The 72,089-nt window shown below is 44.9% G+C and overlaps 1 protein-coding gene across 1 annotated transcript; it reads right to left on the minus strand.

Annotated features, from left to right (window-relative positions):
* Positions 1-14,774: 14,774 nt before the first annotated feature.
* On the minus strand, positions 14,775-45,856 carry LOC113461433. The gene is made up of 2 exons (XM_039121084.1): positions 44,768-45,856; positions 14,775-16,775 (listed from the first exon to the last, which is right to left on the minus strand). The coding sequence occupies exons 1-2, from the start codon at positions 45,780-45,782 to the stop codon at positions 14,977-14,979; spliced, it is 2,814 nt and encodes a 937-aa protein (XP_038977012.1). The 5' UTR covers positions 45,783-45,856; the 3' UTR covers positions 14,775-14,976.
* Positions 45,857-72,089: the final 26,233 nt, after the last annotated feature.

Below are 72,089 nucleotides of genomic sequence, written 5' to 3' on the forward strand. Positions count from 1 at the left end.
CAATCAAAAAACAAGGCTGGACAAAGAGTCCTTTTTGCTCAGTCATTTTTGGGCCTTAGACTAGTCTCCGGCTGCTGGCCTCTAGTGATAACCACGAGCCAACTTGGGAGACTGGCTGAGGCTTTGGCATGAAGCGCCTGCAACAGATAGGGCTGGAAAGAGGAAGAAAAGAGGATGACAAGGGTGAAATAGGGAGAGGGCCTCATCTTGATCTTCGACGATTCCTCACCGGTATTTGACCAACACCAGTTCAACAAAGAAAGGGGAAGGTCAAAGAAGAAGAGGGTTTGGAGGCTTCGTACCTCGTCTCTGAAGATGTTTTGTGGCCAACATAGTAACCCGAGGTGTTGGCTATTAAGGGGAAGAAAAAGAAAAATGACAATGAAATCGACGGTGGAACTAACATTGATCGATGGTGGACTCAAGTGGAGGATGGGTATCTCTTAAATAGATGCAGAGGCTAGGGATTTCCCAACCTCCAGCGGCCTCCATGAGTCTGACTTCCATCAAGAGTCTTTCGTTTGCTAGGCATGTGCAAGGCACATGCCCGGCCTCTATTGTCTTTGTTTTGTGGGGCTTATCTTAGAGATGGTCTGGTCCAGTGGACCAAGCAATCAGATTTGAAATCATATGATCATTAAAATGATGATGCCTAACAAAGTGATATGATAGACTCAAATTGGACATGATTCATGTTATTCACGACATTATCAAATGATACCAAATCACAAAAGAAGTAAGGCTTCATTAAACAAAACAAACATTTATAACTTTATGATTGTGAAAAGTTGAGGCATCATCATTCGGCATCCATTAGATAGAGAAGAACATAAGTTGTATATTGCTCGTGGACATGTCAAGTGTTAGAAAACCCCGATCATGCTGCTGAAATTTAAAAATTATTCAGATGCAGCGGAAGAGGCATGCGCGAATCAATCGTTCATCGCATGAACGTTGTTCAAAAACCGTTCGTAGATAGATAAGGATTAAAAACTTTTAATCTAATTAGAAGATCAGATCTTCACCTTGTGCGGGTAGATGATCACCGCAAACTGAAGTTCGTGGTTTAGGATGAAGGTTCGCTTGAAGCCGTTCAAGTGCCCGGCCTCTACGGGTATCCACACGAAGCAGAGGACCGATCCAATCGCTCTAATCTCCCGGGGTGCTAGCTCCCTTGCAGAGATTTTGATGGCTGATCCTCCTTTCTTTCAACTCTTGAATGCTAGAGGAGGAGGAAGAAGATGGAAAAAAGGAGAAGATCACCAAGCTTGCAGCCTTTTCTTTTCCCTGCGTTGGAAGAAGGAAGAGGAGGAAGGGAGCCGCCAACACCTTTTTCTTCTCCTTGCTTGCGGCTGAAACCAAGAAGGGGAGAGGGTGGCCACGGCACAAAGAAGAGGACTTCACCTTAATGCCCTAGCTGCCCCCTCACCCCTTTTTAAAGCATGAAGGGCTCCTACAAGTTAGGAGCCCTTGATGCTTTCCAAGAGGGGCGCCGGCCCCTCTTGTGTTGCCGCACCAAGAAGGAAAGGGGAGGGGCGTGAGCCCCTCCTTTTGTGTTGCCCTAATCCTCATCTAATGAGGATTGGGTGCCCTAATTGGTTTAGCCCTAATCCAATTAGGTTTAACCAAATCATGAATCAATGGTTCAATCTGCTAGTCCTAATCCAATTAGAACTTGAATGAACCATGACTCAATTGAACTCTTCAATCCTAATCCAATTAGGAGTCATGTTGATTCATTAGATTAATAATTAATTAGGACTTAAGAAACCCTAATCCAATTAGGACTTATTTAATTTTAGTCCTAATCCAATTAGGACTCTAATTTGAATCCGAAGTCCTAATCCGATTAGGACTCTAGGAATCCTACTCCAAGTAGGAATCCAATTTTAATTCAAAACTCCTAATCTAATTAGGATTGTAGGAATCCTATTCCAAGTAGGAATCCAGTCCTACTCCAACTAGGATTCCCAGTCCTAATCCAATTAGGACTCTAGGAATCCTACTCGAAGTAGGATTTGTGTTTAAGTCCAATTAATTAATTCCTTTGTTCCTTCTTCAACTGAATATCAATCGAATTGATTACTTGTGATTCCTAATCACGATTCAACCATCGGATCGGTCAATACTTCTAGTGTGTGTGACCCCATAGGTTCTACTCTGACTGGTAGTGAGATATATTATGATCTCTATCACAATATCATTGAAAACTCCTTTCAATGGATTGGAACGATTCCAACTCTACTCATTAGGGTTTATCGATCATCGAGATAATCCCTGTGAGTCCCACCATCCACCAGTGACACCTAGCAGCATGTAGTGGCTACCCAGTAGAATAGAATGATGAACCTCTAGGTGCAGTTATCGTGTGATACAGTCCTACTATCGTGGATCCCTACAGGACGGAGGTCATGGATAACTCGTCAAACCCCTTCGTCTGTCATATGTCAAGATTTATTCGACTCGAGTTCGTTAGTGGAAAACTCTTTCTCCACTTTATATTACTGCCCTGGCCAAGGTCTTAGAACTCAGTCTAACAAATCACATAGGATCACTCCTCTTCTATCAAGGTCGATAGATTCCATGTAGTGCATACCCTACTCCTACAGTGAACTTACTGCAGCCAATCTACACTACAAGGACCCATATGACTAGAGACCATGTATACGTGTAGTCAAACTACAATAACCTCACTGTGAGTAGCTGAAGCACCGCAGGTCAAAGGACCAGTCATACTACTGCAACATCAAGCAAGTCACTGACGAGTGGATAGACATCCAAGTGACTTCTTGTCTTGGTCACGCTCAGTACCCTTGTTCTCTAACAAGCACCTGCACTATCACTTCAGTGTCCCTACACTGTGGACTCAAGTCTCGTCCATCCAGAAGGAAAGTGATCTGTGCACTGATCGGATCGATCACCGTCCTCGTGATGATCCATTGATCAGGAGCATTTAGAAATTAATCACCAATGATACATGGCTCAAATTCTCAACTCTTGAGAATATGCATCATCATCTTATTAATTTCTTGGACGATTCATAGACACATAAATAATATGAATGAAAAGATGCCTTTTATTTATTCAATAATAAAAAGTCAAGTACAAAATTATGTCCTAGAATTAACAATGTGTCAGCCAGATTGGCTTCTAGGGCATACATCTAACAATCTCCCACTTGCACTAAAGCCAATCAGCCATAAACCTAAGCCCCATCTTCTCAAATGCTTTAGTTTTCTGCCGACTTAGCTGCTTAGTGAATGGGTCCGCCACATTTTCTGTGAGTCTACTCTCTGATCCTCTACTTATTTTCTTTCGAGGTAGTCGCTTATTAGGTTAAACTGCGCTCTATGTGCTTCGATTTCTGGTGAGACCTTTGGCTCCTTAGCTAGTGCTATGGTGCCTTTGTTATCGCAGTAGAGTGTTATGCATCTGATGACATTACACCTAACTCTGCAATGAACTTTTAAACCAAAAGATTTCCACTGCACCCTTAGAGACGGCTTAACATTCAGCTTCTAAGGTAGAATCTATAATGATCGGTTGTTTGGAACTCTTCCAATTTACTGAACCACCATTGCACATATTCTGATGTAGACTTTCTATCATCAATATGTGTGCATCCTTCTACCTTCAACTCTGATCTTCTCCCAAAGACCAAGAACATGTCCTTAGTTCTTCTCAAGTACTTAAGACTGTTCTTCACAGCTATCCAGTGCTTTTTGCCTGGATCTGATTGACATATGCTCGTGACATTCACAGCATGTACTATATCAAGTCATGTACATAGCATGGCATACATGAGGCTCCCTATTGCTGATGCATAGGGGATCTTTGCTCATGCGTTGAATCTCTTCAGATGTGTTGGGTCACATCTTTTGGAGAGATTAATTCCATGCCTTAGGGGTAAGAACCCCTTTTAAGAGTTTTTCATGCTGAACCTTTTCAGCACTTCCTCTATGTACATCTTCTGTGATAGGCCAAGCATCCTTTAGATCTATTCTATAGACCTTTATTCCCAAATTATAGGATGCTCCCTAAGGTCTTTCATGGAGAACCTTTTTGACAACCTGACCTTGACTGAGGGTTAGCATGGGAATATCATTCCCTATCACGAGGAGACGTGTCCACGTATAGTACGAGAAATACAACACACTCCCACTAACCCTTTTGTAACACAATGGTTCCTCTTCGTTTTTTGATGAAATCAACATTTTGATTGCGTCATCGAAATGAGTGTTCCAACTCCGGATGCTTGCTTTAGTCCATAGATGGACCTTTGCAGCTTGCAGACCTTGTGATCTCCACACTGGAAGTGAAACTCAAAGGCTGTTCCATATAGATGTCTTCAATCAAGATATCAATTCAGGAAAGCTGTTTTCACATCCATCTGCTAGATTTCATAATTCATGAAATGCTGCAATGGCAAGTAATGTTCGGATGGATTCAGCATGGCTACAGGTGAAAAGGTCTTCTGATAGTCAATGCCTCGCGCTGACTAACGCTTTCGCCACAAGCTTTGCCTTATAGGTCTCTACCTCTCCATCCGAACCTATCTTCTTTTGTAGATCCATTTTCATCCAATAGGTACAATACCTTCTGGTGGATCTACTAAGATCCAGACTTGGTTGGAATGCATGAGTCTAACTCTGACTCATAGCTTCCAGCCATTTCTCGGAATCGATATTAGATATCGCTCGTCATAGGTTTTGGGATCCTGCGTGTGATCCCTATCTCCCACTAGGAACATTTCCTCGGGTATCCTCTTCTAGTATACCTAAGTATCTATTCGGGAGGATGGGAGACCCTACTCTTGATCTGCAGGTGGTTGAGGGACATCGTGTACTGGCTCTGTATTAATGGTTCGATAGGATCCATGACTCGTTGCTTTTTCAGAGACTTTCTCTTCAAGCTCAATTTCCTCCCCACTGCTCTATCAAGATAAACTGGTTTTTCCAAAAGATGGCGTGACGGCTCACAAACACATTGTGATCCTCTGAGACGTAAAATTGTATCCCTAATGACTCTTGTAGGATATCCTATAAAACAAGCACTTATGGTCCTAGCCTCTAACTTGTCTGCCTGTAGTCTCTGACGTGGGCCGGACATCCCCAAATCTTGGTTTCTTACCATGTCATATCTCATATGGGGTGCAGGTAGGAATGGACTTTAGAGGGAACTCTATTCAACAATAAATAGCTGAAAAATAGGGCATCTATCTAAAGAAACAAGGATAAATCAGTGAAGCTCATCATGGACTGGACCATATCCAATAGGGTCCGATTCCTCTCTCTGACACCTCCATTGAGCTGAGGTGTACCAGGAGGAGTCCATTATGAAACTATACCATTCTCCTTGAGATAATTAACGGAACTGCTCCATTAAGGTATTCACTTCCTCGATCTGATCGAAGAACCTTATGAGTTTTTGTGCTTATTTTTCTACTTCATATCTAAGCTTTTTGAACCTTTCAAAAGTTTCATATTTTGTGTCTCATAACATATCCATACCGTGAGTAATCATCGGTAAAATGAAGTAAAAATTACAACCCCTAGCTGCCACATCGAATGGGCCACACACATCAGTGTGTACTAGGGGTAAGTATTTCAGTGGACCTCCCTGTGTCCTACAAAGGATAGTTGGCCATTTTCTTGAAGACAGAATTCACAAATCAAATATGACTCGAAAGTCAATGAGCCCAAAAGCTCATGTTTCTCCAATTGGTTTATTCTGTCTTCTCCTATATGGCCAAGCCTGAGGTGCCATATTAATACTTTAGATTTATCTCATTTTTTGGATCTATTAGATCCTATGGTATTCACTGTTTGCTCAAGATATATTCACAGATACAGTCCATATGTTATGTGATAGAGACTGTCACTTTATAAACCATGGTGTGAATCAATTTATTTTAAATAAAATCTTTCTGTGGCTAAATAAAATACAGAAATCAAATTTCTGCTAGCAATAGGTAACAGTCCCTAAGTATCCTGAGCATATCTGACATACCTTCTGAAGGTCTGTCACCCTTCATGTTCTTTATGCTTCCCATGTATGTAGGACAGTTCCTCTCCAATGCCGTTCATGATGCAATGAAAACACTTTTCCTTGGAATTGCCTTTTTCTTGGAACTTCCTACTTGGTGTTTTCTTAGATCTGTTCTTCGCAGGCTTCTTCTTCTTCCAAATAGACTATCTCTTAAAAGTAGAAACCAACTTGACAGCGAAAACGATGCCCCTTGAACTTCTTCAAGGTCCCTAAGTTAGTTACCAATTATTTAACAATTCTATTTTGGTGCATATAATCTTGTTCATATGGTAATTACTATAAACTGTCAATGAAGCTAGGAGGATTGTGGGATCAAATCCATTTGCAATTCCTTGTGCATGGTCATGCCGAGCTTCTCAGCTTCTCTAAGTCTTTATCATGGTCAAACCATGATCATGGACAGACTGTCCATCCGCATCTTTGCTTGAAGAGCCTCTTGGACACTTCAAAACATGCTGCGCGACTCTGATCCATACAACTCTTGCGTAATTTAATATGTTCCTGGCAGTCTTCAGTTCTCATGCTGGCATTGTAATTCATTGGACATGGATCCATTGTGCAGCACCTAACCTTATTTCATTTTGTCCACTTTAGCATGCGTCTACGCTGATCAGTGATCGGACAGATTGGTACATGGGGATTCCATGGTCTAGCACATACCTAATTTCATAATTCAAATATTTTTGAAATTTGCTGAGCCAGTCTTTATAATTGGGTTTGGTCAAACGGTTGTTCTATAGGAATGAGTTAAAAGTCTAGAAGCTGACTTTATAATCCTCAGAGAGTAAAGATCTAGTTAGAATTTTGTACTTGATCCTAATGTTCTAGGTCTTTTAGAACAAATTTCTCCCACTATTTTCTCGAATCCCTCACACTCCCCTGGTAGGAAAACGAAATCCTACGCGACTAGGATTTCTAGTGGGTACTGCGGTCCACCGATTTACATGCCACCTCACTAACAGTTATTGGTGACACATAAATTGATGAATGTACAACTCTTGTACAATGCTTCTCAGCATGTTGCAGTGCTACTGGTCTCTAAGCCATGAAGACCTCACCTAACAGTTATTGTCCCATTTCTAGTTAAGTCAGACCCACCGTATAACCGTAAAATAAAGTCGTCATTGGGTCCTCACCTAACAGTTATTGTGCCCAACCCCACCTTATCCACAACATCTCATTCTATAGAGAGGTCCAGCCCCCGATGCAACTTGCCACTGTGTCCAGCCGAGACAAATCAACATCAGAAAGTCCTTAGCAGCTCTACTACAGTGGAAGACCTATTGACTAATATGTTAATCAGGTCTTAGTGTTTGCAACTTGAGCTCTTCATAAGAGTAATCGAACAATTGCCAGTAAGCAGTGGGAGGCTCCCCTTACTCAGAGAGTAAAGTCCTAATTAAGTAACCACCTTTCATGCTTTCCTAGACACCAATTAGATCAATTAATCTAATATGACCCGCTCATGTTGGTTCACTCTCGACTTGATTGAGGAGGTTTAGTTAGGTCTCTTTCGATTGGCAACTCGCATCTTATGCACACTTCCATCTACCCGCTATGCATAGGCATAAACATTAAACATCCAGGCATATATATAAGAAGGTAAATGAACTGTGATGATCATGGATCCAGATGGGTCATAGTACAAGCACATGCATGTCAATTGGTCTGATCGTCTTCAACTCTTGACTCGATCTTGATCCCTTAGGTTCAATTGTAATCAACTCCTGATCCATCTTCAATCAACCTATATCTGAATCCGCGCAAGGCTTGCTTGTAGAGGCATGCATCGATCAACCATCGACGTGCAACATACATCACAGATTACATCCTAGATAAATTCAAAAATAAAAGAATAATTACAACCTTTTTTCGATGAGACACGCAGGTCTCTAATACATGAATTTAAGATGCTTGCAGGCATCTGAAAAATGATTTACATGTTATCACATAACATCACAGAACATTTCAGGCATTGCAGAACATTCAGCACATTCACAAAAGGGTCATCCATGATCATCACCATTCACATCACATGCATAATTTTAATTTACAGATCTGAAACTTAATTGATTACCTCATCTCATGAGTCGCTGATCATGCAAGGGATGATTCTAAATAATTGTAATCATATTAATTACATAACAGAATCATTAATCAATGCATACCAAAATTCAGCATGCAGAAAATTCTGCAGCCTGAATTCTGCATGCATAAAAATCAGCAGGCATAATCTATTAATTTCAGATCTAATATGCCTTGATCCTTTTAATCCTAATCATAATCTACGAAGCCTAGACTCTGATACCACTGTTAGAAAACCCCGATCATGCCGCTGAAATTTAAAATTATTCAGATGCAGCGGAAGAGGCATGCGCGGGATCAATCGTTCATCGCATGAACGTTGTTCAAAAACTGTTCGTAGATAGATAAGGATTAAAAACTTTTAATCTAATTAGAAGATCAGATCTTCACCTTGTGCGGGTAGATGATCACCGCAAACTGAAGTTCGTGATTTAGGATGAAGGTTCGCTTGAAGCCGTTCAAGTGCCCGGCCTCTACGGGTATCCACACGAAGCAGAGGACCGATCAATCGCTTCTAATCTCCCCGGGGTGCTAGCCTCCCTTGCAGAGATTGGTTTTGATGGCTGATCACCTCCCCTTTCTTTCAACCTTGAATGCGTAGAGGGAGGAGGAAGAAGATGAACAACCAAGGAAGAAGATCACCAGCTTGCAGCCTTTATCTTTCCCTACGTTGGAAGAAGGAAAGGTGGAGGAAGGGAGCCGCCAACACCACCTTTGTTCTTCTCTTGCTTGCGGCTGAAACCAAGAGAGGGGAGAGGGTGGCCACGGCACAAAGAAGAGGACTTCACCTTAGAATGCGCTAGCTGCCGCCCTCACCCTTTTTAAAGCATGAAGGGCTCCTACAAGTTAGGAGCCCTTTGATTGCTTTCCAAGAGGGGTTGCCGGCCCCTTCTTGTGTTGCCGCACCAAGAAGGAGAAAAGGGAGGGGCGTGAGCCCCTCCCTTCTGTGTTGCCCTAATCCTCATCTAATGAGGATTGGGTGGCCCTAATTTGGTTTAGCCCTAATCCAATTAGGGTTTTAACCAAATCATGAATCAATCGGGTTCAATCTTTGCTAGCCCTAATCCAATTAGAACTTGAATGAACCATGGACTCAATTGAACTCTTCAATCCTAACCCAATTAGGAGTCATGTTGATTCATGAGATTAATAATTAATTAGGACTTAAGAAACCCTAATCCCAATTAGGACTATTTAATTTTAGTCCTAATCCAATTAGGACTCTAATTTGGAATCCGAAGTCCTAATCCGATTAGGACTTTAGGAATCCTACTCCAAGTAGGAATCCAATTTTAATTCAAAACTCCTAATCTAATTAGGATTGTAGGAACCTACTCCATGTAGGAATTCCAGTCCTACTCCAACTAGGATTCCTAGTCCTAATCCAATTAGGGACTCTAGAAATCCTACTCGAAGTAGGATTTGTGTTAAAGTCCAATTAATTAATTCCATTGTTCCTTCTTCACTGAATATCAATCGAATTGATTACTTGTGATTCCTAATCACGATTCAACCATCGGATCGGTCAATACTTCTAGTGTGTGTGACCCCATAGGTTCTACTCTGACTGGTAGTGAGATATTATTATGATCTCTATCACAATATCATTGAAAACTCCGTCCAATGGATTGGAACGATTCCAACTCTACTCATTTAGGGTTTATCGAATCATCGAAGATAATCCCTGTGAGTCCCACCATCCACCAGTAACACCTAGCAGCATGTAGTGGCTACCCAGTAGAATAGAATGATGAACCTTCTAGGTGCAGTTATCGTGTGATACAGTACCTACTATCGTGGATCCCTACAGACCGGAGGTCATGGATAACTCGTCAAACCCCTTCGTCTGTCATATGTCAAGATTTATTCGACTCGAGTTCGTTAGTGGAAAAACTCTTTCTCCACTTTATATTACTGTCCTGGCCAAGGTCTTAAGAACTCAGTCTAACAAATCACATAGGATCACTCCTCTTCTATCAAGGTTGATAGATTCCATGTGAGTGCATACCCTACTTCTACAGTGAACTTACTGCAGCCAATCTACACTACAAGGACCATATGACTAGAGACCATGTATACGTGTAATCAAACTACAATAACCTCACTGTGAGTAGCTGAAGCACCGCAGGTCAAAGACCAGTCATACTACTGCAACATCAAGCAAGTCACTGACGAATGGATAGACATCCAAGTGACTTCTTGTCTTAGTCACGCTCAGTACCCTTGTTCTCTAACAAGCACCTGCACTATCACTTCAGTGTCCCTACACTGTGGACTCAAGTCTCGTCCATCCAAAAGGAAATGATCTGTGTACTGATCGGATCGATCACCGTCCTCGTGATAATCTATTGATCAGGAGCATTTAGAAATTAAATCACCAATGATATATGGCTCAAATTCTCAACTCTTGAGAATATGCATCATCATCTTATTAATTTTTTGGACGATTCATAGACACATAAACAATATGAATGAAAAAAATGCCCATTTATTAATCAATAATAATAAAGTCAAGTACCAAATTATGTCCTAGAATTAATAATGTGTCAGCCAGATTGGCTTCTAGGGCATACTTCTAACATTAAGGAGAAATAAGCACCCACTAAATATTACACTAGCAATTAAGCTTACCTAGCACAGTAAGGGAAGTAGGTCGATAAAATAAGTAACCTATTCTCATTCACAATCAACATAAGGACAGGAAGTAGGTCGATAAAATAAGTAACCTATTCTCATTCACAATCAACATAAGGACAATCAAAGGCATCCAAACGAGGAATATAGTATGTCCATCACTACATTAGCTAGATGATATTAAGTCAAAGGAAAATCTGCAAAGTTCAAACTAAGGTATTGGAAAGGACATCATCCCCTTTTCAAGGCAATAAGTAAAAACGTTTTCCAAGTCATAAACTTCCAAGTAATAATAAATAACACAACTTTCAAGGTTCCTAACTACGAAGTACATGGATAACTTAGAAAAAACAAGTTGACAAGTCAAAACTTCATGTACAAGTAATTAGGAACACAACAAGACTCAAGCCCAAAAGTACCCACGAAATGGGCCTAATAGCATCTCCACGTGGATCAGCCTTGTTTAATGGCTCCAAAATTTGTTCTTCAGCATTTACTATGTAAAGATAAGTGATCGATCTTGGTGAAGCCTTAGAGTCTTCTAGAGCAGCCTTCTTCTCTTGAATTTCCATGACTAGTCCATATAAAGCTTCTTTCATTTGTTTTGCTCTTGCTCTAGTCATTGGACCTCCAATTCCTTGTAATGGATCTTTGGAATTAGCTTGAACCATTCGGCCAACCCCTTGATCTCTATCATCACTTTATATATATATATGTCAAGGCCATTTTTTGAAATCAATAAAGGATCATGATTCATAGTTTGTATGCCAAGGCTATATTTCATATGGAACTAGTTCTGAATATCGATTTACTATAGGAGCCATACATAGCTATTTGAGAGACTTTGAAATATTTATATTTTTCTTAAAACATACACATTAGTAGATGGAAAAATACTGAATGGCCATGATAAAAATTTGTATTTCATAAACAAGTTGGTCATTGAAAACATTAATGGAACCACTTTTCAAAATAATGCATCATTTTCATCATATATTTTTTATTTTAAGAAAATATGATATCATCAATGAACCATATGCATGAAAAATATATGATAGTTTGAAATTAACGAGTGTAAAGTCCACTTACCTCTTTTGCCTTAAACCCTTGAAATTTACTATGCGAACTACTTGAACATATTCAATATCATGCAAGCCAAATTAATTTATATGTAATAACATTACTATTAAAATTTTGAGAGAGAAGATGGGAATGGTTGGGTGGGTCAGATCCAAGCATCTCGATTGATGGCTCACAACAAAACTACGAAATAAGAATCGCGTTAGAAAATAGAGAACAAAATGATGATTATTGATGGTGGGGTCCAGCAGTGCCCGACATGGACCGAGGGTGGGGAGCAACATGCAACATGGCCACTAGGCCGATTTAGGACCCTTTTCCAAGGGTAAACTAAGGGGTCTACAAAGGAGGCCGAGACCCTTCACTAGGTCCATGGCAATCGAGAGAGAGAAATAAGGATAGAATTTTTTTTCTTTCTTTTCTTCTTCTTTTCTTCTTTTTTTCTAGAAATATATAAGAGGAAGGCCTCCTCTTACAGTTCCCAAAGGAGAGGAGGATGAAAGGGGTGGTGCTGATCCGGCAAGGTGCAACGACATAGCCGAAGGTCCGGGCATGGTTGGCGATAGCAACCGTTAGGAAGAGGTGGAGAACTCAATCTCAAAACAAGGCTGGACAAAGAGTCCTTTTTGCTCAGTCATTTTTGGGCCTTAGACCAGTCTCCGGCGGCTGGCCTCTAGTGATAATCACAAGCCAACTTGGGAGACTGGCTGAGGGCTTTGGCATGAAGCGCCTGCAACAGACAGGGCTGGAAAGAGGAAGAAAAGAGGATGACAAGGGTGAAATAGGGGAGAGGGCCTCATCTTGATCTTCGACGATTCCTCACCGGTATTTGACCAACACCAGTTCAACAAAGAAAGGGGAAGGTCAAAGAAGAAGAGGGTTTGGAGGCTTCGTACCTCGTCTCTGAAGATGTTTCGTGGCCAACATAGTAACCCGAGGTGTTGGCTATTAAGGGGAAGAAAGAGAAAAATGACAATGAAATCGACGGTGGAACTAACATTGATCGATGGTGGACTCAAGTGGAGGATGGGTATCTCTTAAATAGATGTAGAGGCTAGGGATTTCCCAACCTCCAGCGGCCTCCATGAGTCTGACTTCCATCAAGAGTCTTTCGTTTGCTAGGCATGTGCAGGGCACATGCCCAGCCTCTATTGTCTTTTGTTTTGTGGGGCTTATCTTAGAGATGGTCTGGTCCAGTGGACCAAGCAATCAGATTTGAAATCATATGATCATTAAAATGATGATGCCTAACAAAGTGATATGATAGACTCAAATTGGACATGATTCATGTTATTCACGACATTTATCCAAATGATACCAAATCACAAAAGAAGTAAGGCTTCATTAAACAAAACAAACATTTATAACTTTATGATTGTGAAAAGTTGAGGCATCATCATTCGGCATCCATTAGATAGAGAAGAACATAAGTTGTATATTGCTCGTGGACATGTCAAGGAGAAATAAGCACCCACTAAATATTACACTAGCAATTAAGCTTACCTAGCACAGTAAGGGAAGTAGGTCGATAAAATAAGTAACCTATTCTCATTCACAATCAACATAAGGACAATCAAAGGCATCCAAACGAGGACTATAGTATGTCCATCACTACATTATCTAGATGATATTAAGTCAGAGGAAAATCTGCAAAGTTCATGGACATGCGAGGGAGAAATATAATAAGCAAGCACCCAATATATATTAAGCTAGCAATCAAGATATAAGCAAGCACCCAATATATATTAAGCTAACAATCAAGATATAAGCAACAACCAATATATATTAAGCTAGCAATCAGGATATACCGTATAGCCCTCATCCACAGTAAGTGAAGGAAGTTGACAAAGAAGTTACCTGATGTCATTTCAATGTTGATCCAAGGAACTCGCACAGCAAATGGCAGAAAAGTTACTTATAATGATTCACATGGCCTTGTATGTGGCCTTCAAATCTTTCATTACATCCAGCAAAAGCTTCTAAGGAACCATTTTTTTTAAAAAGCTCAAACAGTGTCCTCAGAAAATGAAGAAAAGGACAGATAAAAATATTTCTCCTAAGAGCTGCTCCAAGTGTAGGACCAAAACATAATAATTATGTACTTTATAACTACAACATCATTGCTTAGAATTACCATTCTCACTCCTTGTACAAAGATGCTTTTTGGAGCAGTGATATTTGTTCTTGAAACCAGGATGCAAATCAGCTGATAACACTCTAAATAAAAAATAAATACCTTGTTGCTTGCACCAGATCACTTAAACTTATTAAGGTATGACCCCAACAATGCAAATAAGTTTGGACTTCAACAAGAAGGGTGTAAGTATGAAGAATATTCATAGCTATGCTTTAAAGCATGGTTTGCTATGCTGGTCTGCTCCACGTGGTATGGCTTGTACCCTACCATACAGTTAGCATACGAGGACTAGGTACATTCCCCATAATGAGTATTACCATGGTATATACCATACCGACATTCAGCATAGGATGTACCAGGTATAGATTCTAGAAGCAAGATTGCCAAACCTTGTTGTGGATCACCAAGTCGTTCCTCAAAATAGAGGTACAAAAACAATGATAATATATTAAATAGAAATTTTCTGAAAATGACCGCCTATCACGCATTCGTCATATAGGAAGCATTGCAAAGATCACCTTTATTTTTCTTCAATGAAGGACAATGACATTCTAAATTTTAGGGAATCAATATGATGTCACAAGCAATAAAAACATAATGACATTAAAGTTTAGCTTCCCACAACTCTCCTTTCTCAGTCATCAGATGACAAACATCTCGGCGAGAAGCACATGAACTGAAAGATAAAGAAATCTTATCAGAATAGGATGAACATGAAGGTAATTTTAAGATATCCCTTGAAAAAGAGCATACACATGTTTTTCTCAATATTATCTACTCTCTAACAAAGTGAAGAGCAAAACAATAATTGTGTGTGTTCATTAAGATTTAGTCCTAAACTGCTGTTGGCAGTACATGTCACTTTTCTCCAAATGCTACAAAACTTCCATCATTTACAGATATGCAGCTCTATGCTCTATTTGCTATAACAAGTCAATGGAAAACAGATGATAAAGATGCTTTGTTCTTTCCAATGTCATTAAACAAATTGATTAAGTTTCAATTGTGAATCTCACTTTGCATGTTTTCTTCCCATTTCTCCCCTGGACTGCATTAGGACTTTTAAGGCATGGTTTAAGATTCAAGGATGAATTTGCCAATACGGGAGTTGATAAATCATGAGCTTTGGCAACATGCTCTTTCTTCTTATCCCTCTCATGGAGTGCCTGTGGCCCTTTAAGGCATGATTTAAGATCTAGAGATGAATATCGCTCTACAGGTATCAGTAAATCATGTGTCTCATGCCCCTTTCTAAAGTTTTCATGCTTATCAAACCAAAAACGAACATTGGCATGACCAAATACATTCTTCTTCTTTACACATCTATAAGCAGAATCTGCATCAGCTTGGTTTAAAAAAACCACTTGGGCTGCACCTGTGTAGAAGAAGAGCTTGGTTTTTGAACAGTCCAATGGCCCAAACAGTAGAAACTTCTTCTCCAGCTGCTCTTTGGAAGGCAGCTTGAAATCTTTTGGGAATTTCATGTGCAATGATTTAGGAAAGCTGTTGTAATTATCACTCATTGAAGATTTTTGAACTTTGCGCGTTAATGTTGAACTTTCTCTCATCAGGGGAGACGAATAATATCTGGTCCACTCAGAGAGATCAGAAATGCCAGGCCGATCAGGCCCCTCCTGATGATGATGTTTATTTTTAAATTCGCACCTTGGTAAAGTCAGGCTGCAACATCCTTTTTCATCAATTTCATAATGAACAAGGCAGTCCTTAGTTTCAGAAACAAACTTTGTGCCACTGTCAGCATGATGAAGAAACAGAGCTTTTTCAGTTGCATTATTTGCAGCATTGACCTCATCATTAGAACAGGTCTGATTACCTGAAGAGCTTATATATTTCATCGTTTGTGCATCCAGCATTTTGTTCAATTTAAAGGAATTATCAGGAGTAGTGGGATGACTAAGCCTCCTTTTCTTTAAGATACTCTTGCAAGCAGCTCTTGTGGGAAGATCTAAGCTGGAAAAAACTTTTGTAGTGTCACTTGTACTGGCATCACTACCAACAAGACTGACCTCGAAAGTACACTGAACGTCAAAACCAAACTTCAATGTTTCATCTTGAGAGTGTATTTCATGTTTATTAGGAAGGTTGATGGCCAACCGGCTTTCTTTGGCTGGTACTGTCTGTAGTATACTGCTATCAACTGAAGATACTAGTACTGCAGCAGAATCATCACATTGATGCTCAACATGAATGCTGATGTCATCTTCTTGTTTCACCTTTTCTTGTCCTAAAGTGGTTCCTGGATTGTCATCACAAGTTAAACATTTCCCTGACTGGACAACATTGACAGCACCTGCAAAATCTAGACTATTTTCCTGAAAGATGTTAGCAGCGCAACAGTGCAGAGAATCTATAGATCGTTCATTTGCATAAAACCTGGTTTCATCAGCTGAAATCTGATGAACATCTCTTGCAGGAGAAAAGCTTTTCTTGCATATAGTCTCTGCATCCATTTCCTCTAATGAAACGCCAGTAGATGAGTTTTGCATTTCAAAATTTTCATCCATACATATATCTGCCCCTGTTGGCACACTCCTGTCAGCTACAGCTTCAAGTTGATTATCCAGCAAACATTTATATTCTTCATCCAAGTTGAGGATACTGAAGTCCACTCTGTTAATCATACAGGTCTCCCGTCCCTCTAGCACTTGCTCTTCAAATACAGCCAAATCCTCTTCTTCTGTTATAACAGAGAAATCATATCCCGGTTCTATGGTTTCTCCGTCTATTTTTGCACTCTTGGATGAGGAATCAAAAATCCCCTGATCTGTACCTGATATGAAATTGAATATATGAATTTACAGAAGTTTAAAGGCCTTATACAAAATAAACATCACATCTGTTTGAAATTTGTAATTCCTAAAAATTATGCATAAGACCCACTGAAACATATAAGCGAACAGAATAGGTTTTTGAACATAGCAATCAACATCAATGTTCTAAAATGCAGTCATGATATGCAGAGGAGTTGAAGAGAAACAAGATGAGTGGAAGCAGAGGTGAGGAGCTGAGTTTTGACAAAAGAGGGGGAGGGTTCACAGGTTGCCAGCCCATCATCATCTAGGGCGATGTTGGTTATGATTTCTTAGGGAGCATCTGCTTGCGGATCCCATAGGATGGCTGGCCCTCTTTAGTTTCTTTTTATTCTCTTCACACAGACAAAATGAGACTTCAAGATGGGTGTGCTGTCAGAAAAGGAATACTATCTTATTTAACTCCTCCCAGCAAAAGAATTCTCAAATTTCACTCAACCCTAAAATGTGGCCTGTTATTATCACTTAGTCGGATATAATCAGTCACTAAGTCTCCTTTAAAAGGATTATTTTCCATGTTAGGACTCATCAAAAGAATCAAGCAAAGTGTGCCCAGTCAAACCTGTTAGATAAAATGATCTTCTGCTTAGGGAAAAAAATGAACATAAAATAACAGCAAGCCTATCTGCTTTGTGCTTGAGACGCGTGTGACAAACTCTTCAAGGGCTCTATGCTGGACTCTCAAGGTCTAAAACAAAATTGATTATATTCTCCTTTTCTTCTGAGTTCTAAAGGTAAGCCTCCTTGCTAAAATTTATACATACATGCATGCATACATATACAGACATATGTACATACATACATACATACATACATACATTAATTAATTATATATAGATAGATATATCCACACACACACATCCCAGAAGTTATCCATCTCAAAGAAGGGAACAGCTTTCCTTTTCTTCTTCTTCTTCATGCTCCTGCATCAATGGAAAGGCAGAGAAGAGGTAGAGAAGAAGAGGTGGAGTTAAGGAGCATAGCACTGTGAGCAATTGTTAGAGAATAAGGTAGAAGAAGAGGCAATGAAGAAGAGCAATAGCAGTGGGGAAAAAAATATAGCAGCGCACATAACAGCAAGAGTAGTAGCTGAAGATAGAACTAATGGTGGCATAGAAGAGACGGCACTAGAAAAGGAACGAGAGAAGGTGGAAGAGGTGAAGATGGAGAAGAAAGCCAAAATCAGCACCATCAAGCCTTATCCCAAGTCCGAACTATTTAAAGCTGACTGTTAATTCTCATGTGCCAAGTATTCCCATCAGGGCTACTGAGGATCCTAGTATTATTTTGATGCTTACAAAGCCATTGAGGCCATATGGAAATGCTAATGCTATTAACTCAATTAATCCAGTACATAAGTGAGTAAGGAAGAAAGATTTGATACATCCTTGATACGCTTTGCTTGATACATTTAAAAGAACCTTCAAGAATACATCTAAAAACAAATTATATTGGAAGAACTTGAGAAAAGAACTAATTTACAGTTTAATATGCCTTAGAGTCAAGTTCTCTTGATTAAAGCTCAATTCTATTATTTACATGCTTAATGAGCTTAAACTTTAATGTGCTAAACATCCTAAGAAGAAAGAAATGATTTGCAATGTTGTTACTTCATGATTATATGTTTTAAATGCAAATCTAACTTTGAAGTGAAGAATTTCAGTGTTAGAGTCGACCCCACGAAGATTGGAGTCGACCCCGGCACATTTGTCACACTCATGGCACATTCTGGCACAATGGCACAAGTAGCACAGAGCTTGGATCGACCCCAAGAAACCATGAGCCGACCCCAACTTCAGCCATCTGAAAATACCGTCTTCTGGAATTTACTGAGAGGGCCGACCCCAAGAAACCTCGAGCCGACCCCAGGTGGAGCCGACCCTAAGAAACCTCGAGCCGACCCCAGTGGAGCCGACCCCAATGAAAGTGGAGCCAACCCCAAGAAATCAAGAACCGACCCCAACAAGACAAGGAAGAAACTGGATTCCCTGAAAACACTGTAGTTGGGTCGACCCCAAGGAAAGTGGAGCCGACCCCAGTGGAGCCGACTCTAGAGAAGCCAGAGCCGACCCCAAGCTTCCAATGCAAAAATTACGTTTCCTGAAAACACTATAGCGGAGCCGACCTCAGAAAATTGGGGCTGACCCCAATGGGGCCGACCCCAGAAATGTTGGAGCCAACCCCAGCCTGGAACGCAGAAAACATGGTCTCTGGATTTCCTGAGAGGGTCGATCCCAGAAGAGTAGGGGTCGACCCCAGTGAAGGTGGAGTCGACCCGAGCAGAATTGGGGTCGACCCAAGCACGACTGACAGCATAACGGCTAGTTGTGCAGAAATACTTTTTGGGCTTCCAACGGCTATAAACGGTTAGTTTCTTCAATCCAATGGCTAGGAAGGATTATTTGGAGGTTGGAGAAGTATTTAAGAGCCACCATTCATCAAGGGAAGAGATCTTGGTGGAATAAAAAAGTGCATTCAAGAGAAAAGCCAAGTTTAGAGAGATTTATCTTTTTGATTCATCCCAAATCCAAAAGAAGTGTGTTGAGCAGAATTCAAGTGCCTTCAAGAGCTCAACCAATTCATTGAAGAGTGAAGCAATTTCAGCAAAGAAGAGAAGAGAATCTACAAAGCGATAATTATTTTCTTATCTCTTCTTTTAGTACATAATTGTCTATTTGCTCATTTAGGAGCTTTAAACTTCCTTTCTATTTTTCTTTGTAAGGTTGTTGGTGAGCCCGTAAAACCAACAGTATAGGTTTGTTGGTGAGCCCGTAAAACCAACGGTTAGGTTGTTGGTGAGTCCGCAAAACCAACATAGGTTATTGGTGATCCCAGAAAACCAAATTGTAAAGGTTTTGGATTGTGAGCCCGGAAAACAATCCAACTGTAATCCGAAGGATTATAGTGAATTTCCAAGAAGAGGCTTGGGGAGTGGACGTAGGTGCTTGGGGCGCACCGAACCACTATACATTGTTTTGTTTGTGTTCTGCTTGTTCTTGTATTTATTCTTGCTTTAGGGTAAGTTCACATAAGTAACTTAAGAAAGCTTCCACCGCTCTTAACAAGAAAATTTTTAAAGCACCAAAAATTTAGAAAAACCCAATTTACCCCCCCTCTTGGGTTGTCACCTTAGGCAACAAGTGGTATCAGAGCAGGTGCTCTAAGGTTAATTGTTGATCTTACGATCAAGAGCCAAAGATCATGAAAACTCAAATAGATAGTTTTCTAGGAGATGGACAATTAATTGATAGACCTCCACTATTTAATGGCATAAACTATACACATTGGAAAGCACGCATGCGCATTTTCATTCAAGCATATGACTACGATCTATGAAATATCATACGATGGGCCACACACAAACATCAATCATGATAAGAAAATGGCTCAGCAAAATGCAAAGGCCATAAGTATTCTATATTGTGCATTAGATGATAGTGAATTTAATTGCATATCTTTTTGCACAACTGCTAAGAAAATATGGAATATGCTTGAAGTCAAATATGAATGTACTAACAAATTTGAAACATCATGTGCAGAAAAAGAGCAGTATCATATTGCAAATCCATGCTTTATGGCACATGAAAATGAGATACATGAGGTACATGCTGAAACTGAAAGCGATTTTACATTTGATGAACTTCATGATGCTTTTTCTGATTTGTATTTAGAATATAAGAAACTTATTTGTAAGAACAAAAACTTGAAGAATGAAAATCAAATCCTAATAGATGAAAAACTGAAACTAACTAATAAAACTGAAATCTTAATTAAAGAAAATAAGCAACTAAATCAAAGAAATCAACTTCTCACTAAGAGCCATGATAGACTTAAGAAGAACAATGAATTGCTTTCAGAAGATAATGAAAAATTAACTAAAGAAGTTGATAATTTGAAACCTATTGTTGAAAGATTCACTCTCAGCTCTGAAAAACTGAATTTAATGATAGAAAACTCAAGAGCTGTATATGACAAAGCTGGAGTAGAATATCAAGCTTGGTACATCCAAAAATCTTTCAAGAATATGTTTGTTAAAGCCTCTTTTGTCCATCCTAAAATAGTTTTTCACAAATCTGGTAAAATTAATAAACAGAAACAGAAAACTGAAAATTCATTATCTGTTAAATCTATGTTGTTTAAATTTAACAAAAGTAAGCAGAAGTATATTACTTGTAATCCTAAAACCTGTAAACTAATAAACAAAATGGCAATTAAGAGAATATGGATTCCAAAAGGAACAATTATTGCTAATCTGCAAGGACCTAAAAAGGCTTGGGTCCCCAAGTTGAAAACCTGATTATTTTTCAGCAGGCGTGTCTAGCTACCCAAGACTCTAATGAAAGATATTATCTGGACAATGGGTATTCTAGACACATGTTAAAGAATGAAACTTAAAATATGATTAAGAAAAGCAATTAAAATGAAAGAAATAAATTCAAATCCCTCCATCTTTCTATTTTTTTACTTTACTTATCGATGGATAATTTGCTAATGCTTAATCTATTTTCTTAGAATAACTCCTTGAATTCTTTATATGCTTGATTAAGAGTTGTTTTAATATCCATGGCATTATCCTCTATTGATCATAAATATAAGAATGTGTACTTGGTATATTTTTACATATATGCATTAAGAATACCAAAATTAAAGAGACTAGCTTTGGCATATAAAATAAACTCATACTAGTATGGAGTTAATTTCAAAAGACCTTGTCATTGGTTCACTTAGATTAATTTTTGCAAGATCAAAGTTTGCTATGTATGCCATCTAGAAAAACAAATTAGAATCATTTCTAAATCTGAAAACATTGTTTTCACCTCTTAGTCTTTGAAAATTCTCCATAAGAACTTATTTGGATCTCTAGGATTGTGAACCTAGGAGATAAGCTGTCTGATTTTGTAATTGTGGATAATTTCTCAAAGCTAACATTGGTTTTGTTCTTGGCACTTAAATTAAAATAATTTTTTGCATTGGCACAAACTTACAAAAGGTTTCAAATGAAAAAGATTTGCAAGCTGTGAAAATAAATAAGTATCATGGCACAGTTTTGAAAACCAATTTGTTAATAAGGTTTACACAGAAAATGGTATTGAATACAATTATTTTTGCACCAAGAACACTATTGCATATAGGGGTTATAAAATATATAAAAATAGAACCCTTGAAAAATTTGTGTAAGGACAATGCTTTGTGATAGCAGTTGATTAATGCTATCATCATAGCTTGTCATATTATAAAGTTTCTATTAAATCTATTTTTGAAGGAAACCCCATATGAACTGATGAAAAACAGAAAATCAAATGTTGCATATCTTCATGTTTTTTCATTTATACATGTTATGTTCTCAAAAATGAAAGATATGCCAAATCTGATAAAACAAGTATTTCTTTGGATATTACTCTTCAAGCAATGTATATAAAATATTCAATGAAAAGATACTAGTTGTATAAATATTAATTCATATTATTCTTATTAAAACTAGATCTTTTATTGAGAATATGGTTTGTCATTTTGCTTCTATTTAAAAGACATTAAGAAGAATGAACAAGATGATAATTGGTTAAGTTAAACTAAATCATTTTGAAAGGAATAAAATTTGAAATCTTGTTGAAGAATCTGAAAATTTTTTATATTTGGAACAAAATTGAGTTTTTCAAAAACACACTTAATAAAGAAGAATTGGTGATTACTAAAAGAATTAATCAGAAAAGATAAAATAGATCTTGATAAAATCTTTGCATGATTAGAAGCCAAAGATCACTACTTTCATTTGATTGTTTTATGAGACTTGTATTTTGTCAAATGAATGTGTAGAATGAACTTCTGTGTGGTTATATCATTAAAATTTTTATGTAAAAATAACCATCTATATTTGAAAAATAGTCATTACAAACATGATAAAGTACTATTTGATTTAGAACAAGCACCAAGAGCATGATATGAAAGATTAAGTAAAGTTTTTTTAATATCATAATTGCTCAAATATATATTGATAACATTATTTGTGTTGCTACTAATGAAGCTTTATGTAAAGTTTTTACTAAGCTCATGCAGGGTGAGTTCGAAATGAGTAAAATGGATGACTAATCTTTCCTCTCGAACTCCAAACTAAGACAAATAAGAAAGAGGATCTTCATTGGCCAAAGTAAGTTCACAAGAATATTCTTATAGAAGTTTGGCATGAAGAAAGGTATGTCTATGACCCCATCTTGTAGAGTTTAAAAATGATGAGCAAGGTAATTCTATTGTTTGAAGCTGTATTACTATATCATACAGCTTGTAGGCCAAATTGTATGCTCATTTTGTGCTTATATGCAAAGATATCAAACTAATTCTAATGAATTACATTTAATTGATGTCAAAAGACTCATAAAAATCTGTTAAGAAAATAAAACTAAATACTCCAGTCTTAAGTAAAAGCAAAACAAGCATAATATATTCAGCACATTTGTGAGAATTATGTGAGCATTCTTTTGAAAGGGATAAAATCTGTAATAAACTATATTTAAACAGGAAAAGTTTGGAATGAACATTTTTAAAGGGAACGGTTTAACCTTTCTATATTGCTCATCATAGGGATGGTGCCAATGGAGAGGCTAGTGATAGTACCCGGCACTATTTGACCCAACTATTCGGTGTAGGGCATATTAGGAACGGCACAAGAGGAAGGCTAGTGGTGGTACCTCGTGCCCCTTCCAACTCTACCGAATAGGGAGAAAATAGAGTATAGAGCATAGAAAAGTAAAACCAAAAAGAAATGAAGATCAGAATGCTCACTGAGTGCTTAAAGGAAGAAATTCAAAAATGAGGAAATGAATGATAAGATAAATAAAAGTGTATAAAAAGTTTGTAAAAAAAAACCAATTGAAGTTTCCTTCACTTGAAAACACACCTTAAGGATAAAATCAGTGCAGAATTATGTTTAAATAGAGGAAGCTTATTTTAAAAAGAATTGATTTTGATCCTTGACATGCTTGTTCTAAATGTTTTAATACATGATGTTATGACTAAATGCATATTATGTTTTGCATGCGGCATGATGTTTTTGAATTATAGGTTCTCAATATTCAGATAACAAAGATCTTCCTTAAATATAATTTGTAATGTTCCAATGCTTGAATCTTTGAAATACTACATAAAATTTTTATAAGTATTATTAAAAAAAATTTAGATTTGTCGTTCATGATCATCTTTGAAATCTGAAAGTTGAATAGACTTACAAAAAGGAGAAAAGAAAGATATTTCTATTTAGGCAAAATGAATTGATCTTGATCTATATTTCTACTTGCCTAACTTTGGCACATAATGTCCTAATACTTGTTAAAATGTCCTCCAATTTGTACCAAAACTCAACATTAAAAATAAAAATTCTAAATGTGCTATGATGTACTTGAAATATGTATTTTTAATCTTAATGACTTAAGATGAGCTACAATGTAGAAGATACATATCTCAAATTATAAATTTTGAAAGCCTCCTTGAAAATTCTTATGAAATTCAGAATATGATCTAGTATAAAAGTTTAAACTTCATATAAAATGCTTATATCTTTGCATTTTTGTAATTTTCATTATATGCTTCAAAGATTGCATCATGCTGGAGAATAATTTACTATGATTCTTAGATAAAAACTACAGCTTAAGAAAAATAGAATTAATTTTGATACTTTGGTTGTTTGCTCCGATACGCATCTGAAATATATCATTTTTTATCTTATAAGTGTACTGAAATTGGTCTAAATGATGTGTTTTTTCAATGATCTTGATTGCGAACAAATGTTTCTAAACATATGATGTTATTTTGATATTAAAAAGATTTATCGTACTTCATATATACATTGCTGAAAAACTATGACTAAGAAATTAATATTTTGAATATACACTCCTGCATAATTAAATGCTTCTATCATTAAAAAGAAAAGCTATTTTTAAGAAGAGAGTTATTGATCCTAAAGCTTAAAATATTTCAACTCACTCCAATAATTCTTATAGGAAAGAAATGTAATTACTTTTGAAAGAAATTTGAGCTTCAAAAGAATTATCTTCTGATTAATATTTCCATACATATTAAAAAAAAATAAGAGGAAACATAATTTGTTCTTGAAAGATTAAAAAGAGTGATTGCTATAAATTTTGAAAAATTCTGGATCACTCTACATTCTTGATATTATAAAATTTCAGTTTTATTCACGCTTCTCATTAAAATCTAAAATTCATAAAAGAAAAGAGAGTTCGAAGAAAAATGCATCTTTTAAGGGGGAGCTTTAAATACTCAATCTCTTTATTGAAAATTATCCTAAAATTCTAAACTTTCAAATGGAAAATCCTTCAAAATCCAAATTTGAAAATCCTTGTGATACACCTTGAGGCTTGTTGTTTAATTAATAAATCTTGTGTATCAATCATGAACCAAATTGTTGATCTTAAAGTGCCTCTTATTTGATATATATATATATATATATATATATATATAAAATCAGCTTGAAACGTAATATTTTATATTTGATTCATAATCATTTGTGTCAATTTCTGCATATAACTGTTTTACTTGCAAAGCATGAATAGATCTCAAGAGCTTTACATAAATAAAAGAAAACTGAATGTTCTTAAAGCTAAATCATTAAAAGTTACTTTATACAAATTTGGCAAAGACCTTAGTATGCTTTTAATGTCCAATTGGTTTCAAATTGATATCAATTTAAGCATATTTTGGTATCAGACTTTGTGCTTCATTCAATATCTCTTGAAAGTTGGATCTCTATCTATATTTTATCAATAAATCATTTATTTTGAAAACTAATTGAAAAAGATTCCATCTACACTTGATTTGAAAACTAACTTTGGAATCTATATTTAGAGATCTCTTTTGGCTTGTATCTCCAATAACTCATTCTTAAAGCCAAATTTTTCATCCTTGATTTTGATGATATTATTTCAGGTTTACTATTTCTAAGAGAGAGATAAAAGAACTTTAAAAGCATTTTAAGATCATCAAATTTGCTGTGATCTCATCAAGATTTGCTCTGATTCATTCTGAAATCATCTTAATTGGCTCTGATCTATATTCATTATCTTGCCCTGACAGTATTACCTTGAGTCACATAATTCATATTCTTACAATAATTTGGCATGCAATGAATGAAATATTATCTTGTGCTTAATGTTTCATTATTTTGCAATCCTTTTGATGTTGTCAAAAAGGAAAAAAAATATCTGAGTATATGCTCATAATAAAGCATGTTCATTATGACTAGTGTCTTCTAGATTTTGTATTTGTTTTGACTAGTATCTACTCTTTGTTATTGTCTGCATTTCTTCTCTAGAATATTATACTTTTGGCAAAGATGGTGAAATACATTTTTTCTTTACTCATGATCTTTGTATCATTACAATACTATCCATTGCTATTCATTATTTTTGATGATGACAAAAAGGGGGAGAAAGTATAAGAGAGAAACTAGAAACAAAAATTCTATAAGAAAGATAATTCTATAAAAAAAGACTGTATAAGGAAGAAAATATAAAAGGTATATATTGTATACTTACGGGGGAGACATGTATTATACACTTAAGGGGGAGACATTTGACAAAGAGAAAATCTGAATCTGGCACATAATCAGAGAGATTTTTCTTGCCTCGATAATAGCTTGAAACTCTTGCTTTAAGAGGGAGCAAAGCTAAAATTCATTAGGCATTCTACTTGGATAAGATAGGAGGAAATTTTGGTTCATTGATACATTCTCTAAATTGGACTATTTGAAACTTTTACACCAAAAGCATTTCCTATACATTAAACCTTACTTCTCACATGAATATCAATTTGCTTATACTCAATGTTTTGTAATCATCAAAAAGGGGGAAATTGAGGATCCTAGTGTTATTTTGATGCTTACAAAGCCATTGAGGCCATATGGAAGTGCTAATGCTATTAACTCAATTAATCCAGTACATAAGTGAGTAAGGAAGAAAGATTTGATGCATCCTTGATACGCTTTGCTTGATACATTTAAAAGAACCTTCAAGAATACATCTAAAAACAAATTATATTGGAAGAACTTGAGAAAAGAACTAATTTACAGTTTAATATGCCTTAGAGTCAAGTTCCCTTGATTAAAGCTCAATTATATTATTTACATGCTTAATGAGCTTAAACTTTAATGTGCTAAACATCCTAAGAAGAAAGAAATGATTTGCAATGTTGTTACTTCATGATTATATGTTTTAAGTGCAAATCTAACTTTGAAGTGAAGAATTTCAGTATTAGAGTCGACCCCACGAAGATTGGAGTCGACCCCGGCACATTTGGCACACTCATGGCACATTCTGGCACAATGGCACAAGTAGCACAGAGTTTGAGTCGACCCCAAGAAACCATGAGCCGACCCCAACTTCAGCCATTTGAAAATACAGTCTTCTGGAATTTACTAAGAGGGCCGACCCCAAGATTTCTTGAGTCGACCCCAGGTGGAGCCGACCCTAGGAAACCTTGAGCCGACCCCAGTGGAGCCGACCCCAATGAAAGTGGAGCTGACCCCACGAAATCAAGAACCGACCCCAACAAAACAAGAAACTGGATTCCCTGAAAACACTGTAGCTAGGTCGACCCCAAGGAAAGTGGAGCTGACCCCAGTGGAGCTGACCCTAGAGAAGCCAGAGCCGACCCCAAGCTTCCAATGCAAAAATTACGTTTCCTGAAAACAGAAAATTAGGGCCGACCCCAGAAATGTTGGAGCCGACCCCAGTCTGGAACGCAGAAAACATGGTCTCTGGATTTCCTAAGAGGGTCGACCCCAGAAGAGTAGGAGTCGACCCCAGTGAAGGTGGGGTCAACCCGAGCAGAATTGGGATCGATCCGAGCACGACTGACAGCATAACGGCTAGTTGTGCAGAAGTACTTTTTAGGCTTCCAACGGCTATAAACGGCTAGTTTCTTCAATCCAATGGCTAGGAAGGACTATTTGGAGGTTGGAGAAGTATTTAAGAGCCACCATTCATCAAGGGAAGAGATCTTGGTGGAATAAAAGAGTGCATTCAAGAGAAAAGCCTAGTTTAGAGAGATTCATCTTTTTGATTCATTCCAAATCCAAAAGAAGTGTGTTGAGCAGAATTCAAGTGCCTTCAAGAGCTCAACCAATTCATTGAAGAGTGAAGCAATCTCAGCAAAGAAGAGAAGAGAATCTACGAAGCGATAATTATTTTCTTCTCTCTTCTTTTAATGCATAATTGTCTATTTGCTCATTTAGTAGCTTTAAACTTTCTTTCTATTTTTCTTTGTAAGATTATTGGTGAGCCCGTAAAACCAACGGTTAGGTTGTTGGTGAGCCCGCAAAACCAACATAGGTTATTGATGATCCCGGAAAACCAAATTGTAAAGGTTTTAGATTGTAAGCCCGGAAAACAATCCAACTGTAATCCGAGGGATTATAGTGAATTCCCAAGGAAAGGCTTGGGGAGTGGACGTAGGTGCTTGGGATGCACCGAACCACTATACATTGTTTTGTTTGTGTTGTGCTTGTTCTTGTATTTATTCTTGCTTTATATTTGATTCTTGCTCTAGGGTAAGTTCACACAACTTAAGAAAGCATCCACAGCTCTTAACAAGAAAACTTTTAAAGCACCAAAAATTTAGAAAAACCCAATTCATCCCCCCTCTCTTGGGTTGTCACCTTGGGCAACAGCTACCAACGATGTTATTGCAAGCATGTCTATGTACTTTCCGCAATTTCTATCCATGTCATCTTAGGCCTTCCCCTGCTATTCCAACATTCTTCCATAAAGACTGAAGCAGGCCTCCATACTGTCGCCTCAAATCTTCATCTTACATGCATTCACCATCTAACCTGGTTCTCCATGGATTACTAATTAATTGGTGCTCTTCATTAATATATAAAATATACTCTACCTTTTTTGGTTTAACTACACATCCATCACAAGACTCTCATCCGTTGCATACAGCTTGTTTTCTTCAAGTCAACCTTGTGTCATCAGCCAACATCCCCAACTCGATATCAGGAGTCCACCTCCCACCTTTTCTACACAATGCCCTCCCTTCTTTCTTTATTTCTCCTCCTTTCCTCCCTCTTGATAAGAGCACTAAGTACTTGGGGAAGAGAAACAAAAGATGAGAGGGTTTTAGCACCCAAAGTAACTGTTTAAGAAACACCTGATCCACTTTGTGGAGTGATTGATTATACCCCTATTTGATTTTGATGAGCTCAAAGCATTTGAGTATATTTCATGTTGTACTAATGAATTCAATCTACTGTTTCAGGCGAATATATGTGAATTTATGTTTAAGTGCGTCGAGCCTTGGTTCAAAATAATTTGGCTAAGTGTTGAACTCAATTGAACCAAAGTCTGAAGCTCGAGTTGACTCCGGAAGATTGCAAGTCGACTCTAAGTGTTTCAGAGGTTCTGGCACAAGCTCAAGTCGACTTCGGTACACTACGAATCGACTCCGACTGAGAACAGACAGAAGGACAGAAAGATGAATTTCTGACCCTGTCACCGAGTCGACTCCGAAGATTTCGAGTCGACTCCGATGCTTGCCGAGTCGACTCCCGACGGTTCCGAGTCGACTCCAAAGGGTAACAGACAGAGAGACAGAACAATGGTTTTTAGACCCTGTTACCGAGTCGACTCCAGAAGGTTACAAGTCGACTCCGATGTTTGGCGAGTTGACTCCCAGTTATGTCCAAGTCGACTCCCAGAGGAAAGCAAGTCCAAAAGGCAGAGAACCATTTTCGGAGACCCTGTGAACGAGTCGACTCCAAGTGTTCCAGAGTCGACTCCCAAATCAGCCGAGTCGACTCCAACAAAGTGCGAGTCGACTCCGAGGCAGTTCAGATCAACAGACAGAACCATTTTTGGAGACCCTATAAACGAGTCGACTCCAAGTGTTCCAGAGTCGACTCCCAAGTCAACCGAGTCGACTCCAACAAAGTGCGAGTCGACTCCAAGACAGTTCAGATCAACAGACAGAGGATCGGCTTTTCGGACTCTAAGAGCCGAGTCGACTCCAAGAGAACCCGAATCGACTCGAGAGAGAAAAGCAGAGAAATGGATTTCTAGAACCCTGAGAACGAGCCGTCTCCAAAAGTGCCGAATCATCTCCAGATATTGGCGAGTCGACTCCAGGTTTGGTCCGAGTCGACTCCAGGACGGGACAGCACTTTAATTCAAATCCTGAACAGTGGGCGAGTCGTCTCCAGTGAAGCATGAGTCGACTCCAACAACAGTCGAGTCGACTCCAGATCGAGCGAGTCGACTCCAACCCCAACGGATACATTGTCAGGATGTGCAGACTGTACAGAACGACTACAAATCAGTGTCTAACGGCTATTTTCCGTACGGAACAGTTTCAATAGCCAGAGTAAACAGTAGTAGACAAGGATTGAGCTATTTCATTGTGTGCATTAAAGCTTTTCAACTACCAAGATCCTCTAGAGTGACAATACAAGCAAAAGAAGGAAGAAGTGCATTCAACTCAACCCAACAAGTACTTCCTTCGCAATTAAGGCTCTACTACTGTCATTCAATCTTCTGTGCATTCAAGAGGAGACTCAAAAATCGAGAAGCCCCTACTTCCTCTTCCGAAATCTATTTGAGGGCTTCTAACCTTTCTCTATTAATATTGTTCACATTTGCTTTTTTGAAGCTTTCCTTGTGATTTTTCCAAACTGTTTTTCTTACTTAATTCAATCAGGGGATTGAATCAAGGGTGGTAAAGTTTGTTGGTGAGCCAAAGTTAAAACCAACGGTGTAAAAGTTTGATTATGATCCCGAAAAAATAATCGGGTGGTTCTAGTTGGTGAGCCTGTGAAAACCGACCGAGTTCGTTGTGATCTCGCGAAAACAAATTGGGTTGTGAACTTGTAAAACAACCGGCTGTAATCCTAGGGATTATAGTGAACTTCCAAGTGCGGCTTGGAAAGTGGACGTAGGAGCAAGAGTTGGCTCCGAACCACTATAAAGTCTCTTGTGTTTGTATTGATTAATTGTCTCTTCCACTCTCTCCATTCACTACATCTAGTAATCTATTTAACCTGCTTGCAATAGATTTATTTAATTACTCATTAAGTTTTAATTTGTCAAGAATTAATTAAAACCCAATTCACCCCTCCTCTTGGGTTGTCTTTTTGGGCAACAAGTGGTATCAGAGCAGGTGCTCTTATATCGATTGGTGTTCCAATCCCTAAAAGAGTAAAAGATTAAAATGACAACCCCTTTTGGATCTTCCCTTAGTGAAGGGCAATCCACCAATAGGCCTTCATTGTTCAATGGAACTAACTACACCTATTGGAAAAGCTAGGATGAGGATATTTATCAAAGCCCAAGACTATGATATTTGGAGCATCATAGTTAATGGACCATATACTCCTCTATCTATGTAGATAACATTGCCATATCCAAGCTTGAAAAAGATTGGGATGATAACGATAGAAGAAAGGCACAACTAAATGCCAAAGCAATGAATGTACTTTATTGTGCCTTGGATCCTAATAAATTCAATAGAATCTCTACTTGCAATTCTGCAAAAGAGATATGGGATAGGCTTGAAGTGACCCACGAGGGCACAAATCAAGTCAAGGAATCTAAAATAAACATGCTAGTTCATAAATATGAACTATTTAAAATGGAGTCTAATAAAACCATCTCTTGCATGTTTACTCGATTTACTGATATTGTCAACGGCCTAAAAAGTCTTGGCAAAAGTTATACTAACAGTGATCTTGTCAGAAAAATTCTTCGCTCTTTACCAAGGTCATGGGAAGCCAAAGTCACAGCAATCCAAGAAGCAAGGGACTTGAACAAGCTGCCACTCGAGGAGCTTCTTGGATCCCTAATGACGCATGAGCTCACAATGAAACAACACAGCGAAGAAGAATCCTCTCATAAGAAAAAGGTAATGGCCCTCAAATCTACTTCTAACAAGGATCTATCTTGCAGTAGCAGCAGCGAGGAAGAAGACAATGAGGAAGATGAAGAAGAGCGCTCTTCTCGTGCGAAAGTTCAGAAGATTCATCAACCGGAAGAAATCCTTTCATCATAAGAGAGGTTCCTCAAGTTCCTTCAACAAGGATAAAGGTAAGGAAAGAGAAAGTGAGGAAATCGAATGCTATGAATGCAAGAAGCCGGGACATTTCAGAGTCGACTGTCCCTTGCTGAAGAAGGGTAACAAATAAAGAAAAAGAAAGCTCTTGTCTCCACCTTGACAGACTCCGATCAATCATCATCATCATCGGATGAGGAACAAGAGGAAAAGACCAATCTTTGCTTTATGGCAAATGAAAATGAGGTAACATCTGAAACTCATTTAGATTTTACTTTTGAAGAATTGTATGATGCCTTTAATGAGCTAATGGATGAGTATAAATCAATAAATCTTAAAAACAAAGATTTGAGGCTAACTAATCAATCCTACAGTCATAAAAATGACAATCTGACTAAGGAAAAGGATTCCATTGTTAAGAAGAACTTAGAACTTAAAACAAGCAACCAATTGCTAACTCAAAAGAACTGTACCCTAATTAAAGACAAAGAAAAACTAAAGAAATTTCAGAACTTAAAAATAATAATCAAACTCTAAAAGATAACCTTACAAAAAACTTAAGCTTACTAAAAACAGAAAAACTGAACTTAACAAAAGAACTTGAAAAATATAAACCTATTGTTGAGAAGTTTACCTATAGCTCTGAAAAATTAGAAATGATTCTTAATAATCAAAGAGCGGTGTTTAATAGAGCCTGTTTAGGGTATAAGCCAAAGAATAAGCAAAAATTTCTTAAAAACTTTTTTGTAAAAGCCGGGGAAAGTAAAACTAAAAATGTAACTTGTTTCTGTTGTGGAAAAGTAGGACATAAAGCTAATATGTGTGACCATAGAAAAATAAAAGCTAAAAGAAATATTAAAAAGGTTTGGATTCCAAAAGGAACCAACATAGCTAACCTTGAAGGACCCAAGAAAACTTGGGTACCTAAGATTATATGATTTCCTTGTGTAGGAGTGTCTTGCAGCCAAGCTTAATAAAAACTGTTGGTACTTGGATAGTGGCTGCTCAAGACACATGACGGGTGACAAGGAGCAATTCTTCATCCTAGAACCTAAGAAAGGAGGTGTGGTGACTTTTAGAGATGATAACCAAGGTCACATCATGGGTATTGGTAAGATACAAATCACACCTTCAACCTTTATCGATAATGTTCGGTTTGTAGATGATATTAAGCACAATTTACTTAGCATTAGTCAACTATGTGATAAAGGTTTTGACGTATTGTTTAAGCCATCTATGTGCATCATAACCAACTCAACTAACAATAGTTTAGTTTTCAAAGGACTAAGACGTGGCAATGTTTATGTAGTAGATCTTGATAATCTTGCTAAAAACAGCCATTGCTTAGTAGCTAATGATACTAAGCTTAGTGAGGAAAGTTGGTTATGGCATCGTAAATTAGGTCATGCAAGCATGGACACATTATCTAAATTAGTTAAAAGAGATTCCGTGATTGGTTTGCCAAAGCTGAAATTTGAGAAAAACAAAATCTGTAAAGCATGTCAATTTGGCAAACAATCTAGAAGCTCTTTTAAGTCCATAAATTATGTCTCTACAACTAAACCCCTTGAGCTACTTCACATGGACCTTTTTGGACCAACTAGGACCACAAGCCTTGGTGGAAACAAGTATGAACTTGTCATAGTTGATTTTTCTAGATACACATGGGTCATGTTTTTAGCTCATAAGGATGAAGCATTTTCAGTTTTTAAGAAATTCCACAAGGAGGTAACAAATACAAAAATTAGTTCAGTTATAGCAATTAGGAGTGATCATGGAACGGAATTTGAAAATCATCTATTTGATGAATTCTGTAGTAAAAAGGGAATAACTCATAATTTCTCTGCACCTAGGACACCACAACAAAATGAAGTTGTGGAAAGAAAGAATAGAACCCTAGAGAAAATGGCTAGGACCATGTTGTGTGAAAGTGACCTCCCAAAGTATTTTTGGGAAGAAGCCATTAACACATCATGTCATATAATAAATAGAGTTCTATTAAGACCAATTATAAAGAAAACACCTTACGAACTTTGGAGAGATAGAAAGCCCAAAGTAAACTACTTTCATGTGTTTGGCTGTAGGTGTTTCATTCATAATAATGGCAAAGATAACTTAGGTAAATTTGATTCTAAATCTGATGAAGGTATCTTTTTGGGATATTCTACATCGAGTAAGGCTTATAGAGTCTTCAACAAAAGAACCCTTGTTATTGAAGAATCCATCATGTTGTTTTTGATAAGTCTAATAATGCTTCCTCCAGCAAGAGAGTAGTATTTGATGATGATGCAGGAATAATTGAAGAAAAGATGGATCACATAACTCTACAAGAGGATGAACCCAAGCAAGTTGAAGAAACTTCAACAAGCCAAGAGGTAATTGCCGAACATGGGCTTACAAAGGCTTGGAGGTATGCTCACGGTCATCCTAAAGAGTTAATCTTAGATGATCCATCTCAACCTGTTAGAACTAGAGCCTCTCTTAGAAACTTAAATAATCATCTTGCATTTGTTTCACATTTAGAACCTAAAAACATTAAAAAAGCTGAAAGTGATGTAAATTGGATAAATGCTATGCAAGAGGAACTTAACCAATTTACAAGAAATAAAGTATGGAACTTAGTTGAAAGACCCATTGAATACTCAATAATAGGAACTAAATGGATATACAAAAATAAACTTGATGAAAATGGAGTTGTGATTAGAAACAAGGCTAGACTAGTAGCAAAGGACTATAATCAAGAAGAAGGTATAGACTTTGATGAGACTTTTGCTCCTGTAGCTAGACTTGAGGCAATTAGATTGTTACTAGCATTTGCATGTTATAAAGATTTTAAATTATTCCAAATGGATGTAAAAAGTGCCTTCTTGAATAGGTATATCAATGAGGAGGTTTATGTAGAACAACCTCCTAGTTTTAAGAATCATCAATATCCCAAACATGTTTATAAACTAAATAAAGCACTTTATAGTCTAAAACAAGCTCTTAGAGCATGGTATAAAAGACTTAGCAAATTTCTGTTAGACCATGAATTTTCTAGAGGAAATGTTGATACAACCCTATTTTTGAAAAAGAAAAACAAAAATATGCTAGTAGTGCAGATTTATGTAGATGATATTATTTTCGGTGCTACTAACAATCGCCTTTGCGAAGAGTTTGCTGAATTAATGCAGAGTTAATTTGAGATGAGCATGATGGGAGAATTGAACTACTTCCTCGGACTTCAAATCAAACAATCCAAGGAAGGGATTTTCATCAATCAAGCTAAATACATCAAGAAAATGCTAAAGAAGTTTGATATGGATGGAAACAAGTCAATTGGCACTCCCATGAGCTCATCATGCAAATTAGACAAAGATGAATCAGGTAAATCAGTAGATCAAAAGCTGTATAGAGGTATGATAGGATCATTATTATATCTTACAGCAAGTAGACCTGATATCATGTTTAGTGTATGCATGTGTGCTAGATATCAATCTAATCCTAAGGAATCACACCTAATTGCAGTTAAGAGAATTTTTAAATATCTAATAGGAACAAAAAATATAGGTCTATGGTACTCTAAAGAATCAAGCATAAACTTAATAGGGTACACTGATTCAGACTTTGCTGGTTGTAAACTTGATAAAAAAGCACCAGCGGGTCATGTCAATTTTTAGGAGAAAACTTAATTTCATGGTTTAGCAAGAAACAAAACTCGGTTGCACTATCTACGGCTGAAGCCGAATATGTTGCTGCCGGGAGCTGTTGTGCTCAAATTTTATGGATCAAGCAACAACTTGAAGATTATGGCATTAAACAAGATAAGATTCCCATAAATTGTGATAATACAAGTGCCATAAATCTAACTAAAAATCCAATTCAACGCTCAAGAACTAAACATATTGAGATAAGACATCACTTCATAAGAGATCATGTGTTAAATGGTGATGTGATGCTTGAATTTGTTTGTACTGATGATCAACTTGCTGATATCTTCACAAAACCTTTGAGTGAAGATCGATTTTGTATTCTTAGAAGAGGATTAGGAGTGATTGATCCATTTTTGTGATACTCTCCTATAATTTATTGATTTTGATGATTAGCTTATGTTGGATATAGGATTTCTCGTCTATGATCATCAAATCAATCCTTAAGTTCTAAAGATTTCCATATCTCTCTCCTTTGGCACGGAATTAACTGAGTTTTTGGTTATGTGCCAGAGTTCGAGTCGACTCGAATAAATATTAGAGTCGGCACGTGGGCGAGTCGACTCGCGCATGTTTAGGAGTCGACTCGAGGTCGAGTCGACTCGCGCATGCTGAGGAGTCGACTCGAGGTCGGAAATCCGACTTTTAACCCTAAGCGAAATATTTTTTCTCCACTTCTATTTTCAGCCGCCACTGTTCAAAAGCCCTAGAGTCGTCTCCTACATCATCTTAGGGCCCAAAACCTAGAATATTTTTGCTCTCTTGACCTCCCTACCTACCCAGGGTTAGTTAGGGAATTCTATGGGACCGTCACACGGGGTGGCGGTGGTATTCAAGGGACAGTAGAAAATGTCCCTATCTTTGTCTCGGAGAATCTCATTGCTCGAGTCCTCCACCTCTCTTGCGAGGAGATTGCTCTCACGCATCCTACCGATAGGACAGAGGCCCTTACGGCCATTTTAGGGAGACCACCCCAATCCCCTATAGAGGAGGTGTTCGCAAATCAGCTTTCGGCTGAAATGCGACTCCTCCTGAGCATAATCACTAGGACCCTTTTTCCTAATACTGGTAGGTTTGACTTCGTTTCAGAAAAAGACCTAGCTTTGATGTTCTATATTTTACATGACATCCCCCTGAACTTCCCCAAACTCATCTATAGATATGTTTGTGAACCCCTAGACAAACCCAGGTTGAGTCTCCCTTATGGCATGCTTTTCACACTCATCTTTAGGGAGTTAGAAGTCCCTATCCCTGAGGGAGAACCCTCTCACTCCCTCAGACACACTGACCACATGGGTGAGAGGACTCTCCACCGAATAGGTTTCCACAAGGTGGAGGGTGTCTGGATTAGGAGGACATCCACATCCACACCATCTGACCCCACTACTCATTACTCACCTAGCTCTGATCATGACCAGGACCACTCCACAGATCCTTCCACCTTCCCATCCACATCTGGTCCTTCAATCCCTGCTGAGCCATCTACTTCAGCTGGATCCTCTACCGTACCACCCCCTCAGCAGCCCCTAAAAGTCAGGATCAGCACTAAGCAGCTCCGGGAGCTGAGAGATGAGATAGTGAGGGAGCTGAGAGATGAAATAGTGAGAGAGCTGAGAGGTTCACACAGTGCACCCTCCACTGACGTCATTCCCTCCACAGCAGCGGTATCCATGATGATAGGAGAACTTAGGGAGGAAATGTCAAACATGAGGAGCCTAGTCCAGGGTCAATACTTGAGCCTTACAGGCATAAAGGAAGACACAAGGCAGATGCGAGACAGCATCAGAGAAGAGATGGGAAGGCAGAGTAAAGGAGCGGAAAGGCTTGCAAATGCCGTGATCTTCAAACTTGACTCCATCCAAGAAAGTGTGCCCAACTAGCAGAGACACAGGCTAAGGCAACCTCAGAGATCATCACACAACTAGAAAATGTATCTGAGGGGATGAGCCTGGTCCTCCGATCTAGCCGACTAAATTTAGGAGCCTCATCCTCCTCCTCTACTAGACGACCCTAGTTGCATTTCTATTTTTATGATGTACAGTCCTTTGTGGACTTTCTGAAATGTATTCAATCTTGAATTTAATACAATGAATAGAGATTTTCTTTCAAAAAACTGCGCAATTTGACTTGTTATCTCCTTCTGTGTTATGTGTTTTTTGCTATGATGACAAAAAGGGGGAGAAAATATGATGTATTGAATGTAAAGGGAATCACTAAACAAAAGAAAATCCTTAAAGCAAAATGTAATTTGTTCTTAGTGGATTCGATACCTTGAGGCTCATTATCCCTCTGTTGGGGCTCCTCAAGGAGTAATATCCAGAATCTATTCAAGGAATATTCGGAGATTAGTTGAATCATACTCAAGAACAAATTGTCAGATTTTCCCTCTGAAAGTAAGAATTTAAACTCAAAAGTTTCAAAACATTAAAAGAAAATTCAGAAAACTTGAACTAGACTTAAACAAAATTGAATGCACATGTTGAGGGGGAGAATCTGAAATCTTAAGAAAACAAAATCATTAAACACATATAAGCCAAACAATTGATTGCATGATTTGAAAGCTTATATAATTCCAAATGGAAGGGGGAGCTTTAATTTCAGGATTTACTGATTCATACCTTTCAATTTTGGATAAATTAAATAACTAGACATTTGAATTCATTTCAAAACTTTACTATGAATCACCTCTTGGTTGAGCAATTCACTTTACAAATACTCAATATTTTATCATCATAAAAAAGGGGGAGATTGTGGAGTGATTGATTATACCCCTATTTGATTTTGATGAGCTCAAAGCATTTGAGTATATTTCATGTTGTACTAATGAATTCAATCTAGTGTTTCAGGCGAATATATGTGAATTTATGTTTAAGTGCGTCGAGCCTTGGTTCAAAATAATTTGGCTAAGTGTTGAACTCAATTGAACTAAAGTCTGAAGCTCGAGTCGACTCCGGAAGATTGCGAGTCGACTCTAAGTGTTTCAGAGGTTCTGGCACAAGCTCGAGTCGACTCCAGTACACTACGAGTCGACTCCGACTGAGAACAGACAGAAAGACAGAAAGATAAATTTCTGACCCTGTCACCGAGTCGACTCCGAAGATTTCGAGTCGACTCCGATGCTTGCCGAGTCGACTCCCGACGGTTCCGAGTCGACTCCAAAGGGTAACAGACAGAGAGACAGAACAATGATTTTTAGACCCTGTTACCGAGTCGACTCCAGAAGGTTACGAGTCGACTCCGATGTTTGGCGAGTCGACTCCCAGTTACGTCCAAGTCGACTCCCAAAGGAAAGCAAGTCCAAAAAGCAGAGAACCATTTTCGGAGACCCTATGAACAAGTCGACTCCAAGTGTTCCAGAGTCGACTCCCAAATCAGCCGAGTCGACTCCAACAAAGTGCGAGTCGACTCCGAGGCAGTTCAGATCAACAGACAGAGAACCATTTTCGGAGACCCTGTGAACGAGTCGACTCCCAAGTCAACTGAGTCGACTCCAAAAAAGTGCGAGTCGACTCCAAGGCAGTTCAGATCAACAGACAGAGGATCGGCTTTTCGGACTCTGAGAGCAGAGTCGACTCCAAGAGAACTCGAGTCGACTCGAGAGAGAAAAGCAGAGAAATGGATTTCTGGAATCCTGAGAACGAGCCGTCTCCAAAAGTGCCGAGTCATCTCCAGATATTGGCGAGTCGACTCCAGGTTTGGTCCGAGTCGACTCCAGGACGGGACAACACTTTAATTCAAATCCTGAACAGTGGACGAGTCGTCTCCAGTGAAGCATGAGTCGACTCCAACAACAGTCGAGTCGACTCCAGATCGAGCGAGTCGACTCCAACCCCAACGGATACATTGTCAGGATGTGCAGACTGTACAGAACGGCTACAAATCAATGTCTAACGGCTATTTTCCGTAGGAAACAGTTTCAATAGCCAGAGTAAACAATAGTAGATAAGAATTGAGCTATTTCATTGTGTGCATTAAAGCTTTTCAACTACCACGATCCTCTAGAGTGACAATACAAGCAAAAGAAGGAAGAAGTGCATTCAACTCAACCCAACAAGTACTTCCTTCGCAATCAAGACTCTACTACTGTCATTCAATCTTCTGTGCATTCAAGAGGAGACTCAGAAATCGAGAAGCCCCTACTTCCTCTTCCGAAATCTGTTTGAGGGCTTCTAACCTTTCTCTATTAATATTGTTCACATTTGCTTTTTAGAAGCTTTCTTTGTAATTTTTCCAAACTGTTTTTCTTATTTGATTCAATCAAGAGATTGAATCAAGGATGGTAAGGTTTGTTGGTGAGCTAAAGTTAAAACCAACGGTGTAAGGGTTTGATTGTGATCCCAGAAAAACAATCGGGTGGTTCTAATAGGTGAGCCTGTGAAAACCGACCGAGTTCATTGTGATCTCGCGAAAACAACAAGTTGGGTTGTGACCTTGTAAAACAACCGGCTGTAATCCTAGGAATTATAGTGAACTCCCAAGTGCGGCTTGGGGAGTGGACGTAGGAGCAAGAGTTGGCTCCGAACCACTATAAAGTCTCTTGTATTTGTATTGATTAATTGTCTCTTCCACTCTCTCCATTCACTACAACTAGTAATCTATTTAACCTGCTTGCAATAGATTTATTTAATTATTCATTAAGTTTTAATTTGTCAAGAATTAATTAAAATCCAATTCACCCCCCCTCTTGGGTTGTCTCCTTGGGCAACACACTTGATGCCTTCTATAATCAACACAAAGTCCATGTGCCTAACTCTGTCTAGACTGCATATGAAAATGCATATCAGAAGATGATAGGGTTCTAGCACCCAATCAAACTGCTTAAACAATACCTAATCCTCTCGATACCTTCTCAATCAACCCAAAGTGCATGCGCCTAACTCTGTCTAGGTTGCACATCAAGCTGCCTGGGCTTAGCAAACCAATTGAGTGGTTACAATGCAAGCCAGTCACATAAGGGGGCCACCTTGACCCTAAATAGGCATTGAAGGGCTGCCTCCACAAAGGCAACCACCTATACTGCTCTTCTAAAATAAATATAATCAAAATCACCTAGATCTCCCTATACCAAAAAAGTGAGATATCAAAATAATTAAAGTTCCCAGAAAGTGCATGGTAGCTGCTTCATTGTACACAAGATTAATTCAAATTTTAACATTTCAAAACATAACACCAATCAATCAAAAAGAACTGAAAATTTCAGTCACATATAATATATGTAATTGTCGAACAATAAGGTATTTCATTAATGATGTTAGTAGTTTGATGGACTATTCATAGGGTATCATAGTGGGCCTTATTTCACCCTAACGCTTTGCAAGAACTTGTTCTAGCAGCATAACTTGCATAATCTAGTCAAAGTTTATAAACGCAGCAAAGAAGCATAGATTAAGAAGCTTTAAGTTAATGTTTGGTTCAATACTAAAAGAGCATTATTAAATGGATTGCATGGATTGGAAAAAAATGGATGGCTAAATGGACTAAGGTTATTTCACCATTTTGGTAGAGTAAATTTAAATCATTTAACCTGGTTACGAAGTTCTGTTAGAGCAAAAAGTTGTCAGTTTGTTTTTGAAAAAATCTACCCCTCAGAAAAGTGCCCTTGCTCAGTAGAAAAAGTGATTGTTCAGTCCACAAGTTGAGTAAATGATAAAATGTCGGATAAAAGGATCCTGCTCTGCCTTAATTCTGAACAAAACAGGGACTCAAGACTCAAACTAAAGAATAATCAATAGTAGGAAATGAGAGGTTAATTCTCGATACTGATTCAGCGAACTTTGCTTTTGATACTTTTTTCTTTTAAAAAAAATAAATTTACATGAGTAAAACAGGATCTCGATGGTTGTGAATAAAGATAGAAGAAAATGTTCCAATGTGAAAGAGTTGGTCAAAATTTGTAACTTGAGACAAGGCTACTGGAATGAATAGTCTTTTCTTTGTCAAACAAAAATTACAGGAAATTTATGTACACATTCCCTTCTTTTTCTTATTTAAATTTAAATTCAAATTAAAGGAAAGAGATTAATCCAGATTTTCTTTGTCCTTATTGAATTTTCTTTGTATTTGTAGAATTTTCTTTATATTTATAGATTTTTATTTCCCTCCTTTGAAATAAGCGCACTTCAGTAATATGTTGCCATGTTAGAATGCAGCACACGGTCTTCAAGGCATTAGGAGTCTTGGATTTTCCATTTGGTTTCTTCTCTTTCAATTTTTCTGTTCTCACATGATAGAACATGACAGAAATTTTCTTTACATTTACAGAATCTTCTTTATATTTAGAGAGTTTTATTTCCCTCCTTTGAAATAAGCACACTTCAGTAATATGTTCCCAAGTTAGCATGCAACATACGGTCTTCAAGGCATTAGGAGTCTTGGATTTTCCATTTGGTTTCTTCTCTTACAGTTTTTCTGTTCTCACATGATAGAACATGAGGGAATGTTGAATGTCCAATTTTTGTTGTCCAGTATTCGTTTATTCAAATGTTCTTTTAAGTGTTACGTATTTTCAAATGTTCCCATGGGTTTGAAAATTATGTGCATGTATGTTCCTACAGATTTGGAAGTGCATATGTACGTATGTTCCTTTGAATTTGAAAAAAGATTTGTATCCGGTATCAAGGCACTCATTGTCGCTTGCTTTTTCGTCATTTCTTACATCAAATCAGAATTCCCATGTTTTCACTTAATTTTCTTGCTTAAAAGAACCATTTTTTGTTTCCATCCAATATCGCAAACAGAACTCTTCTTTTCCAGACAAGGTTTTAAATACTATGGGATGGGGTTGTCCTCTTCTTGCTCTCCATGGAACAAGACACCCCACATACCGACACTGAGAGCGATGGATGTCCCGTTCCATCCTAGTCCATTTTCAAACTCACCCCATCCCGACACTTGGGATAGTGGGATGCCCCACTGTCCCATCAGTGTCTAAAACCTTAGTTTCAACTAAAGAAAATAAATTAATTAAATTGCAATATAAACCTTATGTACTTGCTTCATAAATTAAACATAAACAAATCTTATCTCTAACCAAGCAAAATTAAAAATGATAGTTATTAGGACATATGGACTTGAAAAGGATTGGTATTTAGTATCTAGGCTCTAGTTGCTTGTTAGTTTTATTAAGAAATTAAAAAATAAAAATAAAAACTTGCTATTTGCTTTTCCCTCGTTATCTTATACCAAACCAGAATGCGAATGTTTTACCTTAATTTTCTTGTCGAAAAGAACTTTTCTGTTCCCATCCAATATAACAAACTGAACTCATTTTGTTTCATCCCTAGACATTAGATTAATATATATTCTAACCTAAACCATTATATTTAGATACCAGCTTTGCATATTAAACAATTAATAAATATTATCTATAACCATGTAAAAGCTAAAAAATGATAGTTATTGGGTGAACTATTTTTTTCTCAGTAAATATCTTGGCTCCCCAAAGGCTTGAATCCTTGTTCCACCCCTCTTTTGGTCAACAACTTTAAGTGTGGAGTGTGTAGATATTCATATGAAGAAATTAAATACGGTGTTTCACAGTAAGCTTGTTAAGTGGAAAAGGGAACATCTCGATATAAGTGGTTGATATGTTCATGTCCAATGGGGCCTTTCCTAATTTAATATTCATAGAAGTAGAACATGATAACCTTAACCACAATAATGAAGCCTTGTTCCAACTACTTGGAAGCGCTACCTCTGACAATTACTTGTGAATGCAAGCCTTTTCCATATCCTTTGTCACAACTCTTTGTAAGCACCTGCCTGATATTATAACCCCTCCAAGGTTTTAAATATCACTACCAAACCTCATACTATTTTTCCATCAGAATGGTACAGTGCTGATATGGATAGTCCATACCAAAATTGACAGCATCAAGAAGAATGAAATCATCATTATCGACTAGTATAAATGGTATAGTGCTACTGATATGCCCTAGTGCTAACTAATATGGACTGATACAGATGATACATATCAATATGGATGGTTTTGGCATCCTATCACTCATATCGATGCTAGTTTCGCAATGAAATGGTACAACATGGTACCTTAGCACCCACCGCTTTTTAAGTCCTTGATCCCTCCTAAAGTCTTTGATTCACATGCCATGCGATCAAAATTGGTTCTCCATCATTTTGTACATCCGCATGAGCACTTAAAAAATATCTATAGAGATAGTTACAATTTAGGAAGTGGGGAAAGAGTGAAGGGTGTTGATTACATTTAGCATAGAAAGACAGTTTGTAGATTGAAGAAGGAACTTGAATGAGAACCATAAAGGATGATCTTGTAGAAAAATGATAAGATGGAAAAATTTAAGGGATCTAACAAATATATTATTCAAGACCTTAATAGCATGAATTTTCTATTTTGAGTGCCACACCCACTTCGGAATCTCCCTGTAACCTCATTCCCACCTGCTTCCTTATGGAAAAAGAAAAAAGAATGATAGAGCCACTTCCTTGCAATCACATCACATCAGAATCTACGCATTCGCATCCACTTTTGACAACTAAGATAAAAACTTCCCTTCTATTTCTTTATTTTTTTCTGCTTTTTTATAATTTCACGTCTCAAAATATAGGAAACTAAGTACACGAAATTCCACCAAAACATACTTCTCATTCACTCTAGTTACCTTAAAGCATCATTACAGTTTGATTTGGATGTAGGAATCTTTGATAAATTAATGATGGTCAATGTGGGGGTAATTGCAACGCTATCATACCTTATACAGAAAAATGAAATTAAATGCATGACAAACACATTCAAGAGATCTTTTTTCTCGTCATGTCTCTTTTGTCTACATGCAACATAGAAACTGTCTTGATTCCATTGTTCTGCACATACATTCCTTCTATAGCTCTTCTTCTGCATATAAGGGCTTACTTTTTTATTTGTCCTTCATTATTCTAAGATTCAAAGCCCTTATATGCAAATGGAGGAGAATGCAAGATGGATAGACCTGCTTAACACCAACGGAAAGTACGATATTATTCTGACCATGATTTTTTCCTTCTATTTAGTACATCCAAATTAATGCTAATTTTTGAAAAATTATGTAAAAACTTCGTGATGGACGACAGACTATAAGACATAAATGAGTTACTCCATGTGAAATAAATTCAGCTCATGTATACAATTGGTCAAAGCACAATAAAAGCATATAATAGCCAAAAATTAGTCAAAATTGAAGACGGGCATTTTGCAATACCTTTGGTCTCATCACCAAGCGAGCTGTCCTCAGTCCCCATAGTTTGCCAAGACAACCAATTTGGGCAGACAGAGACAAACTGCCGATATGCATCGAGTTGCTTCACTGCTCTGGCAATACCAACAGAGCCATAGTCGTCAATGCTCAAAGAAACAGCCACATCGAGAACAAAATCCAACAAATCAGCTGGACAAAACTCTACATCCACTTCACTATTCTGACAGGCTGAAACATAATGCCGGTATGCGCCCACCTGTGCTGACACTCTAATCGCCGTCACCTTTTCTTCATTTTCAACCCACGCAGAAACAGCCACATCTAGCACAAAACCCAAAATCTCAGTCGACTCAAATCCTTTTCTTACTTGTGCAGTCTGCTCAACCAACATGCCAGTTGCTTCCGCAGCTGAATTCTGGCAAAAACACATCAACCCAAACGCTGTCCTCCAGCTCAACTCCTCCAAAGCAAGATCGATATTAGCGGAAAACTTCATGCCGATCATCTTCGACATCTGAGAGTAATTCTCCTCGAAGCCACGAATTTCATGAACCCGAAACCACTGCCTCTTAGCGCATCCATAAAATGATACCAGAGCCGAGGAATTCTTGATTCTGTCGATCCGGCCAGGCCACCACGTGTAAGGAAACGCTTTTGCCCAAACAATGTCTCCATTCTCAAAATTTTTTTGAGGGAGGTGTTTCTTCATCCAATCTTTCTTGGGTGATTTGGAAAACCTAGAAGCAATCTCCTCCTCGAAGCTCCTGTGGTTGTGGCTATTCCCATCGGGAATGGACCTATAAATCCTCTTCTTATTCTTCTTTGAAACCCTAAAATCCTTTTCCTTCGAAGCCTTACAGTCCTGATGCTTCTCCTTTTTATCGGGAGTTGCAAATTCTTGCCGGCTTCTGTTCCGGGGGACGACCGAACCAGGACGATAGCCCTCTGGAGGACGACGAAACCCTAGAATCTCCGCCAAGGGCGCAGTGTCCTCCATATCTGGAGATAAAATTTCCATCCCGCCTCCGAAGAAGAAACCCTGCTGCTTTCCGGAAATTTCTGGAGTTATCCACCGGCAGCGCCCCTGTGCCAGAGGCGGTATACATACATACATACAGGCATACACTCATATATACGTGTATATATATATATATATATATGCATATATATATATATATATATATATATATATATATATATATATATATGTGTCTGTGTGTGTGTATATATAGACGATGTCATGTTAAAAAAAATTAAAAAAAATGTCCAAAAAATTAAAATTTTATTAGGATTTTTCAAACTTAAAAAATAATTGTCCAAAAAATTAGAATATTATTAGAATTTTTCACCCTTAAAAAAATCTATTAAAGGAGGAAGAGATATAAAAAAACATGAACTCCTAATTCTAATAAAGAGAGTGAAAAGAAATTAAGAATATCAATCCATGTCCAATCCATGTTTGCTGGCATTGCAAAAAAAATGATGTGTCACAAGATTGAAAAGCATAGCAGTTATCGAGCCAAAAATTTTGCTTGCCAAAAACTAGAGTGGCCTTATTCCTTTGGAAGGTCGCTTAGGATAGGCTACCGACGAAACTTCTGCTGTGTAGGAGAGATATAAGTATCTACCCCCAGTGCCCTGAGTGTCAAACTAATTAGTCGCTGGACTATGCTATCTTCCAATGCCACCGGACGAGGAGGGTCTGGACGCGGACAGGATTCCCCACAGAGCTCTAGTGTCGTTCAACGCCCTTTCTTCAATTTCTTCGACATTTGGTAGGGGCCTTGCAGTCCAGACTAGAGGCAGTACAGGCGACCTATACTACTTATCAGATCTGGCTAGCGAGGAATGCATAGACATTTAGGGAGAAGTGCTCCCCACCGAGGATAGTGGTGGAGAGGGCGCGGTTGTTGGCGTTGGAGGCCTTTCAAGCGATTCGATCGGATAGACCTTTGATAGCTTTGGACATTTGGAACTCCTCATCTGCTTGTGGAGCGCCCCGTTTTATGTTTTTCACCTAAAAGCCTCCACCCCTGAGTTGTGTCAAGGTCAACTTCGATGGATGCATCCTGTAGGGCGGCAGGAGAGGAGGCGCAGGCTTTGTTGTTAGGGCCCCAGACTTCAAGGTAATTGCGGCTGGGGGTTGCTACTTGTTTGATACCTCGGTGCCAAAAGTGGAGTTAAGAGCGGCATGGTCTGGATTGTGCTATATACGACATACCTTGCAGGGGAAAGAGGTCTTTTTGGAGAGTGACTCCACGACGGCTATTGAGTGGATTCTGCATGCTTCAGGAGGGGTCGGTGATTACCACCCGCTGCTGAGAGATATTTGGGCTATGGGCCGTAATGGGATGGTGATTCAAGCGAAGAATGTGTTAGAGAGGCCAATTGGGCTGCGGATTTGGTGACTTTTTTTGTTACCAACCACTTGGGGGACCACCTTTGGGTGGGAGAGGCAGAGTTGCCAAGTGCTCTTCGGGATATATTGTTTTTAAGTTTTTTGGCTGTATCCATACATGTTATATATGATACTTTCATTTCAGCAAAAAAATAAAAAAATAAAAAAAATATGTTACTGAAAGAAAAAGGCAGACACAAGGTAGTCGTGCATCCTAGCATTGTTAAACAAGAGTACATGACAACTACTAATAGAGGTAAAATGACAAGTCAATCAATAAAATGAAGACATTATTGATGAACATATTAGAAGTATGCCCTAGAAGCTAATATGGCTGACGCATATTTGTAATCTGGAGCATAAATTTGTAATTTGACTCTTATTGATTGATAAGATTGGGCAATTTATTATTTATTCATATTTGTATGTGTCTATGAATCGTTCAAGAAATTAATAAGATGATGACACATATTCTCAAGGAGTTAAGAATTTCAGGCATGTGTCATTAGGGATTTATTTCTAAATGCTCCTGATTGATGGATCCATCATGAGGACGGTGATCGATCCACTAAGATTAGTGCACAGATCACTTAGTCAGATGGATGAGTCTCGAGTCCACAATGTAGAGACACTAGAGTGATTGTGCAAGTACTTGTTAGAGAGCAAGGTATTAAGCATGACCAAAAAAAGTAGTCACATGGATGTCTATCCACTCGTTAGTGACTACTTATGCTGTAGTTGTATGACTGGTCCTTCGACCTGCAATGCCTCAGCTATTCACTATGAGGTTGCTGTAGTTTGACGAGCATGCGAACTTGGGCCTTAGCCATTTAGAAACCTGTGGTGCGGATTGGCTGCAGTAGGTTCCTTTTGGAATAGGGTTGTATCTAGAGGGGATCTATCGACCTTCATAAATTAGGAGTGATCCTATGTGATTTATAAGACTAAGTTCGATAAATTTCTGGTCAGGTATTTTGAAAAAAGAGTTTTCCATATCTCGTACTGAAAGTCGAATAAATTTTGACATATGACGGACGATGGGGTTTGACGAGTTATCCATAACCTCCGTCCTATCAGAATCCATGATATAGGGATTGTATCATACGCTAACTGCACCTAGAGGTTCAAACATTCTGTTCTGCTGGGTTGCCACCATATACTGCTAAGTGTCACTAGTAGATTGTGAGACTCGAAAGCATTCACTTGGTGATCAGTGAACCCTAAGAGTAGAACTGAAATTGTTTCAGTCCACTGAAAGGAGTTTCAGTGATATTGAGATGAAAATCTCAATATGTCTCACTACTAGACAGAATAGAACCTACGGGTCACACACATAGAGGATTTGATTAGTCAAACTATCATAATTGTTACGGGGGAACTCAGCCACCATGCCCCACGTGACCGACACGCGCGCCCAAGAAGACTACAGCTGTCCCTTGATCCAGTAACCCGACCCCGAGTCGGATATCTTCGGCTTCGCAGCCCGACCCCGAGTCGGCTGCCCCTTGATCCAGCAATCCGACCCCGAGTCGGATATCTTCGGCTTCGCAGCCCGACCCCGAGTCGGCTGCCCCTTGATCCAGCAATCCGACCCCGAGTCGGCAATCTCTCGACAACGACAGGCTGTTCCCCTGAAGCACGCCACGACCCTCTGTCCCTGCGACGGTCGTATCCGGCGCTGCTCCACGATCTCCTGTAACAGCCGTACAAGGCGGAGCTCCACTACGCCCTGTCACGGCCGTACCCAGCGCTGCCCCACGACGCCCTGTAACGGCCATGTCAGTGGCAACTCCATCGTGCCACACGATGACCAACCCCCCCGAAGGACCCCCCAGCCTGGTATATATGCTGCGGGGGGAGAAGGGGGGGAGGTAAGCAAGAACTTCCAGAGCACTCTCCTACTACCTGCAATTATCTCTCCTTCTCCTCCAATCTCCTCTGACTTGATCGTCGGAGGGCCCCCACTACCCCAGTGGTGGTGCGAGGCTTGCTTGCAGGTTTCCCGGTGGAAGGTGGAGCACAATCAACACCAACCAAGGCAACTCAGACGGAATCCCGTTCACACCGCTGTGCCAATCGTTCTCAGTTTGGACCACCAGCAACAGTTGGCGCTAGAGGAAGGGTACGAATCTTAAAGCGATCGTAATGGCACGGCGAGGTGGTCGTGGAGCTTCCAATGCCTCCGGTCGCGGGGCCTCTCGCACCTCCGGCCGGGAGGCCGCTGCGTCTCCAACACATTCTCAGCAACACTCCACCGTTCCACCCCCCATTCAGATGGTCGAAGCCGCTCAGTTCGACCAGTTAGCCCAGCAGGTTCGCACCCTCGCGGAGGCGGTGCAGAACCTGCAGGGTGTGATGTCTCGGGCGCCGCAGTGGGCCCAGGAGCCGCTGCTCCCTGAGCGCTCACCTGTCCTCCTTAACCCGCGCTCCTTCCTCTCCCATGGGGAGGAGCGCCGGCGCGAGGAAGATTCTCGAGCACGGTCCATTCTGCCGGGACCGTCCCATCGGAGCTGCGCGGGGTACGAGAAGCGGGCCCGGGCGCGTTCCCAGACCCCCCAGTCCTCAAGGAACCCGCGCTCGAGTCGGTCCCCCTCTCGGTGCTCCTTGTCTCCCACCCATCGGTCGCGCTCCCTGGACCGGCTGGTGGACGATCTCCACCGACAACTCCAGGTCCTGAAGGGCCACTCTAAAGATCCCTTCGCCGACTTGGAGATCTCCTCCCAATCGGCGCTTGCCTCGAGGATCCTGCGGACCCCGAATCCGCCGGGGTTTAAAATGCCGGCGATCGAGCCCTATGACGGGGCGGCGGACCCGCGGGATCACGTCGAGAGTTTCAGGACCCTTATGCTCCTCCACGGAGCATCAGGTCCTCTCCTCTGCAAGGCTTTCCCGGCGACCCTCCGTGCCCCGGCAAGGGCGTGGTTCGCCGGCTTGGAGGCTAACTCGATCCAGTCCTTCGATCAGTTTACCCGCCTCTTCATCACCCATTTCGCCGTCAGTAGCCGGCGGCGACTGGTCTCCGACTCCCTCTTTGATGTCCGGCAAAACGAGGGAGAAAGCTTGCGGGATTATCTTACCCGCTTCAACAAGGCTACGTTGGAAGTCCGGAACCTGAGCCAGGAGGTGGTTCTTTCAGCCCTGAAGCGTGGCTTCCGAAAGGGCAGACTCACCTTCTCCCTGGACAAACGCCTGCCGCGGAGCTTCCCGGAGCTGTTGTCCCGGGCGAACCAGTATGCGGACGCCGAGGAGGCGGCCGCCCACCGGAGCAAGGAGGCCGCCGAGATCCCTCCAAAGCTCGGGAAGAAAAGGCGAAAAGAGGCACGCCAGGGGAGGAGCCCGACGCCTCAACGTCGGCGCAGAAGCCTGTCGCCGGCGAGGAACCACGGCGCCCTACGCCCTCGTTCTCCGCCCCGACGTTTCAACCGGTACACTCCTCTCCTGACTCCCCGGGCCCAGATCCTCATGGAAATCAAGGGGCGGGAGGACCTCCCGGTCCCGAGACAGATGAAGAAGATCCCTGGGAGGAGGCCCTCTCGGGCGTACTGTGAGTACCACCGGGACCACGGCCACGACACCGAAGACTGCTTCCAGCTTCGAGACGAGATCGAGGCTCTCATCCGCCGAGGGCGTCTCGGTCGATATGTGAACGACCGACGTCCCCCCGCAGACTCGCGTCCGGCCGACCCGGCCCCTCCGGAGCCTCGGGAGCAGAATCGACCCGTCGCGGGCGTGATCCATACTATCACTGGGGGCTGCCCCCGGCCCGAGAGGAACGCGGGGGGCTCGACTGAAGCATCAAGGGCAGCCGTCGCAAAGAGGCAGAGGGTCGGTAATGTAATCACTTTTTGTGATGAAGATGTAAAGGGGGTTCAGACCCCCCACGACGACGCCATGGTGATCTCCCTCACTATGGCAAACTATGATGTAAGGCGTGTTCTTGTGGATAGTGGAAGCTCAGCTGATATTTTGTTTTACGAGGCCTTCCAAAAGATGAGCTTGTCCAGACAATTGTTGCACAAAACATCCACCCCCCTCCTAGGATTCACTGGAGACGCTGTCTCGGCCGAAGGTGTCATTGAGCTGCCTGTGACTGCGGGCGTTGCACCCGCAGAAGCCACGGTGCGGCTCGGGTTCTTGGTCGTCCGTGTTCCCTCGGCCTACAACGCTATCCTCGGACGACCCGGACTGAACGCCCTTCGCGCGGTGGTCTCAACGTACCACTTGCTCATACGGTTCCCCACGGCGGCCGGGATTGGAGAGGTCCGAGGTGACCAACCGACCGCAAGGTAATGTTTCCTAGCAACTCTCAAAGGGAAGAAGCCCGTAGAAGCATTAAGCGTCGAGTCCCTCGACGCCAGAGACGAGGTGGCCTTGCGGCACGGGGAGCCGGCCGAAGGTGTGATCGAAGTTCCCCTCGAGGAAGGTCGCCCGGACCGGACGGTCCGGGTCGGCACCAATCTCGACCCGGGAGCTCGGGCTCGGTTGGTGGAATTCCTCCGAGCCAACGCCGATGTATTTGCCTGGTCGGCGGCCGATGTACCTGGGATCGACCCGGAGGTCATTTCTCACGCCCTCAACGTCGACCCAACCCACCGACCAGTAAAGCAGAAGAAGAGACACTGTGCCCCGGATCGGATCCGAGTGGTCGACCAGGAGGTAGACAAGCTCTTGGAGGCAGGATTCATAAGGGAGGTTAGCTACCCCGAATGGCTGGCAAATGTCGTACTTGTCCGGAAGGCGAGCGGAAAGTGGAGGATGTGCGTCGACTACACCGACCTGAACAAGGCATGCCCCAAGGATAGCTTTCCGCTTCTGCGGATAGACCAACTGGTCGACGCGACTTCCGGATATCAGCTACTGTCTTTCATGGACGCCTTCTCCGACTACAACCAGATAATGATGGCTCCACAGGACGAGGAGAAAACTGCCTTTATAACAGACCGGGGGCTGTACTGTTACAAGGTAATGCCCTTCGGTCTGAAGAATGCTGGCGCCACTTACCAACGCCTCGTCAACAAAATCTTCAAAGAGCAAATCGGCCGGAACATGGAGGTGTACGTGGACGATATGCTGGTGAAGAGCCGCCATGCAGACCAGCACATCGCGGATCTGGAGGAGACTTTTGCCACCCTGCGGAAGTTTCGCATGAAGCTGAACCCAGCGAAGTGCGCCTTTGGCGCTTCGGCCGGGAGGTTCCTCGGTTTCATTGTCAACCAGTGGGGGATCGAAGCCAACCCTGACAAAATCAAGGCCATCCAAGATATGTCCCCTCCGACCAAAGTGAAGGAGGTTCAGGAGCTCGCTGGGAGGGTCGCCGCGCTCGGACGATTTGTGGCAAAGTCGGCCGAACGCTGCCAACCTTTCTTCAAGGTGTTGAAACGCCCGAAAGACTTCCTCTGGACGGCCGAATGTCAAGCAGCATTCGACCAGCTCAAGGAATACTTGGCGTCTCCTCCCCTGCTGTCCAAGCCGCAAGAAGGGGAGATGCTCTACCTTTATCTGGCGGTCTCCCCAACCGCAGTCAGTGCGGTACTGGTTCGGGAAGAGGCAAAGTTCCAGAAGCCTGTGTACTACATCAGCCGGGTCTTACGGGATGCCGAGACGCGGTATACGAAGGCTGAAAAGATCGCCTTCGCGCTGCTGACCGCGACCAGGAGGCTTCGCCCCTATTTCCAGGCCCATTCTGTCACCCTCTTGACCGATCAACCGCTGCGGCAGATCCTCAGCAATCCTGAGAATGCAGGACGGCTGGTGAAGTGGGCAGTAGAACTTGGTGAGTTCGACATCCGCTACCAGCCCCGACCCGCTATCAAGGCCCAGGCGCTCGCGGATTTCCTCGCTGAGTGCACGGTGCAGGAGGCGGAACCTAGGTCGCCGGAAACACCTAGCCTCGACCTCCCGATTTGGACGCTTCACATCGATGGGTCGTCGAACCCCGAAGGTGGAGGGGCCGGGCTGGTCCTCACCAGCCCTGATGGGGTGATAGCCGAGTATGCCTTGAGGTTCGGATTTCCAGTGACCAACAACGAGGCGGAGTATGAGGCCCTAGTCACGGGACTCAAACTCACCAAGGAGCTCGGCATCCGGCGCCTGAAGGTCTTCACCGACTCCCAGTTGGTGGTCGGGCAGGTCCGTGGGGAGTTCGAAGCCCGGAACCCGACCATGCAGAATTACGTCCGGAAGGTGCAAGCACTCATTCCCGACCTCGGCAATGTCGACATCCAGCAGGTCCCAAGAAGTGAAAATGCCAGGGCCGACAGGCTGTCCCGCTTAGTGAGCGCAGACGCGCACAACTTGTCGAGGGCGATCTACCTGGAGACCCTGGATGCCCCGAGCATCGGCGAGGCTGGAGCGGTGATGGCGATTGACCCGGAGCCGTCTTGGATGGACCCGCTTGTCGCCTACCTCGCCGAAGGGATCCTCCCTGAAGACGAAGATCAAGCTCGGCGACTTGTTATGAAGTCCGCCCACTACGTACTCAACGAAGGGAGGCTGTATCGGACCTCGTTCACCGCCCCCCTCTTAAAGTGCCTCCGCCCCTCGGAAGCGGCCTATGTCCTCGGCGAAGTCCACGAAGGCGTTTGCGGATCCCACTTGGGGGCTAGGTCCTTGGCGCACAAGATCATGAGGCAAGGCTATTATTGGCCTACCTTGTTGGAGGACTCAAAGGATCATGTACGGAAATGCGACGCCTGCCAGCGCCACGCCAACGTCCAGAGAGTCCCTTCTGTCCCCTTGGCACCAATCACTGCACCCTGGCCCTTCGCCCAGTGGGGAATGGATATCCTCGGACCATTCCCCGTCGCTTCAGCTCAGCGGAAATTTTTGATTGTTGCAATTGACTACTTCACCAAGTGGGTGGAGGCAGAGCCGCTGGCCACTATCACGGAGGTGCAAGTCCAGAAGTTCGTGAAGAAGAACATCATTGTCCGATTCGGGGTACCGCGGGTCCTCATCTCGGATAATGGCCGACGGTTCGACAACAAGCATTTCCGTGACTTCTGCGAGGAGTTCGGGATCGAGCATCGGTTCACATCTGTGTCGCATCCCCAAACCAACGGCGAGGCCGAGGTCACAAATCGGACAATCCTCCAAGGAATCAAAGCGCGAATCGGTCGGACGGGGCGAGCTTGGGTCGAAGAACTCGAGAATGTCCTTTGGGCGTATCGGACCACGCATCGGACCCCTACCGGGGAGACGCCTTTCAGCCTAACCTATGGCACGGAAGCCGTTGTCCCCGTGGAGCTCGGACTCCCCTCACCTCGGGTGGCCGCGCACCGACCCGAGGCCAATTCGGAACAACTCTGAGGGAATCTGGATCTCTTGGAAGAAGCGAGGGAAATGGCGCAGGTTCGGATGGCGATGTATCAGCGGAGGGTGGCCCGATATTACAACTCCAAGGTCCGACCGAAGCTTTTCAGAATCGGAGATCTGGTGCTAATGCGAGCTAAAGCATCTCAACCTGCGGAAGGTGGGAAGTTAGCGCCAAATTGGAAAGGCCCGTATAAGGTTCGCTGGGTAAACCGACCTGGCTCCTACCAGTTGGAGGCCCTAGATGGTCGAGAAATTCTAAGGAGCTGGAATTCCGCTAACCTGCGGATGTATTACCAGTAGAACGACGATGCCAGAAAGACAGTTCAAAAATGTATAACACTTTGCATTTCAATAATTTCTAGTTACAACGGCGTGCTCGTGTGATTACAAGGAATTCCCAGAGGGAAATTAGGGTGTAAAGAAAGTAAAGAAGAGGTGGAGACTCCGAGGAGCTGAAGATCTGGGATCCCGAAACCTCCATCTGAAGCGGTTGCAATCCCGTCGGAAGTGGGTGCTTCCAACCGGAGGCGCCATCGGCGTCTCACGAAAGAGACGAAGAGCCGGCGCGGATGAAGAAGAAGTGGACGAAGGAGAAGTCCACACTGCTCCTACCGGAGGCGCCATCCACGCCCCACGAAGAGGACGAGGAGCCGCCGCAGACGAAGCTCCCGCTGCCTCCAGGGGAACGCCACCTCCAAGGGATATTCCGGTCCTCCCCAGTGTTAGGGGAGAGAAGGAATACAAGGGGGAAGAGCATATGGAGGCGCGGTCCCGGATCAAGCACCTGGTGCGGAGCTCAATCGGGAGGCCGAACTTCAAGGAGGGGAGACGTGATCCCGGATGAAATGCCTAGAGCGGAGTTCCGCTAGGGACAACCTCCTTGTTGATCCCAGATGAAACGGCTAGTTGGCGGAAGTCGCGAAGGGCGCGCCTCCCGTTCCTTCAGCAGGGGTCTCTCAACCATGCGCCGGAGAGGAGGCCCACGATCCATGGCAACCTGAACAGCTCCGGCTTGGCAGGCTCCATCGCACCTGCACCTATATTTATAGCCAAACTGCGGCCCCCGGTCGTTCCGATACGGGTGGCTCTAATAAATGCGGGCGCATTGAATCCGGAGCCGATCCGGCTCTCAAGGCGTATCTTCCCGCGATTTTCTAAGCGTCATTCTCCTTAATCGCATTTTTTGTGCAGGACACTCCGGGTGGCCTGTACCCCTAGGTCCACGTATCTCCGCTCGCGCCCCAAGCCGCATCCGCCTCGAAGAACGCGCGTATCGCGGCCGCTTAACTGACACTCCTCGCAAGCAGCAACTGGCGATCCGATTTCCCAGGTAACCCCTTAATTAGCACTTAATGCCCATCTGGTGTTCCCCAGGCGACGCTTGGAGAGGAGGAGAAATACAATCGCAGCTGGCCATGGAGAAATTCCGTCGGGCGGCGAGCGACAGGCGCACGACCAGCGAGCGGAATTTCCCGAGGCTCGGCCCTTGGATGCCAGGCTAACCCGATGATCATCCCGGGAGCAGACTAGCCTGAAGCCCCGACCGGTCGCCTCGGCTTGCGCCAGCCTTGGCCGACCAACGAGCGGAATTTTCCGAGGCTCGGCCCTTGGATGCCAGGCTAACCCGATGATCATCCCGGGAGCAGACTAGCCTGAAGCCCGACCGGTCGCCTCGGCTTGCGCCAGCCTTGGCCGACCAACGAGCGGAATTTCCCGAGGCTCGGCCCTTGGATGCCAGGCTAACCCGATGATCATCCCGGGAGCAGACTAGCCTGAAGCCCCGACCGGTCGCCTCGGCTTGCGCCAGCCTTGGCCGACCAACGAGCGGAATTTTCCGAAGCTCGGCCCTTGGATGTCAGGCTAACCCGATTATCATCCCGGGAGCAGACTAGCCTGAAGCCCCGACCGGTCGCCTCGGCTTGCGCCAGCCTTGGCCGACCAACGAGCGGAATTTTCCGAGGCTCGGCCCTTGGATGCCAGGCTAACCCGATGATCATCCCGGGAGCAGACTAGCCTGAAGCCCCGACCGGTCGCCTCGGCTTGCGCCAGCCTTGGCCGACCAACGAGCGGAATTTTCCGAGGCTCGGCCCTTGGATGCCAGGCTAACCCGATGATCATCCCGGGAGCAGACTAGCCTGAAGCCCCGACCGGTCGCCTCGGCTTGCGCCAGCCTTGGCCGACCAACGAGCGGAATTTCCCGTGGCTCGGCCCTTGGATGCCAGGCTAACCCGATGATCATCCTGGGAGCAGACTAGCCTGAAGCCCCGACCGGTCGCCTCGGCTTGCGCCAGCCTTGGCCGACCAACGAGCGGAATTTCCCGAGGCTCGGCCCTTGGATGCCAGGCTAACCCGATGATCATCCCGGGAGCAGACTAGCCTGAAGCCCCGACCGGTCGCCTCGGCTTGCGCCAGCCTTGGCCGACCAACGAGCGGAATTTTCCGAGGCTCGGCCCTTGGATGCCAGGCTAACCCGATGATCATCCGGGAGCAGACTAGCCTGAGGCCTAACCCTCGGATGCCTGGCTTAGCGCCGGAAGAATTTCCTGAGGCCTAACCCTCGGATGCCTGGCTTAGCGCCGGAAGAATTTCCTGAGGCCTAACCCTCGGATGCCTGGCTTAGCGCCGGAAGAATTTCCTGAGGCCTAACTCTCGGATGCCTGGCTTAGCGCCGGAAGAATTTCCTGAGGCCTAACCCTCGGATGCCTGGCTTAGCGCCGGAGGAAATTTTCTGAGGCCTAACCCTCGGATGCCTGGCTTAGCGCCGGAGGAATTTCCTGAGGCAGGAAATTCAAGAGTCGGGAGTCAGCGAGACGCTACCAAGAGTTAAAAAGAAGAAGGACGAAAGTGAAATGAAGAAACTCTATTTGCATTAACTTTCATTGTTTCAGGGCTGAGACCCATACAACTTGGCAAAACGCCAACACACAAAGAAAAGAACAAAATACAGAAGGTCAGCTTGGAGGAACCCCCGGGTCGAGAACGTCGGGCCACGTCCGTAGGGGGTAGGGAGACGGTTGGAGAAGCAGCAGGCAATGGCGCCGGAGGAGAGTCGAGAAGGGAGATCCCACTCAGGTCAATTTCGGGGTACTTAGCCGACACCCTTGCCAGGCCTTCCTCGAAGCCTAAGACAAAGGAGTCGGACCCCGCGTCCGACATATCACGGACGAACTCGTCGGACTGACGATAGGCCTGTACCGCCTCCGACATATCACGGGTGAACTCGGCGGACTGACGATAAGCCTGTACCGCCTGACGCCCGATCTCCGCACTCTTCTCGGCCAGCGCCGCCTCTGCCCGCTCCATAATCTGAGCCTTTCGCCTCCAAGACCTTCGCCACAATCCGGTCATCCGCCTCGGAGGAGATCCTCAGCAGATCAGCCTGGGCCTCCTTGTGCTTCGCCTCGGCAGCAATGCGAGCAGCCTCAGCCTCCTCCAGGCGCGACTGAAGCTCCTGGTCGTTCGCGCGGGACTTCTCCAAGGCCGACTCCAATTCGCTCAGCTTGGCTTCAAGAGACCGGGTCGGTTGCGGGCGTTGTCGGCTGACCGCTGGGCCTTCTCCCACCTCTCCCGGTAGTCGGCAGCCTTCCGGGACTGCTTCTCGGCCCGCTCCTCCGCCTTCTTGATCTCGCCCTCGAGACCCGAGGCAACCTTGAGTTGCTCCTGAGCCTCCAACAGTTGCTTCTCGAGGGTGACGAAGCCGAGTGCCCGCTCTTCGGCCACCCGGAGCCTCATCTCGAGGTCCCTGGTCGTCCTCCCCGCCGCAGCCTGACCTCCCTCCTCTACTGCCTTCAGTTGGCTCTCGGCCCTCGCCAGAAGCCTCGCCTGTTCCTCGTAGCACTCCTCCAGGCGGATCATGTACTGGGCGAGCTAAGAGATAGGAAAAACGGGGGCGTCAGGCGGGGACCAACAGAGCCTATAAATGATAAAAGCGACCGAAAGAACACTCACCGACATGAGACAGACGCAGCTGGCAGCCCCAACGTCAGGGACCCTCATCTCCCGGACCTGCCTGCGGTCCTTCTCCAGCAGTACCGTCTCGATGAGGTTTCGGGCGCCGGCGAAAGTGAAGGCCGACCCCGACTTCTCTCCGGAGTCGGACGGTGGTTCTGCAGCCTTACCCTTACCCATCGCATGGGGAAGAGTCATGCTGACCATGCTCGGGGCGGGGACCGCCCCTGGAATTGACAGGGTCCCGCTCGGCCGGGGCCTCGGCGCGTCCCTCCTCGTATCATCCGGAGCCGACCGAGTCGAAGGCTGGGCTGGGGACCGATCACGTCCGACCCGTCCATCTCGGGCACGCCCGGGTGATGCCTTCGGAGAAACGGTAGTCTCGGCATCGGAGGGCTGATACAGCGTCAACTCCCGGTCCGCGCCCGCGGCGTCCCCCTGATCGGTGGGTCCGGACCCGTCTGTCGGAGTCGGAGTCGCCTGCCGGCGGGACTTCTTCGCCGGTGGGGCCCCGCTCGGAGGAGCTCGTTTCTTCCTCCGGACTGCTTCCAGTAGAGACGTCCTACCAACAGCCGTTGCCTTGTCCGACTGCATGACGTCGTCGATCTCTGCAAAAAGGACGAGGTGGTCGGAGGTTGAGAAACTGAAGGAAAGAACGAGACGAAAGAGGAGAAAAGAGCTAAAAAAGGAATGGTGGCGGGCTCACGGTCAGTGGGGACCGAGCTCAGACCAACGTTCACCAAGGTATCCTCGGAAATAAGGCAAGCCACCGGGGGGAGCCGGCCCTCGGCAACCAACCCCTTCAAGACGGCGACGCCATCGGATTCCTCCCTCGACAACCTCGATAGGCCAATCGGGGACTTCATCGGCGTCTCCCAGGTAGCCCTGATTCCCCAAGAGAGATCTACGTCAACGAAAAAGAAACGCTCCTTCCAGCCGTGAATGGAGGAAGGAGCCTCCTTGACGAGGCCGCACCCTCGCCGCGCCGCAAAGCACCACCACCCTTTGTCCTGGGGGTGGCCGCTCAGGCCGTAGCATTCCCAAAAGACATTCAGGGTGGCGGGAACCTCGTGCATGCGGCAGAGAACCTGGAAGGCCGTCAGGGCGCGCCATGAGTTCGGCACCAGTTGCGTCGGCGCCACTCTTAAACCCCGAAGCACCTGCACAACTAAGTCCGAGGGGGGAAAGCGAAACCCAGCCTGAAGAATGCCCTCATTGATGGCGACCTTCCCTGGAGGAGGATGGGACATCCTCTCCTCAGGCCCCGGGAGCGTAACATTGCAGGCCTCGGGAAGGTGGTATCGAGCCACGAACCTATCTAGGTCTTCAGCGACCAGCTCCGACTTAATGCGGTCTGCTCTCACTTCGCCCATCCCTAATGGCCAGTGAATCTACGGTCAGGACGGGGTCAGGAAGGGGGAAAGGACCGGAACGACTGGAGTACCCTAATACAAAAGGAGAAAGTACGGAGAGCCTTAAATTGAAGAATGGGGCAACTCACCGGAAGAGAGGGAAGAACGGCTCCGAGAGCGTCAAAGGAGGAGCAAGCGAACAGTCCGACGGCAATGACGGCAGCGCAAAGGAGAAACTCGAAGATGTCTGTAAAGAGAAAGGCGGACGGAGGAGGCCCCCGGTTAAATAGGCGGAAAGGTGGGTGACGCCTCGGTGACGCCAGAGGACGCCTGGCTGCCGAAGGGTCGCTCGCGCCCCAAAGGCGAATCGACGCCATTAAGGAAGGATGTCCGCCGAAATCCTCAGACTGCCAAGTCAGCAACAACCGCCATACGCCATAAAGAAGGCGGGGAGCTCGAAGCGCGCGCGCCTCTCCGAGGGATGGCGGCAATCTCGAAGCATCACTCCCTTCACCCGTTCCCCTTCTGGTTCCAGGCTCGGAAGTGGGGGGCTACTGTTACAGGGGAACTTAGCCACCATGCCCCACGTGACCGGCACGCGCGCCCAGGAAGACTACGGCAGCCCCTTGATCCAGCAATCCGACCCCGAGTCGGACATCTTCGTCTCCGCAGCCCGACCCCGAGTCGGCTACCCCTTGATCCAGCAATCCGACCCCGAGTCGGACATCTTCGTCTCCGCAGCCCGACTCCGAGTCGGACATCTCTCGACAACGACAGGCTATTCCCCAGAGGCACGTCGCGGCCCTCTGCTCCACGATCCCCTGTAACAGCCGTACAAAGCGGAGCTCCACTACGCCCTGTAACAGCCGTACCCAGCGCTGCCCCACGACGCCCTGTAACGGCCATGTCAGTGGCAGCTCCATCGTGCTACACGATGACCAACCCCCCAAAAGGACCCCCCAGCCTGGTATATATGCGGCTGGGGGGAGAATGGGGAGGGTAAGCAAGAACTTCCAGAGCATTCTCCTACTTGCTACTATTATCTTTCCTTCTCCTCCAATCTCCTCTGACTTGATCGTCGGAGGGCCCCCACTACCCCAGTGGTGGTGCGAGGCTTGCTTGCAGGTTTTCCGGTGGAAAGTGGAGCGCAATCAACACCAACCAAGGCAACCCAAACGGAACCCCGTTTACACCGCTGTGCCAATCGTTCTCGGTTTGGACCACCAGCAACAAGTTGAATTTCAAATCTGAGTACTTTGAATCAAAACGTGCTTGACTCTGTAATTATTTGGCTCCCGGCTCGGTTGCAGCCTTAGGTGCACGGACTACGATTTTTAGATGCCCAGGCTGTGCAGGGCCGACCCGGTCCCCAGGCCCAAAACGACGCGCTTCCCCTGCCGTCTGCTCTCGCCCTTTCCCCCTTTTTTCCCCTTGCGGGACAGCACTCCTCGCCTCCCTAAAATACGTGGCGACACGTCCAACCAGCCGCCAATCATCTGCCAAGACGTTCGCGAAGCTAAACACGTCAGCTGCCATAGACGCGTAAGCGAGCTCGGCCAACTGGAAAATTTTACATATTAATTAATTAATTAATTAAAAGAAAATTGGAAACCCAAGTAACCAGGTGGAGGCCTGTCCTCGTAACAATTCCTCCCCTCATCTGTCTCTCTCGCGTTTCTATTTACTCTCCTTGCTTCAGCATTTTTTTTTTTTTTTTTGGGGGACCTTTTCTGTTTTGTAATCGCTCCGGGAGAGAGAGAGAGAGAAAAAAAAACAAAAACAAAAAAGGAGCGGAGAGTAGGGGAGCTCGAGATGAGAGGAGAAGAAGGTTGGATTGGTTGGACGATGGCGCCGCTTCATCCTTCTCATTCAGTCCGCGTCGGTGTTTCGAAGGCCCAGGCCGGGCTGGCCAAGATCATCGCAATCATTTCCACCCTCCCTCCTCCACGAATCGAGCACGGCGGCTGTAATTCTGAGGCAGCGCGTGAGGGAGGGCTCGGCCTCGGGCTCGATTTGAACCTCCGATTGGCCCCACCGCCGGAGATCGAAGGAGGACCGTCGGGAAACGAGGACGACGAGGGTGGGGGCCCCACCGCGCAGAGCGGCGTGGTCGTGGAGTCCGGGGAGGAGTCCACGGTCGATAAGGGCTCGGGGAGGGCCCCGCATGCGGGGGAGGAGGGCAGCGCCATCTCGCCGACGGAGAGGAGCTCGGAAGGCGAATGCGATCCGGAGGAGGGCGGAGAGGAGAGCCGGAAGGAAGCCAAGGAATCGTCCGGGATCACGACTGCTCCATCGAGGAAAGCCGACGACGACGGTGACGAAGATGAGGAGGCGGTTGCGGAGGTCATCAAGAAAGAAGAAAACCAAGAGGAAAAAGAGACGGGGAATCGTAGGAAATTCGATGGAAGCCTGGACCTGCTCCTGGAGGCGGTGCGGCAGGTCTCCGGCGGTTTGTTTGAGGAGGATCCGGGGAAGGAGAAGGCGGCGGAAGAGGAGAGGGTGTCGGAGAGAAGAGCGGCGGGGGTGGCGCAAGGGTCGAAGAGGAGATCAGGGACGGGGCGGCTCTCGTTCCATCCGTGCGACGATTCGGCCCCCATCGTCCGATCGAAGCGCGGGCGGAGCCAGGCGCTGCCTTCGCGGTTCCGGGACTCCGTCCTCGACCCCTGGCGGAAGCTGCCGACCGTGACCCGCCAAGGCCGGGCGGCGAGACCCTGAAACCGCCTGGTAAGGTTACCGTAGCCTCTCCGGTGCTTCTGTACTAGCTTACAATTCTTAGATGTCATCGTGCCTATCTCTTCCGTTTTCTGGCTCTTTCTCCATTTGATGGACATTTTGTAGGACTTTTATTTTAAGCTGTAGCAATCCTCCTCGTAGCAGTAGATGGTAATAGTTGTAGCAGGGTGGGTGTTGGCCATCATATTGTAGCTGTGATGCCATCGAAGGAATGATGTACCTTAAACTCATGCTTCCAATCCATCTTATTATTATTATTATTATCATCATCATATTGTGTGATCTCTTCTTCGAAGCTTGGGGTGTCTGCTACAAAGTTCTCTCTCTAATAAGCTTGCACAATTCCACTTCTAAGGCCACAAATTAATACGGCTCATGGTTTCTAGACCACCCATGTTTTACTAAAGCGCCATTTAAGATATGGTTTCAGGTTGATATTGGTTGTAGTTACGCTGTTGCTATCAAATGAAGAAACGGAACAAACCCACTTCCTAATACACTCGACTCTCCACGCAGTTCGCTGTTAGTAACACCTAAACGAAAAAAGGTTTACGGTTCGTCTGATGGGGCCACCGAGCGGGGTCCGCATGGATTTTGATGTCTGCAAAAGAGAGGATGTGTGGAGCATTGCTCTGGCTCAAATTTCATTAGCACCAAAACTGTAGAGAAGTGGTTGGATTAGTACAAGGCCAAACCCTGGTTTTCCATTGACCGGCATCAATCATGGGCCATACCGCAGAGTGCTATGCAGTTTTCGGTATCTATCATTAGAAAATAAACAACCATCAAACAATATATCTCGTATAATATGCTACGTGCTCCTGGATTATTTTGTTTGATGGACGTCCATTTTCTTATAGTGGTCATCGAAAGTTGCATAGCATTTTGTGGTGTGCCCTACGCATCTGATCTGGACATGTAGAACTATCCATACATATCTTATACACATTTGTTATTTCTGTTCAATTTCGGAATATACCCGAAATTTTCCTCATTGTAAAATTAATTTCTGATAACTGCATGGGCCATAGCTGTCTTTTTATAATATAAATTGAAATAGTTTATTTTTGTATAGTGTAATCATTGTAAGGTATAGCAACTATCCAACCAAACAAAAATTTTGTTTTGTCAGACTTTATCCTGGGAATAATTATGCCATCTAAAAGGGCACAAGAGGGTTATGACAATCTCCCATTTTTTATCCACCAACCATACTACGCCTATGTATGCAACATTCATGTCCTTTATGAGGCAATCTAGCTGCTACAGTGGTTACAATGGTTACAAGTTATTGCTGCCTGACTAAAATATTAATAAGAAATAGTTTCCAATTATGATGATATATATTATATCTCAACCCACATCATGAGCTATTGTAATACAATTTGGAGACATGCACCCGCAGTACAGCAGTCTTACTAAATTTCTCTGTGGTCCAAACCGAGAACGATTGGCACAGCGGTGTGAACGGGGTTCCGTTTGAGTTGCCTTGGTTGGTATTGATTGCGCTCCACCTTCCACCGGGAAACCTGCAAGCAAGCCTCGCACCACCACTGGGGTAGTGGGGGCCCTCCGACGATCAAGTCAGAGGAGATTGGAGGAGAAGGAGAGATAATAGTAGCAAGTAAGAGAATGCTCTGGAAGTTCTTGCTTACCCCCCCTCCTCCTCCCAGCCGCATATATACCAGGCTGGGGGGTCTTTCAGGGGGGTTCGTCATCGTGGGGCACGATGGAGCTGCCACTGACACGGCCGTTACAGGGCGTCGTGGGGCAGCGCTGGGTACGGCCATGACAGGGCGTAGTGGAGCTCCGCCTTGTACGGCTGTTACAGGGGATCGTGGAGCAGCGCCAGATACAACCGTTGCAGGGAGTAGTGGAGCAGGAGGCTGCGGCGTGCCTCTGGGGAATAGCCTGTCGTTGTTGAGAGATGTCCGACTCGGGGTCAGGCTGCGGAGCCGAAGATGTCCGACTCGGGGTCGGATTGCTGGATCAAGGGGCAGCCGACTCGGGGTCAGGCTGCGGAGCCGAAGATGTCCGACTCGGGGTCGGATTGCTGGATCAAGGGGCTGCCGTAGTCTTCCTGGGCGCGCGTGCCGGTCACGTGGGGCATGGTGGCTAAGTTCCCCCGTAACAGTAGCCCCCCACTTCCGAGCCTGGAACCAGAAGGGGAACGGGTGAAGGGAGTGATGCTTCGAGATTGCCGCCATCCCTCGGAGAGGCGCGCGCGCTTCGAGCTCCCCGCCTTCTTTATGGCGTATGGCGGTTGTTGCTGACCTGACAGTCTGAGGATTTCGGCGGACATCCTTCCTCAATGGCGTCGATTCGCCTTTGGGGCGCGAGCGACCAGGAGCTTCAGTCGCGCCTGGAGGAGGCTGAGGCTGCTCGCATTGCTGCCGAGGCGAAGCACAAGGAGGCTCAGGCTGATCTGCTGAGGATCTCCTCCGAGGCGGACGACCGGATTGTGGCGAAGGTCTTGGAGGCGAAAGCTCAGATTATGGAGTGGGCAGAGGCGGCGCTGGCCGAGAAGAGTGCGGAAATCGGGCGTCAGGCGGTACAGGCTTATCGTCAGTCCGCCGAGTTCACCCGTGATATGTCGGAGGCGGTACAGGCCTATCGTCAGTCTGACGAGTTCGTCCGTGACATGTCGGACGCGGGGTCCGACTCCTTTATCTTAGGCTTCGAGGAAGGCCTGACAAGGGTGTCGGCTAAGTACCCCGAAATTGACCTGAGTGGGATCTCTCTTCTAGACTCCTCTCCGGCGCCATTGCCTGCTGATTCTCCAACCGCCTCCCTACCCCCTGCGGACGTGCCCGGCGTTCCCGACCCGGGGGTTCCTCCAAGCTGACCTTCTGTATTTTTGTTCTTTTCTTTGTGTGTTGGCGTTTTGCCAAGTTGTATGGGTCTCGGCCCTGAAACAATGAAAGTTAATGCAAATAGAGTTTCTTCATTTCACTTTCGTCCTTCTTTTTAACTCTTGGTAGCGTCTCGCTGACTTCCGACTCTTGAAATTCTTCTGGCGCTAGGCCAGGTATCTGAGGGTTAGGCCTCAGGGAATTCTTCCGGCTCTAAGCCAGGCATCCGAGGGTTAGGCCTCAGGAACTTCTTCCGGCGCTAAGCCGGGCATCCGAGGGTTAGGCCTCAGGAAATTCTTCCGGCACTAAGCCAGGCATCCGAGGGTTAGGCCTCGGGAAATTCTTCCGGCGCTAAGCCAGGCATCCGAGGGTTGGGCCTCAGGAAATTCTTCCGGCACTAGGCCAGGCATCCGAGGGTTAGGCCTCAGGAAATTCTTCCGACACTAGGCCAGGCATCCGAGGGTTAGGCCTCAGAAAATTCTTCCGGCACTAAGCCAGGCATCCGAGGGTTAGGCCTCAGGAAATTCTTCCGGCGCTAAGCCAGGCATCCGAGGGTTGGGCCTCAGGAAATTCTTCCGGCACTAGGCCAGGCATCCGAGGGTTAGGCCTCAGGAAATTCTTCCGGCACTAGGCCAGGCATCCGAGGGTTCGGCCTCAGGAAATTCTTCCGGCACTAAGCCAGGCATCCGAGGGTTAGGCCTCAGAAAATTCTTCCGGCGCTAGGCCAGGCATCCGAGGGTTAGGCCTCAGGAACTTCTTCCGGCGCTAAGCCAGGCATCCGAGGGTTGGGCCTCAGGAAATTCTTCCGGCACTAACCCAGGCATCCGAGGGTTAGGCCTCGGAAAATTCTTCCGGCGCTAAGCCAGGCATCCGAGGGTTGGGCCTCAGAAAATTCTTCCGGCACTAGGCCAGGCATCCGAGGGTTGGGCCTCAGGAAATTCTTCCGGCACTAGGCCAGGCATCCGAGGGTTAGGCCTCAGGAAATTCTTCCGGCACTAGGCCAGGCATCCGAGGGTTGGGCCTCAGGAAATTCTTCTGGCACTAGGCCAGGCATCCGAGGGTTAGGCCTCAGGAAATTCTTCCGGCACTAGGCCTGGCATCCGAGGGTTAGGCCTCAGGAAATTCTTCCGGCACTAAGCCAGGCATCCGAGGGTTAGGCCTCAGGAAATTCTTCCGGCGCTAGGCCAGGCATCCGAGGGTTAGGCCTCAGGAACTTCTTCCGGCGCTAAGCCAGGCATCCGAGGGTTAGGCCTCAGGAAATTCTTCCGGCGCTAAGCCAGGCATCCGAGGGTTGGGCCTCAGGAAATTCTTCCGGCACTAGGCCAGGCATCCGAGGGTTAGGCCTCAGGAAATTCTTCCGGGACTAAGCCAGGCATCCGAGGGTTGGGCCTCAGGAAATTCTTCCGGCACTAGGCCAGGCATCCGAGGGTTAGGCCTCAGGAAATTCCGCTCGTTGGTCGGCCAAGGCTGGCGCAAGCCGAGGCGACCGGTCGGGGCTTCAGGCTAGTTTGCTCCCGGGATGATCATCGGGTTAGCCTGGCATCCGAGGGCCAAGCCTCGGGAGATTCCGCTCGTTGGTCGGCCAAGGCTGGCGCAAGCCGAGGCGACCGGTCGGGGCTTCAGGCTAGTCTGCTCCCGGGATGATCATCGGGTTAGCCTGGCATCCGAGGGCCGAGCCTCGGGAGATTCCGCTCGTTGGTCGGCCAAGGCTGGCGCAAGCCGAGGCGACCGGTCGGGGCTTCAGGCTAGTCTGCTCCCGGGATGATCATCGGGTTAGCCTGGCATCCGAGGGCCGAGCCTCGGGAAATTCCGCTCGTTGGTCGGCCAAGGCTGGCGCAAGCCGAGGCGACCGGTCGGGGCTTCAGGCTAGTCTGCTCCCGGGATGATCATCGGGTTAGCCTGGCATCCGAGGGCCGAGCCTCGAGAAATTCCGCTCGTTGGTCGGCCAAGGCTGGCGCAAGCCGAGGCGACCGGTCGGGGCTTCAGGCTAGTCTGCTCCCGGGATGATCATCGGGTTAGCCTGGCATCCGAGGGCCGAGCCTCGAAAAATTCCCTCGTTGGTCGGCCAAGGCTGGCGCAAGCCGAGGCGATCGGTCGGGGCTTCAGGCTAGTCTGCTCCCGGGATGATCATCGGGTTAGCCTGGCATCCGAGGGCCGAGCCTCGGGAAATTCCGCTCGTTGGTCGGCCAAGACTGGCGCAAGCCGAGGCGACCGGTCGGGGCTTCAGGCTAGTCTGCTCCCGGGATGATCATCGGGTTAGCCTGGCATCTGAGGGTTGTCAGGCCTCAGGAAATTCCGCTCGTTGGTCGGCCAAGGCTGGCGCAAGCCGAGGCGACCGGTCGGAGCTTCAGGCTAGTCTGCTCCCGGGATGATCATCGGGTTAGCCTGGCATCCGAGGGCCGAGCCTCGGAAAATTCCGCTCGTTGGTCGGCCAAGGCTGGCGCAAGCCGAGGCGACCGGTCGGGGCTTCAGGCTAGTCTGCTCTCGGGATGATCATCGGGTTAGCCTGGCATCCGAGGGCCGAGCCTCGGGAAATTCCGCTCGTTGGTCGGCCAAGGCTGGCGCAAGCCGAGGCGACCGGTCGGGGCTTCAGGCTAGTCTGCTCTCGGGATGGTCTTCGGGTTAGCCTGGCATCCGAGGGCCGAGCCTCGGAAAATTCCGCTCGTTGGTCGGCCAAGGCTGGCGCAAGCCGAGGCGACCGGTCGGGGCTTCAGGCTAGTCTGCTCCCGGGATGATCATCGGGTTAGCCTGGCATCCGAGGGCCGAGCCTCGAGAAATTCCGCTCGCTGGTCGTGCGCCTGTCGCTTGCCGCCCGACGGGATTTCTCCGTGGCCAGCTGCGATCGTGTTTCTCCTCCTCTCCAAGCGTCGCCTGGGGAACACCAGATGGGCATTAAATGTTAATTGAGGGGTTACCTGGGAAATCGGATCACCAGTTGCTGCTTGCGAGGAGTGTCAGTTAAGCGGCCGCGATACGCGCGTTCTTCGAGGCGGATGCGGCCTGGGCGCGAGCGGAGATATGTGGACCTAGGGGTACAGGCCATCCGGAGTGTCCTGCACAAAGAATGCGATTAAGGAGAATAACGCTTAGGAAATCGCGGGAAGATACGCCTCGAGAGCCGGATCGGCTCCGGATTCAATGCGCCCGCATTTATTGGAGCCACCCGCATCGGAACGACCGGGGGGCCGCAGTTTGGCTATAAATATAGGTGCAGGTGCGATGGAGCCTGCCAAGCCGGAGCTGTTCAGGTTGCCATGGATCGTGGGCCTCCTCTCCGGCGCATGGTTGAGAGACCCCTACCGAAGGAACGGGAGGCGCGCCCTTCGCGACTTCCGCCATCTAGCCGTTTCATCTGGGATCAACAAGGAGGTTCTCTCCGGCGGAACTCCGCTCTAGGCGTTTCATCCGGGATCACGTCTCCCCTCCTTGAAGTTCAGCCTCCCGATTGAGCTCCGCACCAGACGCTTGATCCGGGACCGCGCCTCCATATGCTCTTCTCCCTTGTATCCCTTCTCTCCCCTAACACTGGGGAGGACCGGAATATCCCTTGGAGGTGGCGTTCCCCTGGAGGCAGCGGGAGCTTCTTCTGCGGCGGCTCCTCGTCTTTTTCGTGAGGCGTGGATGGCGCCTCTGGGTAGGAGCAGTGTGGACTTCTCCTTCGTCCACTTCTTCTTCATCCGCGCCGGCTCTTCGTCTTTTTCGTGAGACGTCGATGGCGCCTCCGGTTGGAAGCACCCACTTCCGGTGGGATTGCAGCCGCTTCGGATGGAGGTTTCGGGATCCCAGATCTTCAGCTCCTCGGAGTCTCCACCTCTTCTTTACTTTCTTTACACCCTAATTCCCCTCTGGGAATTCCTTGTAATCACACGAGCACGCCATTGTAACCAGAAATTATTGAAATGAAAAGTGTTATACATTTTTGAACTGTCTTTCTGGCATTGTCGTTCTACTGGTAATACATCCGCAGGTTAGCGGAATTCCAGCTCCTTGGAATTTCTCGACCATCTAGGGCCTCCAACTGGTAGGAGCCAGGTCGGTTTACCCAGCGAACCCTATACGGGCCTTCCCAATTTGGCGCTAGCTTCCCACCTTCCGCAGATTGAGATGCTTTAGCTCGCCTTAGCACCAGATCTCCGATTCTGAAAAGCTTCGGTCGGACCTTGGAGTTGTAATATCGGGCCACCCTCCGCTGATACATCGCCATCCGAACCTGCGCCATTTCTCTCGCTTCTTCCAAGAGATCCAGGTTCCCTCGGAGTTGCTCCGAATTGGCCTCGGGTCGGTGTGCGGCCACCCGAGGTGAGGGGAGTCCGAGCTCCACGGGGACAACGGCTTCCGTGCCATAGGTTAGGCTGAAAGGCGTCTCCCCGGTAGGGGTCCGATGCGTGGTTCGATACGCCCAAAGGACATTCTCGAGTTCTTCGACCCAAGCTTGCCCCGTCCGACCGATTCGCGCTTTGATTCCTTGGAGGATTGTCCGATTTGTGACCTCGGCCTCGCCGTTGGTTTGGGGATGCGACACAGATGTGAACCGATGCTCGATCCCGAACTCCTCGCAGAAGTCACGGAAATGCTTGTTGTCGAACTGTCGACCATTATCCGAGATGAGGACCCGAGGTACCCCAAATCGGACAATGATGTTCTTCTTCACGAACTTCCGGACTTGCGCCTCCGTGATAGTGGCCAGCGGCTCTGCCTCCACCCACTTGGTAAAGTAGTCGATTGCAACAATCAAAAATTTCCGCTGAGCTGGAGCGACGGGGAATGGTCCGAGGATATCCATTCCCCACTGGGCGAAGGGCCAGGGTGCAGTGATTGGTGCCAAGGGGACAGAAGGGACTCTCTGGACGTTGGCGTGGCGCTGGCAGGCGTCACATTTCCGTACATGATCCTTTGAGTCCTCCAATAAGGTAGGCCAATAATAGCCTTGCCTCATGATCTTGTGCGCCAAGGACCTAGTCCCCAGTGATAGTGTGGATCACGCCCGCGACGGGTCGATTCTGCTCCCGAGGCTCCTGAGGGGCCGGGTCGGCCGGACATGGGTCTGCGGGGGGACGTCGGTCGTTCACATATCGACCGAGACGCCCTCGGCGGATGAGAGCCTCGATCTCGTCCCGAAGCTGGAAGCAGTCTTCGGTGTCGTGGCCGTGGTCCCGGTGGTACTCACAGTACGCCCGAGAGGGCCTCCTCCCAGGAATCTTCTTCATCTGTCTCGGGACCGGGAGGTCCTCCCGCCCCTTGATTTCCATGAGGATCTGGGCCCGGGGAGTCAGGAGAGGAGTGTACCGGTTGAAACGTCGGGGCGGAGAACGAGGGCGTAGGGCGCCGTTGTTCCTCGCCGGCGACAGGCTTCTGCGCCGACGTTGAGGCGTCGGGCTCCTCCTCTGGCGTGCCTCTTTTCGCCTTTTCTTCCCGAGCTTTGGAAGGATCTCGGCGACCTCCTTGCTCCGGTGGGCGGACGCCTCCTCGGCGTCCGCATACTGGTTCGCCCGGGACAACAGCTCCGGGAAGCTCCGCGGCAGGCGTTTGTCCAGGGAGAAGGTGAGTCTGCCCTTTCGGAAGCCACGCTTCAGGGCTGAAAGAGCCACCTCCTGGCTCAGGTTCCGGACTTCCAGCGTAGCCTTGTTGAAGCGGGTAAGATAATCCCGCAAGCTTTCTCCCTCGTTTTGCCGGACATCAAAGAGGGAGTCGGAGACCAGTCGCCGCCGGCTACTGACGGCGAAATGGGTGATGAAGAGGCGAGTAAACTGGTCGAAGGACTGGATTGAGTTAGCCTCCAAGCCGGCGAACCACGCCCTTGCCGGGCCACGGAGGGTCGCCGGGAAGGCCTTGCAGAGGAGAGGATCTGATGCTCCGTGGAGGAGCATAAGGGTCCTGAAACTCTCGACGTGATCCCGCGGGTCCGCCGCCCCGTCATAGGGCTCGATCGCCGGCATTTTAAACCCCGGCGGATTCGGGGTCCGCAGGATCCTCGAGGCAAGCGCCGGCTGGGAGGAGATCTCCAAGTCGGCGAAGGGATCTTTGGAGTGGCCTTTCAGGACCTGGAGTTGTCGGTGGAGATCGTCCACCCGCCGGTCCAGGGAGCGCGACCGATGGGTGGGAGACAAGGAGCACCGAGAGGGGGACCGACTGGAGCGCGGGTTCCTTGAGGACTGGGGGATCTGGGAACGCGCCCGGGCCCGCCTCTCATACCCCGCGCAACTCCGATGGGAAGGTCCCGGCAGAATGGACCGTGCTCGAGAATCTTCCTCGCGCCGGCGCTCCTCCCCATGGGAGAGGAAGGAGCGCGGGTTGAGGAGGACAGGTGAGCGCTCAGGGAGCAGCGGCTCCTGGGCCCGCTGCGGCGCCCGAGACATCACACCCTGCAGGTTCTGCACTGCCTCCGCGAGGGTGCGAACCTGCTGGGCTAACTGGTCGAACTGAGCGGCTTCGACCATCTGAATGGGAGGTGGAGCGGTGGAGTGTTGCTGAGAATGTGTTGGAGACGCAGCGGCCTCCCGGCCGGAGGCGCGAGAGGCCCCGCGACCGGAGGCATTGGAAGCTCCACGACCACCTCGCCGTGCCATTACGATCGCTCTGAGATTCGGGCCCTCCTTCTAGCGCCAACTGTTGCTGGTGGTCCAAACCGAGAACGATTGGCACAGCGGTGTGAACGGGGTTCCGTTTGAGTTGCCTTGGTTGGTATTGATTGCGCTCCACCTTCCACCGGGAAACCTGCAAGCAAGCCT

The sequence above is a fragment of the Phoenix dactylifera genome, unplaced genomic scaffold (assembly GCF_009389715.1).
Source record: "Phoenix dactylifera cultivar Barhee BC4 unplaced genomic scaffold, palm_55x_up_171113_PBpolish2nd_filt_p 000962F, whole genome shotgun sequence".
In the NCBI taxonomy this organism is placed as follows: domain Eukaryota; kingdom Viridiplantae; phylum Streptophyta; class Magnoliopsida; order Arecales; family Arecaceae; genus Phoenix; species Phoenix dactylifera.

Excerpts from the sequence above, each read along its gene's own strand:
- LOC113461433 (XM_039121084.1), bottom strand. The coding sequence starts at position 45,782 with ATGGAAATTTTATCTCCAGATATGGAGGACACTGCGCCCTTGGCGGAG. Across the intron at positions 16,776-44,767 it reads GCTTGGTGATGAGACCAAAG|GTACAGATCAGGGGATTTTT; the intron begins GTATTGCAAAAT and ends ATTTCATATCAG.